Source organism: Eublepharis macularius, chromosome 12 (genome assembly GCF_028583425.1).
Source record: "Eublepharis macularius isolate TG4126 chromosome 12, MPM_Emac_v1.0, whole genome shotgun sequence".
Taxonomy (NCBI): domain Eukaryota; kingdom Metazoa; phylum Chordata; class Lepidosauria; order Squamata; family Eublepharidae; genus Eublepharis; species Eublepharis macularius.
Window position 1 is genome coordinate 60,853,048 of NC_072801.1, and position 72,089 is coordinate 60,925,136.

General features: G+C 44.3%; 2 protein-coding genes across 2 annotated transcripts; both read left to right on the forward strand.

Annotated features, from left to right (window-relative positions):
• The first annotated feature begins 3,055 nt into the window (after positions 1 to 3,055).
• On the forward strand, positions 3,056 to 34,326 carry LOC129339524 (leukocyte immunoglobulin-like receptor subfamily A member 3). Its single transcript, XM_054994106.1, has 9 exons — positions 3,056 to 3,060; positions 3,606 to 3,628; positions 4,579 to 4,896; positions 12,902 to 13,096; positions 17,888 to 18,169; positions 20,752 to 21,042; positions 23,480 to 23,770; positions 32,502 to 32,632; positions 33,781 to 34,326. Exons 1-9 carry the CDS (start codon positions 3,056 to 3,058, stop codon positions 33,820 to 33,822), a joined length of 1,578 nt encoding a protein of 525 aa, XP_054850081.1. The 3' UTR covers positions 33,823 to 34,326.
• A 15,043-nt stretch (positions 34,327 to 49,369) lies between these two features.
• LOC129339525 (immunoglobulin superfamily member 1-like) lies at positions 49,370 to 71,855 on the forward strand. Its single transcript, XM_054994107.1, has 7 exons — positions 49,370 to 49,379; positions 52,752 to 53,045; positions 60,930 to 61,220; positions 61,838 to 62,134; positions 64,368 to 64,658; positions 69,323 to 69,628; positions 71,737 to 71,855. Exons 1-7 carry the CDS (start codon positions 49,370 to 49,372, stop codon positions 71,853 to 71,855), a joined length of 1,608 nt encoding a protein of 535 aa, XP_054850082.1.
• The last annotated feature ends 234 nt before the right edge of the window (positions 71,856 to 72,089 follow it).

Sequence of the window (72,089 nt, forward strand, 5' to 3'; positions counted from 1 at the left end):
ATTTTTTGCCTTTAGTTTCCACTTCCAGGGTCCCCCCCTGTTTTTTTCTTGGTTCTTTTGAAACCACATATACTGCAATATTTTTCTGGAAGCAGATTTTGAGTCTATTTTATCTCATGTACTTTTTTTGGGGGGGGTTGCTCTACCCATTCGCACCCACCTTCAGCCCACTTTTGATGATTGGATATTCATCATCATTGAATCACTCCCCCCACCTTCCTTTCTCCCTTCCTGGTTTTGTTTTGATGTTTTAAAATTATCTATTCCATATTGATTGATCACCTGACATTGTATAAAATATGCAGCAAGTTCTCTGAATTTTTTTTAAAAAAGCAAGTTTTTTTTAAAAAAAGCAAGGAAAAAGGCATATCTCTGCAAGGGAAGAGAATACAGACTTACTTTTTTTAAAAAAATGAAAGCTGGGAATTCAGAGAACCTGCTGTATCTTTTATTACAACTTCTGATAGAGCTATCAGAATGGATTGAGGTTTTAAAAATGGGGAAGGGTTAGCGACTTCTGGCTCCAAAAGAGCAGCACATTTTAAAAAGCACATCGCTACTGTTGCTCTGGAGTTCAGTTTGCTCCGTTGGTTCTGGCCGCCACTTCCTGTCTCTGGGTCAGCCAGGCAAAGCTCTCCAGTTTGGATGGTGGTCTTAGGTATGAGTGGTAGAGCTGCTGCCCTTTTAGGCTTTCCCATGCAAAGGATTCCCCATGTGCTCATTTTCATTCTTTTAAAAAATTCTGCCTTTCTTTTGATCTATCAATCTATTGATATAAACATATGCAAAGAAAAAGCGATGGTGCTGTGATGATACTACTATTGACAACAACACCTTCACTTGAAAATCCTAATTAGTTAAGGCACCTGCATAACAAAATGAACTGACTCCACCTGCGGCGTAGCGTGGTCGCAGGGCTCCCAGGGCAGGAGGTGGCCACTTTCACCCCACACGATGACGTCACTTGTGATGTCATCACGCAGGAGCGTCCCCCCTCACCTGAGGTGAGCAGCAGTGGCGAAGAGGCGGAGAGGCAAGCGGGGAGGCAGCCTGCTTCCCCGCTTGCCTCCCTGCTTACAGCTGTGCCACCAGAGCGCCCGGCTCGCTGGGGGCTGAGGTGGGCGGCAGCAGCAAAGGGGCGTTCTGGGTGTGTGTGGAAGTGGTGCCCCCTCAAAATTTTGCACCTGGGGCGGCTGCCCCCTAGCCCCCCCCCCCATGCTATGCCTCTGGACTAGAGATGGGCATGAACCAAAAAAACCCACAGACCAGCCTGGTTCAGGGTTCGCGAACCAGGGTTCATGGAAGCTCGTTTCCATGAACTTTCATGAACTGGACTACTGGTTCGTTTGGTTCATATTAAAGGGCCAGTTTAAATGGCCATTTCTCCGGGGAAAATGGCCATTTAAACTTTTCCTGCTGCTTGCAAGCGGCAGGTCCCTTTAAACTATCAGCTGGCAGGTGGCAGGGGGGATCCCCCCTCACCGCCTGCCAGCTGATAGTTTAAAGGGACCTGCCGCTTGCAAGCAGCAGGGCCCTTCACTGCCCTGCAAGCCTGCGTGGCAGTAGAGGAGGTAGAAAAGGGCCCTCCCACCGGTTTTGGCCTTCTCCTCTGCTGCATGGGCCTGCAGGGCAGCGAAGGAGGCCTCCACCACCCCAGCATCAGAGGGAAGGTAAGTGGGGGGCTGGTGCTTGGGGGGGTGAGGGGCTGGTGCTGGGGGGCTGGGGGCTTGGGTTTGGGCCATTTAAAGGGCCCTGCCTTGCAAGCAGAATGGCCCTTTAAACTATCAGCGGGCAGGCGGCGGCGGGGGGGATTCCCCCGCCTGCCAGCTGATAGTTTAAAGGATCCTGCCCCTTGCAAAAGGCAGGAAAGGGCCCTTTAACTGATTAAATGCCCTTTTCCCTGCCGGAAAGGGGCTTTTAAACCCCACAAACCACGAACCACGAACTGGTTCATAACTGGGCCCAGTTCGTGGTACATGGTTCATGGAAATCCCATGAACCACAAACCCCATGGTTCGGTTTTTTTCTGGTTTGTGCCCATGTCTACTCTGGACTCCACAACTTTAAAAATGCAAAGGGAGGGCAGATATATGGAAGAACCATACTCAAACTGATTCTAGTTCTTGGGGATTGACTGCTAAGAAAATCAGATACAAACTGAGCATGCAGAAAACAGGAAGAAGAAGACAAAGTAGATTCCAGCCTTTATAGGCATGAAACCCTTTTTCCATCTCACATTGGTAACTAGGACTGCCAGGTCCCCCGGTGGGAGGAGCCATCACTCACCTGGTCAAAGGGGAGGAAATGTGGGGGAACAGGTCTCTCGGGGCAACATGATGTCCAGGAAGTGATGTCATTGTGCTGGCCGTGGCTGTCCCAGGAGCGCTCCTGCGCTCCACAGGGGCCAATTCAGGCCTGATTCTGGCTGAATCGGGCCCAAATTGGCCTGGAATAAGCCGCTGCAGAGTGTGGGAGCGCTTGTGTGCTCAGCAGCAGCTCAATCCAGGCTGAATTTGGCTTGGATTGGGACTGAATCAGCTTGGAATAGGCCGCTGTGGAGTATGGGAGCGCTCCTGCGCTCTGCAGCTGCCCGATCTGTGCTGAATTCAGTTTAGGTTTGGGAAAGGGAGCAATGGAGATTTTAGGACATTTTTGTCATATTTACATTATTATAAAATATACAAGGAGAATATTGCAGAGATGAACACTAATCAAAATGAGATCCAAACATGTCCTGCTCATTTAACTCAAAAGGATAACCAATCAAAGCAAAATTACCTCCTATCTTTAGTAAAGAGCTGACTAGATTCCATTTGGCTCTTCAGTGTCTGGTTTTTATTTTCCTAGACACTGGTATAGCGGGAGGAGCTGCAAGGTAAGACAATGGCAGGGAACTCATACAATCAACATCACAGCTTGTGTTCATATCAGGCGGTCTTGTCCCTTTTGGCATTTCGGTGCACAATAGGGTAGGGAAGTTCCTGGAGATTTGGGGCTGGAGTATGGGGCTGGAGCTCAGTGAAGTATAATTAGGTATAGTGTACCTAATGGGCACATGAGGTAAATTTGGTCCTTTTTATCACTATAAGATGTTCTTTATACTACATTTGTTTGGGGGAATCAAGTCTTCGCCCCTGATGAGATTATTACAACGAAACATTACAACGAGTATCTTGCTGGCCCTGTATGTTGGGTGACACAGGCACATCTGTTGGTGTCCCACAACCATCCGCACCACCTAAAAAGAATGCAATAAGGTAAATTAATATATTGGACATGAAAATGAACACATGATACTTACCTTGTTTTTGAGATTTTGTGGTAACTTACCTGTTGGATGCCTTCCCACCCACAGTTTTGACCTGTACCAGTTGTATAATGTACTTACCTGTTGGACATCTTCCTAGTCAATGCTGATTATTGTAGTCATATAAATTTGAGCTTATGTATGATTGTTGATTATTTGAAAAAGGTTTTGAGTATATCATACTCCTTATAATATACTTCCACTGAGATTTTCACTAATTTTGATGTCACTCCTGTGGGGAGCATGCCTGCTGCACTCTGGCGTAGGAGGCTTCTTGCCTCCTGGGCTTGTTCCCCAGGGACTTTCCCCCTTACCAACCAGGTGAGTGGGGCAGGGGCTGGGAGCAGGAGATTCTCCCACCCCAACTAGGGGACTAGCAGCCTTATTCTCAGAAATTGGGGCTGGCTACTCCAAAAGCTCCCCATTGGAGGCAAAGAGGGATGTCTGTTCACACTCCCAGATTATGATACTGCCTCAGGTTCTCAAAGACAGTTGTGGCACTACAAAGACAATTCACCCAATTTACTCCTATCTCTGCCTCTTTAAAATCTGTACCTTTTTATATTTCCCCTTCCCTTATCTGGAGGGCTGTAGAGAGATTCAATGAATCAGTAGTCCTGTCACTTCCTGCCAGTGGTGAATCTTCTAATAACCCTAGCCTATTACCAAATCTGATCATCACCTAACAAAAATGAGTGTCCAGCTGTAAAAATGCCTGAAAGTTTGTTGACAATTCCAGCAGAAATCTCAGACACACAAGGGGATGCTAAATTAACATTTCTAGTGTTTAGAAGTTACATTCTTCTTAATATAGTAATTATACAAGTAGTATAACCTATTCCGCTTTGCAAGCACAGGATGTTTACTATTCCTAGCAATAAGGCAAGCTATAGAAGGTATGCTAATGCCTTCGGGTCCAACAATCAAACATGCTTAACTCATCCACTCCCATAAAAAGGAGTGACATTGCCTCTAACACCTTTGAGGTGTCACATTGCTTTTGAAGCAATCGCTCCAAAATCGTGCTTCTCTAGCTCCCATTAGCTCAGCCTAAACAATCCTAGAGAGAGAAATAGGGAGCGTGTGTACGTACATGTATGTGAGATGGGCAAATGGAATAGAGAAAAATGAGGCATAAACTCATAGGTAGCATGGTAGGGGGGGAAATGAAGGACATATTTCTCAGTGCCCCTCCCTCAAATCTTGGAACCAGACCTGGCAGCAATGAGGGAAGGGATTATCTTCACCATCTCACCTCTTCCACTGCACAGATCCTGCCTTCTATCAGAAGAAACCCACCATTGATCTGGACCCCAGGAAAGGAGTCACCCTTGGTGGAAAAATCACTATCTATTGTGAAAGGCTACATGAACGGCGTGACCCGAACATGAGTTTCTATCTCCAACGGCCTGGGAACCAGACGCCTGATGTGCTCATGCAGCCTAGAGGGGATAAGGATGAATTCTTCATCAGCAATGCAAGCTGGGAGCACAGAGGGAGATACAGCTGCACCTCTTACTACCTCTCAAGCATCTCAGGCAACCCAGTCATCTCAGAGCCCAGTGATCCTGTGGAGCTGATGATAATAGGTAAAGAGTCTGGCTTTGCACACATCAGCCAACTGCATGTCATGACTTCTTGTGTTTTAATTGTAACGAGTTTGAGTCAACTGGCTGTTTAGTGGCCAGTCTACAGGAGGTTGTTTGGACTAATTTGGGCCCTAAATGAGCTGATTCTTTAAGAATTGACCTGGTGAGAAGCCTGGGAGCACTCCCGGGGCCTGTGTGATGATGTCACTTCTGGGAGTGCTGTTGTCGCACAGCACCAGGAACGTGCCCTGGGAGGCCCATTTCTGTGCCTTTTCCCTGGCCAGCCCCGTGAGTGGAAGTGGGGGATCCTCCACCCCCACTAGGGGACCAGCAAACCTATAAAGCAAACAGTTCAATCTCAAACACTCTGGTCATGACTCATGACAAATAGGTCAATATATCTAAAGTAAAGGGTGGCAGCATAAATAAGGGAAAGTAAACTCAAAGTGAGGGGCAGTAAATATAGGGAATGGCTGCCTGACTGTTGGAGCACCTAGAAGAGGAGAGAGGGAACGCTGTGGGGATTTGAGTCAGGGCTAGACATGGGCATGAACCAAAAAAATTTAACGACTCTGCAGTTCATGGTTCGGTGCCGACGATGATCCCGAGGTCACAAACCGCAACAAACATTTTCAGTTGCCAAACTGGTTTGCGGTTCATGGGGTGCAGAACGGCCCCCGTTGCACTTAGAGAGCCCATATTCCTGGGGAGTGTTTTGCAGGCTCTCCTATAGCCATCATCCAAGTTTGGACAAGATCGCAAAAGGGATCTTGGAGTTATACCCTCTCCAATCCAAGGCCCCCAGGAAACTCCCAGTCGATACAATTAGAGCCACCGGTTGACGGTGGCCCAGTGTACAGAAGGTGGGTGCTGACGGTGGGCACCAGGCCTGGCAGGCATGGGGAGGCAGTGACGAGCCACCTCCCCTCAGGAGGCGGGGGGTCTGGCCACTTGCTGGCACCACCCCCCATGTGCCTGCCCGCCAGGCCAAAGAGGAGTGCACTGGTATTCCCAGCAAGGGTAGGAATGGTGGGTACTGCCAGTGGCTGCCGGGCCTGGCAGGCACAGGGAGGCGGAGACTAGCCACCTCCCCTCAGGAGGTGGGGGGTCTGGCCGCTCTCCCCCCACCAGGCCAAAGAAGAGTGCGTTGGTATTCCCAGTGAGGGCAGGAATGGTGGGTCATGACGGCAGCCACCGGGCCTGGCGGGCATGGGAGGGTGGCGACGAGCCACCTCCCCTCAGGGGGTGGGGGGTTTGGCCACTCACCAGTGGCACCCCCATGTGCCCTCCCGCCAGGCCAAAGAGGAGCATGCTGGAATTCCCAGCAAGGGCAGGAACGGTGGGTACTGCCGGCAGCCGCCGCGCCTGGCAGGCACGGGGAGGCGGCGACGAGCTGCCTCCCCTCAGGGGGCTTGGGTCTGGCTGCTCACCGGTGGCCAGGCCAAAGTGGAGCGCGCTGGTATTCCCAGCGTGGGTGGGAGAGGACATGACATTTGGATGGGGGCCTGATCCCCCAGCAACCGCGGGTCCTTACCTGAGGGTCCCACTAAGGAAAATTGCGACAGCAGCCTACAGTACCCACCTTCCTGCCTTGCCAGAAAGGATGGGAGGGAGAGGACATGTCATCATGAGGAGGGGGAGGGGGAAGATCCCTCAGCAACCGCGGGTCCTCACCCGAGGGTCCCACTGGGGAACAGTGCTGCAGCAGCTGACAGTACCCACCTTCCTTCCTTGCCAGAAAGGATCGGAGGGAGAGGACCTGTTATGTGGGGGGTAAGTAGGAAGATCCCCCTGCAACCGCCAGGTCAAATTGGAGCTATCTGTTTCTACATACAGTTCTCATACCATTCTCTAACTGTTAACATACATTCTCTAATGTTTGTTCATACATTCTAGTGTATTTTTCATTATACATTCTGTAATGTTTGCCTCTTTCTCTGTTTTTGATTTTCAGTCCTTTTCTCCATGGATGTGGCGTGTTCTGTTCGATTCTATATCTCCTTGATGCATTCGCATTCTATTTCTACTTCTAGAACGGGTGATATCTGTGTGCCCCTTTCTACCAGTTTCTCTGTATCTCCCTCTCACTGTCTATTCACTACTTTCTATCTCTCTCTGTTTCTTCCTATGTGATTCCACCTCTATTTATCTGAATCTATCTCTTTCTATGTGTATAATCTGCCCTTTATTATTTTTTTCCATCTCTAGCTGTCTTTCTTTTTTCTCTTTCTATAACCATATTGTTTTCTACATTCCTTTCTCTATCTTCATCTATATGTATGCTCGTGTGTCCATCTTTTTCCAATGGTTTTGTTTTTGTTTTTCAACACATCTTTCTATCTGTCTCTCTGTCTTGTTCTGTCCGACATGATGTGGGGGAACGGCAAGATCCCCCAGCAACCGCGGTTCCTCACCCGAGGGTCCCACTGAGGAGTAATACGGTGGCAGCTGATAGTACCCATCTTCCTGCCTTGCTGGAAAGGATGGGAGTTGCAGGACACATTCCCACCCAGCTGAAAGGGGTCCAGTCAGTCCTGTTGACAGTGGAGCTGCCACACTGTGCAGCCGACTGTATCCCTATATGGTACAATCGGCTGTGCGATCGCAACCGAGCTGTGTAACCAAGGAGGGAGCAGTAACAGGATAGTCCCTCGTGAAGCAGCGGCTGACATGACCCAATGTCCTGCCTTTGCAGAAAGTAGGGGATGGGCAGGACAGGAGACATTGCTTGGATGGGTCAGAGTGGTTCCTGAGAGGGGAAGACGGAAACGTGACAGCAGCAGCTGACATTGGCCACCTTCCTGCCTTTGCGAGAAGGACATGAGTCGAGCGACCCATTCCCCCCTGCTCAGAGGGCTCAGCGTTTGCGATGGATAGGGGCACATTGTGGCTTAACTACATGTGCAACAATTCCTGAGCTGCTGTGCAAGTGCCCAAAGGAGGCTGCCTCCAGCATCACCTACTTTCCTGCCTTTGCAGAAAGGAGCTGTCATGATGATCTGGCTCTGCCAGGAAGGCCTATCAAGGTCTCAGAAGCCTGTTAGTAGTGGGACTGGACCTGGCTAAACCTGACCCAAACATGCCAGCCCTCATTCGAGATACCCACAGGACTCAACGGGCAAGGGTGTGTGGCGACGGCATGGAGAACCAAGGGGCGAAATGTTTTAGTAGCCTGCGGAAGCCCACGCAGTCCATGCTGGATAGGGGCAAGCCATGTAGGGCAATCGTCTCTGCCAAGACGCGAAGGCCTGCCTCCTGAGCCATCAGCCTCAAGGTTCTAAGTGGTGCTGTCCCAGACCCCAAGGTGACAACCTCCGCCAGCGCGGCCTGCCGGTGCGCTCTGCTCCCACCAGTGTCACCCTCAGGGCAAAGTGACCCTCCCACTGACCCCTGCTCAGAAGAGCTGGTCGCCCCTTTGTCCCCCCAACGGATGTTTCACTGAGTGAGGAGGGAGACAGGCTCAGGTGGTGCTTCTTCAGGTGCCAAGTCAGGGCTGTCGAAGACAGGTGCTTTGGGTTTTTGCCCCTGCCCACCAGGACATCACAGGCATGGCACCACACCACACAGGGTCATCAGGAAGGGCCTGAAAGTACCTCCATACGGAGTTGTTGAAACGTCGACCGCTAACTGTCCCCGGGGAAGGAGGACGAACGGTTTCAGGCTGCGCTGCAGAGCTGGCCACAGACAACAGGGTGAGGGGTGGACTGCAGGAGGAGCACCACCGAGAGTTTGGGATGGGGACAGGAGGGATATTTCATAACACACAAACCATTCCTCCAGGGATCCATCACCCACCTATCCCTCCTCAAAATGTTGAGAGAGATTCTCTCCCCTCTGCGGAAAGATCTCTTTGGCCTCCTCCACAGCCCCCACAGGTGAATTGGGGGGAGCGGGAGGACTCTCTGCTGCCCCTGAGCCACACCCAATACTGCTTTCCACAATTGAACCAGGAGGACTGCCATCGCACTTCACCCCACAACCATCCTTGGCGGCCAACACAACAGGAAGACTCATTGTGCCACCAAACTAGAATTAAGGAGGTCAGGAAAGGAGATGACTCTGTGTGCCCTCCACTGTGGTGCCCACTGAGCTTGGCCTCAGGGCCAGGCAGCAGCTCTGGAACCAGAGGCTGAGGCTAGAGCCCTAGTCCAGCACACAAAGTTGCCTGACCACTAGATCAGGCACTGGTAATAATACTGTGAGCCCACAGCCGAAGTGCCCACTGAACTGTTATATCTCACCTCTACCACCACTTGTTATGACCTTCACTTTCTTTAGGGTGGATTTCGCTTTAATCTTTCCCTTCACACCCTCTGGGTAGTTAGCTGCCACCAGGAATATTACATTCCAATATTTTTTATTTAAGTTTTCCCTTTGGTAACGTGTTTATGCGTCAGGCTCCTTTGTGGTTCTATGTGGCCCTGAGGATAGGAATGGGAGATAACAATGACTGCTACTCTGGGATATAACAAAACAAAATAAAAGTTTATTTTTTAAGAAGCATATTGGTTACATAAAAGTAGTTCTTAGTTCTTCTAGTTGCTTCATCCAAACTCATTCACACAGATCTCTTGTAAGGCTTCACACACAGTTAGCCTCTTTCTCTAGGCTCTGTATTTCTCTCACAGAGAACTCCTCAGACAGCACACCGCTAGCCTGTTTTCTTTTCACTCTCAATTCTTTCTCTCTCAGGCGCACACACAGTTTGCCTGCTTCAAATAGAATGAATATATAGTCTCACAGACACACTCAGTTCAGGCTTCCACTCAGGTTGCCTTTCCCTCACAAATACATGAACACACTCAGGCTGCACACAGCTCGCCTCTCTTGCCCTGACTGAATCTTTTTCTCTCCCTCAATAACTGAAAACTGCCTTCACTCCGCCCACTCTCTGTCATCAACCAATCATATCACTCACTCATCTCTATCTTTCACCCCCCACTCTTCACCTATCTCACCAAACATTTAAAGACACATGCACCCATTTCTTGAAATCATTACAGCTTGGGTTGGTTCTTTAGACATTTGTAAATCTGTAAACATTTGTAAGACCACATACAAAACATCTTCTATCTTTCCAGCATCCATCTTTGTTTCCTTCTATATTTTTATCCTGACTTCTTGCAATCTCAGCTCTCTCATATGTTCCTTTCCTTTCTCCCTCTGGTTTATAAGAATAGTCTTTCTTTTCACGGTGATCCCAACCTCCTCTATTAAGTGTTAATCTATCTGCCCATTCTGATGCTCGGTTGACATTCTCTGGAAGCTTACTTTTAACCAGAAGTCTGATCTCTGAGGGAAATTGAAATAAAAACTGATCCAAAATCATTAGATCCCTTATTCCCTCTTTAGAGTTAGCTTTGGCAGATGAAATCCACTTATCAAAATAGTCTGTCAGTTTGGCACTAAAAGACTTAAATGACTTCTCTTTTTGAGGTACTAGTCTTCTAAACTTCTTTCTGAAGTATCAGCACCTAAGTTAAATCTGTCATATACGGCTTCCTTGTATTTGGCATATACAACAGGTTTATCTGAGAGAAATATGTTATAGATCTCAGCCCATTCGCCTCTAATTAAGCTGGGTAGATACTTCATATATTGTGTCTCTAGTATTCGCCAGTTCTGAGAAGACCTTTCAAAACTTGACAGGAAGATTTGGATCTTCTCCTGACACATACACCATAAAATCTCTTGGGGTAACTCGGGGAAAATCAGCTCTGGGTTCAAAGTTTATAATCTTTCTGCTTCCAAACTGGTTTGTCTTTCCATCTCTTGAGTTCTATTTCTCGATTTCTAAGTTCTGTCTCAACTTTCAACTTTTCCCTCAGAAACTCAAAATATTCTGGACTTGAATTATACATTCCCTCAGGGTTTCTCTCAGCTACAGTACTCCTAGCCTCTTCATTGCTTTGTACCAGTATAACTCTCAGTTCTTCTACACTTTTCCCCTCATAAGGTAAATTTAACTCATTGCACTTCTGAATCAAAGCCTCCTTTTTCAAACCCAGAAACTCTGCCATTTTTCTCTCTTTTAATTGCATTTCCTTCTACAATTGTACTAAACTACACCAGATTATGTTCTCTCTAGTTTTTCTGTGTCTCTTTCCTTTATAACAGTTCTATATTCCTCATAGAATTTAACTGAACACTGTCTCTTTGGCTATCTGTCCCTTCAGAATGCCTTTCTCTCAGAATGTTCCTTCCTCTCAGGATATTATATCCCACTTAAAATATTTTCTCCTCAGGATATTTGATATCCCACTGCTAAGCCTCCACTTGTCACGACCCTTACTTTCTCTAGGGTAGATTTTGCCTTTAATCTTTCTCTTACACCCTCTGGGTAGATTGCTGCCACCAGGAATATTTTATTTTAATTTCCCCTTCAGTAACGTGATCAAGTGTCAGGCTCCTTCATGGTACTATGTGGCCCTGAGGATAGGAATGGGATATAGGAATGACAGATTCTCTGGGATATAGAAAAAAAAGTAAACTTATTTTTATAAGAAGTGTATTGGTTTCATATTATTTCTTAAGCTTGATGGTTTCAAAGAGTGTTATTGGTTCTTAAAGTTTCCTTTCTTAAGCACAGTCACACAGATCTTCTCTCAGGCTTTACACACAGTTTGCCTGCTTCAGATAGAACGAATATATAGTCTCACAGACACACACAGTTCAGGCTTCCACACAGGTTGCCTTTCTCTCAAAAATACATGGACACTCTCAGCTGCACACAGCTTGCCTCTCTTGCCCTGACTGAATCTTCTCTCTCTCAGTAACTAAAAATTGCATTCACTCCGCCCACACTCTCAGTCATCAATCAATCATATCACTCACTCATCCCTCTCTTTCACCTCCACACTTCATCTGAACCACACCAAGCATTTAAAGACACACACACTTAAAATCATTACATGTTCCAAAATTGGAATATCTACCCAAGAAGATTTTTAAGCAATAGTGTCCTGAAACACACACAAACAATACAATTTTGTATACATATATATTTTTGTGGGGGTCTATTTTGGATCCTGGACTAAAAAGCTCCTATGAAATATTTTCTCTTTTTAAGTTAGAGCACTTCACTCTTTTCATAAAATGTCTGAGGACGCTCTCAAATTTCTAATGGAAAAAATGGCAAATTTTGGACAGTACTGAAGTCCCTCCCTTACACTGTAAATATATACAACATTTTCATGAATATTGTTTGATTCAATGTAAATACTTTAGCAAGAATTAATATGCTATACTGTGCTTAGTGATAATACATTATTAAAGCATGCAGTGTTTTCATTATTATAAAATTTAGCCTAATATCCAAGCATGCTGGTTGTCCTACCTACTGAGAGCATTTCTGTCCAAATAATGTTTCTTTTGTTTCCTATAGAATTTGTTTTCAACCTTCACCTTTTATATTTTCCTGTGTCTCAGATGGCACACATTAACGATATGTGTACCTGTAGCACAGGGTGCAGCAGTTTGCAGCTCTTTCTCAAGAATTTGATATACTTGCAAACAAAGATTTTTATTCTTTTAAATACCACAAATATGCCAAATAGTACAATTTTATACACTAACTCAGCTATAAATAATGCATTTTATGTTGTAAAATCAGTAAAATAGGTTTGATAGAAAAGTAAGTATTGCATATATTTCAATTTTTCAAAAAACATTTTTCTATTGACACTCCACCCCACCCCACCCCACCCCATTTTTTTCAGCGGCTTCAAAATTTCCAGAAATTTTACATCTCTAACTGAATGGCTATCATAGTAGCCATATCTGAACTACTCATAGGGTTCAGACTGTATGCCCAGGAAGCTTTCATGGGGCAAGAAGAACATACAATAGTCTGCAATGCTAATAATTTGGATGCCAGGTTTGGTTTCTCATTGTTTTGAATACTAGTCTGTAGAATCACCTTCCTGTATGTGACATGATGTGATGCATAAAGAATCACAAACGCCATCCAGTCCCCAGGACTAAGCCACCTGTCTTCTGCTCACAGATGCTGATCTCCCCAGGCCAAATATCGCAGTGAGCCCCAGCAGGATGGCACTCGAAGACAGCAAAATCATCATTCTCTGTTGGACCAACATTCTGAGCAAAATTTTCTATCTTCATCATAGAATTTTGGGAAGAAATCTACGATCGGTGAAGCCAGAAGGGAACTTGGCAAAATTCCCCATAACCATGAGCTGGGGTAAAAGTGGGAGGTATCACTGTAGCTACAGTGCACAATCAGGGAATTTCACCGTCTCAGAGATCAGTGAGGATGTGCAGCTTTTTCTAATAGGTGGAGATCTGAAATTATCATCCTGAATATTTACAGTGCTGGGGATCCAAACTTCAGTGATTAGGGGAAGGGGCAAAGAGTTATACATCTTCCTGTAAATCCTGCTGTGCTCCCTGTCCAGTCATTGGGATTTCAGCTGGCTTTCATTGCCCATATATTAAATTACTAGCAGCAAAGCCCATTATGGGAAAAAATACAACGGGCTCTAGAAAGGGAAGGGGGCAGGCTGGCGTTCCCTCCTCCTCTGTCACTGATCCCGGCTGGATAAAGGCAGGGGGGTGGTGGGTGGGCATGGCCACCTTCTTCACACCTGATCCCAGCAGAGTGAACAGGGGCAGGCATTGCCACCTGCTCTGTACCTGTTCCCGGTTGGGTGAATAGGGGGGGGGGGGCGGGCTCACCTGCTAATCCTGGATGGGTGAAGGCAGGGAGCGGGCATTGCCACCTGCTCCGCTCCTGATCCCAGCCGGGTGAAGGCGGGGGCAAACATTGCCACTGCTCCAAGCCTGATCCCAAGGAAGTATACTTCTACCCCCAGACTGAGCGATAGGATCTGGGAAGTGAATTGGTATATTTATGAGTATTGGATGTGAACTTTGTATTTATTCTTGTTCCTTGTTATTTATTACTGATTGAGCACCTTGCACTTTATATACATGAAATATAACTTTCTAAAATTATAACCTGGTTGCACGGTGCACTTTAAGACCTTAAGGTCTGGGGATTGTTATGGCAGGTCTTTGTCCTTTCCTAGGTTATATACTCTGTGGTGCCCCTCTTTTGCTCTCATCAAGCCTGATCCCGGCAGAGTGAAGGAGGGAGGGCAGGCATTGCTGCCTGCTCCTTGCCTGATCCCGGCTGAGTGAAAGGAGGAGCAGGCATTGCCTCCTGCTCTGCTCCAGATCCCAGCAGGCTGACGGTGGCAGGTGGGCATGGACACTTGCTCCACCCATGATCCCAGCCTGGGCTTCCTGCCATGGCAGCGCCCTCTGGTGGCACACCAGGGTAGGAAGTGACTTGTCTAGAACATGCTTACCCTTTTATATAGCGGGATACGTAACCCCCCCAACTCCATTTTAAAAGATCAAAGCTGGGATTTTCAGATGGCAAAATTCTGCACCCAGCACTACACCCTGCACCCCTTCAGCATTACAGAATGAAAACAGCCCTAGCCAAGGTCTGAATCAAGAGTGTGGCAAATTGGCCATTAAGGCTAATGGAAAGATACCTGATGGGCCACTGCCCTGGATGGCCACTGGTAGCCCAATGGGGCTAATATCCACACAGTGGCCGCTGGGCTATGACCTGGCCATGGAAGATTAGTCAGTCTGATTTGTTGAATACCCACACTGAGGAGAAGACAGTGTTGCCATCCATTTGGAAACAGGATCTCGGTACACCTGACCAGAAATAGGTCTGGGAGTTTGACAAGAGTACAGAAGCAATCACATTAGCTCTTGGCCTAAAGTTGCCAGTCTCCAGGTGGGGCCTGGAGATCTCCTAGAATTATATTCGATCCCTAGACCACAGAGATCAGTTTCCTGGAATAATGGCAGCTTTAGAGAGTAGAGTCTATTGCATTAAATCCCTGCTGAACTCCCCCCTCCCCAAACTCTTTTCCCCAAGCCCCTTCCCCAAATTTCTAGGACTTTCCCAATCTGGAGTTGGCAACCCTATGGCAGCTACTCAAAGTGGGTAGAAGCTGCTGCCCCATTCCTGAGCAAGATGGGCTGGGATGAATCACAGTGGCAGAAGTCAGTGCTGGCCTGGGCTTAGACTGGGACAGCTGGTGGACATGGAGTGGCAGGAGAATCAACCATGGGAAGTTTCTGTTAATGTTGGGAAAGACAAACTAGTGCTGCAGCCCAAGCATTTCAGAACTCCCCTGGTTAGCAGGATGGGCAAGCTGTGGAGCTGGCATGGGAAACTGCATGGAAGAGAGAGAGGTGAGTGTGTGCCAGAGCAGAAAGAATAGAGTTTCTCTGCCCAACCTCCTGGCAGCATACAAACTGACCCATCTGCTTGAGAAGGATCTCCTCTGAGGGCCAAGCTAGAAGTGACAAATCACACTCGAATGACAAGTGAACAGACACACATGTATTCCTCCCTGTTCACTTGTGCTCCACTTGCACTCCACTCTATCACATATCGAGTGGAGTGCAAGTGGAGCACAAATGAACAGGGAGGAATACACGTGAGTCTGTTCACTTGCCATTCAAGTGTAATTTGTCACTTCTAGCTTGGCCAGAAGATGCAGCAGCCTAACAGTGTTAGTGTTGCTTGCAGTGGAGGAAAAGCCCTACTCAAGCAGGTTGCTTTTTGCTCAGGCATTCATCCAGAACTCCATGCGGTTTCCCATGCCAGCGCTGCAGCTTTAGAAAGGAATAGGAAAGAGACTACCTTTATCTAGAAGATGGAGAAAGATACTTGGGAGCACATGCTGTTCCTCTGGAGGTGAGAGAGGAAGAGAGTGAGAAGGAATGGATGAGGATCCAAACTGGATCTCCCATTTCCTGATGGAAGGACTATCGGTGGAGCACCATTCTTTCTCATGAGTGTTGTCCTTTATGCCCTAAAGTGCTCCTCCCAGCAGGAAGTAGGAGACTACCCCAGAGGCAGTTTTCTGCTGGCAGACCTGCCTGGAAGAGAGAGAAGAACTTCATTCCATTAAGGCTTGTCAGTGCTGCCTGGTGAAAAGAAGTGTGAAACTCTCTGGGCTTTGTTCCTTTCAGTGCATCTCCAACAGGAAATGAGAGCTTGCACCAGAAGCCCCTTTGAGGTCCTTGCTGCAGAAACCTCTGTGAGCTGGAAATCTCTCATTTCCTGGTTAGAGAGATTCTGGAGGGAGGAAGTAGAATCTTTTGGCTCCTTTGAAGATAGTTTCAGGTGGGTAGCCATGGTTGATCTGCAGTAGAAGAGCAAAATTTGAGTCCAGTAGCACCTTATAGTCCAAGGGTAGAAGCTTGCAAGAGTCAATGCTCTGATTAAGAATCTGACAAAGGGAACTTTGACTGTTGAAAACTTGTACCGTGGAAATCTTGTTGATCCTTAAGGTGCTATTGGACTTGCTCTTCTGGTTCCCTGTTGCTCTACTGGCACCAAGACCAGAGACATAGGTCAATCTGTGTGTGTGCTTGCATGCATGTATGCACAGAAGATAGGGCAGAGGAGGATGAGGTGGTACATCTAGTTGAGGGTACTGGAGGGCATCCTGGCCAGGACTGTGCAGCACCTTGAAGCCCCTCCTCCAGCAACAAGACCAAGGCAGAAGGTTCTTCCTTCATACATTTAGGGGGAAGAATTCATAGAACCCTAGAGTTGGAAGGGGCCTTACAGACCATCTAGTGCAACCCCCTGCCCAATGCAGGAACAGTCTAAAGCATCCCCAATAAGTATTTGTCCAGCTGCTTCTTGAAGACTGGTAACAAAAAACTTGGCTGCCCTCAGTAAGGACTGAAGTCAAGAATAATAGGTAGCCAGAGGGCAAATGAAGTATTCAACAACACTCTTGTTCAAGAATTCATGAATCTCTTATTAAGACTGGTAGGTCTAATAACACATGCAATTAATACATATGCAGTTCATACATCACTGTATGTGAATTGCTTGTTGATATCACAAGAATAATACATATGCTTATAACAGTTCCCGCCTGAGGACCCAGGAGTGTACAGGCAGATGAAAATCAACCAGGTAAGTTTTAAAGTTGGTATTGGAGAATTTCAAAAGTATATGTTCCTTTTTCTTCCGTTTTCTCTCTCTGTAGGCAAAGAAGAATCCGAGGTGTAGATGGCAAACACCAATACAGAACAAGCCCAGAACCACAGCCTGCAAAAATTCTCTTTACTTTTCAGTTCTTCGTCATAAGAAGAATGACGTAGGATTTTCCATGTCGCAATGGGTGATGTAGCAGGCGAATCTGAGAAGTAACATCATAAGGTAAATGCCCCTGAGGAAGTCTTATGATGAAGAACTGAAAAGTAAAGAGAATTTTTGCCGGCTGTGGTTCCAGGCTTGTTCTGTATTGGTGTTTCCCATCTACACCTCGGATTCTTCTTTGCCTACAGAGAGAGAAAATGGAAGAAAAAGGAACATTTACTTTTGAAATTCTCCAATAACAACTTTAAAACTTACCTGGTTGATTTTCATCTGCCTGTACACTCCCGGGTCCTCAGGCGGGGACTCTGTTATAAGCATATGTATTATTCTTGTGATATCAACAAGCAATTCACATATAGTGATGTATGAACTGCATATGTATTAATTGCATGTGTTATTAGACCTACCAGTCTTAATAAGAGATTCATGAATTCTTGAACAAGAGTGTTGTTGAATACTTCATTTGGCCTCTGGCTACCTATTATTCTTGGTTTCTTGAAGACTGCCAATGAGGGGAACTCTCATCTCTAGGCAGCCAATTCCACTAGCATTCAGCATCTTGGGTGAACATCGGAAGGTTATTGAAACCTGGTCTATCAGTTTTGCGGCTTTTTTGCGGGGGGATTGTGGTGTTATATAAAAGACAAAGAATTTGGTAGGATCAAATGGTGAGGGCTGTAGCACAAGAACAACATTGTGACTCATTGTGTTGCAGAAGTATATTAGCAACACAACAAGTGTGTCCATCAAATCAGGTAGCAGACCTGCATTATGTAATTGTGAACCTTTGTACAAATAAGGCATTTTTCTTTTGCACAGACTTTGCACCAGACAGACCTACTATCTCCCTGAGCCCGAATAAGGGGATCACCATTGGAGAGAATGTCACTATCCATTGCCAACATGATAACCAAGACCGTCAATTCTGTCTCCAAAAGCCAGGAGACCAGCTGATGGATGAGTGCACAGAGACAAAAGCAACTTGGGGAAAGTTCCTAATCAGCAATGTAAACAGGGAACATGCAGGGAGGTACCGCTGCAAGTACAATTATTCACATCGCATCTCAGACCCCAGCGAGCCTGTGGAGCTGCTGATTACTGGTAGGTGGGCTGGCCTTACATGTATTCTCCCACCTACATGTCTGAGTTTAAATGTCTGCTTGGGTGTCTCATAGCAGAACGGACCACTGGATACTCACTGTGAATGGTCCTTCTCCTCTAAGGAAAGGAGGACATATTGAACTTTCAAAACGACAAGTAAGAAGAGAACTCTGAAAAACTGAAGAACAGTTATAGGAAAGGTGAGAACAACAACAGATTAAACCTGGAAGGACAGGAAGCATAGTGAATAAGCAAGAGATAATTAGTTGATAATGATTCTGGGAGGGACAAGATGTCCTCCTTTCCTCAGAGGAAAAGGACCCTTCACGGTGAGTATCAAGTGGTCCATTCTCCTTCTGAGGTGGAGGACATCTTGAAGATGAGACTTTCTATAGCAGTGTCCTATACTTTGGGTGGGACATTGACTTCTGGTTGCAGCATGTGTTGAAGGACTCTTCTGCCAAATGCTGCATCCACAGAGTCATAGGTGTTCCATTTATAATGCTTGATGAAGGTGGATATGGAAGACAATGTAGCTGCCCTGCAAACTTCTTCCACCATTGCATGTTTGGAGAAAACATAGTTTGTATGCTTTAATAACACCCATTCTGAGAGTCCAGCTAATAGCTGCTCTTGACATCTTCTTTCCTCAGCTTGGTGAAAAAATAGATATAAACAAGGAGGGAGACTTTCAAATTTTCTTCGGACCCTTTTTCTTTCCCTTCTTTCTGTTCTCTTAGATCCAAGTAGGTTTGCCAGATCCCCTCCCCCCAGCCTCCAACCCTGCCACTTCTCATCTGGCTTGTGGGGGCGGGGGGGGGAGTGTGGGAACATGGTGGTGGTGGCATAACCCATTGCATCCCCTGTGTGTCAGCAAGGATGTCATCCCTGGAGGAACATGGGGCACTCCAGCCCCTCCCCCCCCGCCAGTGCAACCCCATGCATCTCCCAATTGCACACCCCAAGGAACAGGCAACCCTAGATCCAAGCAAGCCTGGGGAGTTGCTAATAACAGAGTTATTAGCAAAGTTGACATTTTACTTCTTACTGTCTTACTGTGCATACACAGAGATACACCCTTTGAAGATAATGAAATTCAGAAGGCGTAACTCTGTTTAGGATTGCATTATCAGTTTCCTAATGTCACAGTATTCATTTTTGCAAATGTCTGCAAAGTTTTTGTCAGCCAAGCACTTGGAGATCAATAGAATCCTACGTTAAAGGGGATTAGATAGAATTTTTTCCCCCAGAAGATATTCCTCCAGCTGCACTTGAGAATTTTTTTGACTAATTCTTGGCCAAGTTTCAACATATTCAGTTTGCAAACACTTGACTCCAGAGACATTCAGTTTTCTGGGAATGGAGTGCACTCAGAAAATTAGACGGAAAAGGATGCATGACAAGATTTATCTGAAGTAGGCCAACAGCTGCAGAAAGGGGCAAGGCAGCTGACTTTTGACTGATACGTGCACCCCAGTCACCAGAGTTGTTCTGCTTGACAATTTTGCCTGTGTTCCGCCTATACAGGGACACCGCAAGGATGGGCTCTGGAGTTCCTTGGTAGTGAAGAACAGTTGCAGCCACTTGTTAGAAGAGGAAGATTGAATGTTCTCCATTTCCTTAAGTTTTAGAGAGGGACAAACCAGAGAGTTAGAAAGATAGAGAGGTCAGGGCATTTGTTTACTCTTTACTGCCCTGAACTGTCCTTTGATGTGTAGATTGCTAATCTCAGGACTTCTCCCTCATGACATCCTTCTCTTTTAACACAACTATCTCTCCTCTGTATCTTGCACCATGGATGCAGGACTTGTCCTGCCATCCATGCTCATCCTTAGACTAGATAGATAGGAACCTATCTCTCCTCTTTTCTATCAGAGTATGGAGTTCCTATAACAAAGAACTCTTATATCTTTTCTAAACATGATAAGTGTAAATTTGTTATTTCGTCTCTCACACACACACCAGCCAGCAAGCTCCAAACACCCATTGTCTGGACGTTGTTACAATTCTGCCCGGACCATCTCTCTCTCTCTCTCTCTCTCTCTCTCTCTCTCTCTCTAATACCACAGATTGGAGAGTGTAGTCATTACATCAGCAGTTTCCAAAACTTATGGCGTGAGAAAATTTTCATTTCTGGAAATGATTTCTCAAAGAAGAGAGGTCTTTAAATTTGCCCATAAGGCAATTCTTAGACCAAAGAAGTTTGCAAAGGGACTAAAGGGCCTGTGCCTGGGTGTGGAGTCAAATCGACTGAAATGGCTATGGATCTGGGTGCCAGGTTTTGCACTCATTTTTTCTGAAGATCAACCAGTATTATCATAGTTCTGTCTGTGATATTGCCTAGTTTGAGTGGCATGGCTACAGCTTGTACCCAATAGGTTTGCCAATACTGAAAACTGGGAAGGCTGGTGTTTGGGAAGGATGTGATAGCACTTCAAAGTGACAGTTTTAAGAATTTCCCCTAATATCTATGTCAAGAGGCTGCAACAGGAGGGAGAAATGGGGAATCCCCACTCTGTAAAGTTCAGGGATGGTTGTATACATCTCTTTACAACATTAAACTCTCTGCCTTCTGTTTCCAGATCCTGATCTCCCCAGGCCCAATATTTCTGTGATCCCTAACAGAATGGCATTTGTGGGAAGCAACATCACTATTCAATGCAGTACCAAAGGTTCAAGCAAGACGTTCTATCTCCATAAGGATGGAGGACAGATAGAACCACAACTCATGGAGTCAGATGGGGAAACTGCAACATTTTCTATCGTGAACATAAACCAGTCTCATGGAGGGATGTACAAGTGTAGCTACAGACGTCCGTCAGGGAGCTCCATCTCCTCAGAGACTAGTGAAGCCATGGACCTTCAGGTAGTAGGTGAGGGGGCTAATTCAGCATCCTTAGATATATACATTTGGAGACCCTGGGGCGGCCTTTGCTGTCTATTCTTTAAGGGGTATTTTTGTAAACCGAATCTTGAAAGTGCGGACCATTCTGGAGCTGATAAATGACAGGAGAGGAAATAAGGGGAAAAACTGATCCAGTGAAAGGAATAAACTCCTGTCTTATTTCACTGACTCTTTTCTGGTGTCACACAAAATGGAGGCTTGTGGTGCCTTTTCTTCAGGACTGTGTTATGATTTTGGGACCACAACTATGTTAAAATGAATTTTCTAAGAACCCCGGGAAGTGTTTAAATAAGAACTAACCTACGCATTATTATTTCAACATATGGTTTAAAAAAATTAGACTAATGTTGGCAAAAAACTCAGAATTCTGATAGATGCTATTAAACCGATACACAGAAAATTTTTGTTACGTGGGCACGATTTCTGTTGACACACTTACCTCACTGTATATTAGACTGGAGACCTATGAAATTGCTAATGGGGTAATAATCCACATAATACAGGGAATTTCTTCACTGATCAAATTTCTGCCCCATCCCTCCAGAAAACTGCTCAAGAGTACTTGCAAAATAAAACATAAAATTCCATAAAGTTTATTAAGATCTAAAAATTCAGCAATAAAAGCCTAGTATTTAAAACCCAGCCAGAGCACAAAAATAGTACAAAACACTGAGCAATTTAAAATGAATCTTATAAAATAGTTGTCATGTTAAAAGTAGACTAAAGAAAGTTATTACAAGATCAACCATTCAATTAAAAGTCTAGGTAGAGAAATATTTTGGTCTCGTACTTTTAAAAGAATATGATATGTTCCAGCTGGCCCTGATAGCCCAGGTGAGCCTGACCTCACCTGATCTCAGAAGCTAAGCAGGGCCAGCCTTGGTTAATTATTGGATGGGAGACCTCCAACAAAGACCGGAGCTGCAGAGGCCAGGAAATGGCAAACCACTGCTTGCCATAAAAATCCCACCAGGGGTCACCATAAGTCAGCTATATCTTGAGGGCACTCTCCACCACCATGTACCAGATGAGCCTCAAAGGGAACTGAGGTGCCACCACTGAAAAGCCCCTATATGTGGTGCCACCAAACTTGCTTCTGAAGACAGGAGGGGCACAGAGAGCAGGGCTTGTGAAGAAGATGTTGGCAGGCTAGTCGGTGCAGGAAGAGGTGGTCCTTCAGTGACTTTGGCCACAAAATATTTAAAGTCTTAACAGTGTGAACCAGGTCTTTGAATTGTGCACAGAAACAGATTGACAGCTAATGCAGATCTTTCCAGAAAAAGAGCCAGTAGCCTGGCTGCCACATATTGGGCCAGCTAAAGTTTCTGGATAGTTTTCAAAGACAGCCCCACATAGTGTAATCTATGTAATCATAACATGTAATTATATAACATCGATCATCATGACCAGATCTTGCTTTTGGAGAAAAAGCTGTAGCTGGCATATCAGCTGACAGCCAAAACTGATAAAAGGCAGTAAGGTACTACATGCCACAATGGAAACCTACACCTCCAATTGTAGGCCAAGATGCAGCAACACACTCAAACTATGAACCTTCTTCACCAGGGGTGTGTGCATCCCCTGCCATAGCATTGCCAAGTGCCTGCCAAGGGCAGGCAAATTCACAGTGATTCATGCCTTTGCCCGCCGATCGCCAGCTGATCAAAGGGAGGAACTATGGGTGCATGCAGGAGGATGTGGATCAAGGAAATTGATTTGCATGCATGGCCACATCCCCAGCTGATGACATCACTTCCGGTGCAACCCAGAAGTGATACCATCATGCCAGGGTTGATTCTTTAAAGATGATCTTGCTATGTTTTGGGTTGATTGCAAAAGAAGAGGCCTTGGCATGATGGCATCACTTCCATGTCATGCTGGAAGTGACATCATCAGTTGGGGAAGTGGGAGGGCATGTGGACTCAGAAAACAGATCAGTACCTGCTGTCCTCCTGCCACCTCACACCAGTTGCCTCGCACCAGTTACCTGGCAACCTACCCTTCCAGGACAAGACTGACTCCTCAAGCGTCAAATAGATTTGTCATTCACCAACAATACCTCAGTCTTGTCTGGACTGAGCTTCAGTTTATTGGCCTTCTTCTATTCAATTACCTTCTCCAGGCACCTGTTCAGGACTTCTACTGACCAATCCAACTCATTTGTTAAGGAGAAACAGAGCTAAATGTCATTCACATAGTGATGGCACCTCACTCCAAATTCCATGAAGATTTTAAAGCTGTTTATCGTTATTCCAGCCAACAACATGAGGAAAATAGATTCCAGCAGAAACACCAGTTTAATGGTTTTGCGAGAGAGATCATGTGACTTGACCATAAAAAGGACAACAAATACTCAGCCAGTGGTGGTCTTTGGCATCTCACTTTCTCTTTCCTTTCATGCACAGATCCCAACTTACCCAGACCTGCCATCTCCATCAACCCCAATGGGTCAGTTCCTCTTGGAGGACAAGTCACAATCTTGTGTGTTGCTCAAGATGGGCCTGCAAAGTTCTATCTACATGAGGCTGGCGACCCAATGCTAAACTGCTCCATGGAGCCTAAGTGGGATAAGGGTGAATTTTCCATTAGCAACATCAGCTGGGAGCACCAAGGGAACTATAGCTGCAGCTATGCATTTTATGGAAGGCCTTTTGTGTTCTCAGAACACAGTGACCCCAAGGGTCTTCTGGTATCAGGTATGGTATCTAGACTTGATCTAGTCCTCCATCACTGAGCATTACTGTCCTGTTTGATTTATATAGTAAAATAACTTTGCCAGGATAGAGATGTGACTATGCTCAGAAGACTGACTCAAGCTAAAGGAAAGTGGTAGCGGAGCTTCCTTCTTCCTAGGCCTTTAAGAGCAGTCTGACGTGAGGAACTGAAGGAGATGAAGATTTTCTTACCAAGGAGATAAAGTGATGATTGGGAAAGCTGTGCCCACTTAACTATTCAGTCTGCTGTTAAGAATGCATGAATTGCAACAGTAAAAAAATGTTTGCAACTCTACTCATGAGGAAGGAGATCGTCCCCTGTGTATGTTTGTGGGATATTTTGCTTAGTAGAGTGAGACAAGAACAGGAGTGTTAAATGCAAAGAGACCTATAAGTGCGAATGTCCCAAAGACTTTCATTCCTAAGGAGAGGCATTTCTGAGACATTTATCAAAGAAAGAGCTCTTCGTTTGTAATACATCTGAGGTAGTTAAAAAAAATGGTGGTATCACTACCGTGATCATCCTCCACCCTGGGGAATGCCTAAATGTAGATTTGTGATGGATAACATATTCTCTAAGATGTGTTATGAATTAATGCTCATGTTGATGCCCAATATTCTCATATTCACTCTCAGGGCTTTTTTTCAGGGGGAACTCAGTGGAATGGAGTTCCGGAACCTCTTGAAAATGGTCACATGGCTGGTGGCCCTGCCCCCTGATCTCCAGACAGAGGAGAGTTCAGATTGCCCTCCGCGCCGCCGAGCAGCGCGGAGGGCAATCTCAACTCCCCTCTGTATGGAGATCAGGGGGCGGGGCCACCAGCCATGTGACCATTTTCTCTGAGGGCAACCCACTGAGTTCCACCACCTCTTTTCTCAGAAAAAATCCTGTCCAGTTTCAATATTCTCACTTGTTTCCAGGGCAGAATTAGGGGTTGACCCCAGATGTCTCAGATCATAGCCCAATACTGTGAAATCACACTGGGGGGTTTGTGAAAAAATGCAGACACACAGATGTGCCTGTAGGGCCATTTTGCACATCTTGGCCTGTCCTCACATGGAGAAATGTAATGTGGGAAATCAGCAATTACAGTTGTAGTCCAAAGCAATTTCTATGATCACGGCAGCATTATTTTTCAGAAACAAACTAAATTGTATGTTTTGTCCAATCCAGCTGAATCACACATTGACTTGCAAATCACATTCACTCTGGGAAGGTACTTTTGTGCAAGGAAAGTAGCCTTTCAGCACAAGACCCATGTGAATGGAGGAATGAGAATGTGTTCGTTATGTGCTGTCAAGTTGCCTCCGACCTATGGCGACCCTATGAATGAAAGACCTTCCAAATGTCCTATCATTAACAGACTTGATCAGATCCTGCAAACTGGAGGATGTTGCTTCTTTTATTGAGTCTTGCCATCTCATTTTAGGTCTTCCTCTTTTCCTAATGCCTTCCACTATTCTTAGCATTATTAACTTTTCCAAAGAAATTTGTCTTCTCATGATGTGACCAAAGTACGATAGCGTCAGTTTTGTCATTTTAGCTTCTAGGGAGAATTCAGGCTTGATTTGATCTAGTACCCACTTATCTATCTTTTTGGCTGTCCATGGAATCTGCAAAACTCTCCTCCAGCACCACATTTCAAATGAATCTTCTTCCTGCCAACTTTCTTCATTGCCTGGGGGACTTCCGGTTTGGGATTCATGGAGGTCTGACGCAGCTCCATTTGCGGAGCTGACCGGACTGCCGTTTTAAGTGGCCGGCGGGGGAAAAATAGCCCGCGGCCGACTGCTCTCAGGCGGAGAGCAGGCAAAGAATGCTCAAGACCCTAGGGTGTGCTAGATCTCGGACGAGGGGGGGCTCTACACAACGGGTCCCCTCCCGATCCTTGAGGTCCCACCCTGCGACAGGTCGGCTACAATCTCTGCGGCAGTTCTGGGGCCAATTCGGCTGGCATAAGACCTACATACCCAAGCTTCGATTGGGGGAGAAACGGAGAGGAGAAGTTAAAATCGAAACAGCGATTACAACCCGAGAAAAGTGAATGAGAAGGTAAAGATCACTATCTTCTGTTACGGGACAGATTGATTAAAGCAGAGAGGAATAAAAGTAGATTTTCAAACTGCAACAGGCTAACGATAAAGAGGGGAAGACTCGGCAAGAGTTGTATTTGAAAAGAGACTCAGTTTAAAGAAGTTATTAAGGGAATTGGACTATTGTTTTGAATACTTGCGGTTATGGAGCTGTGAGAAAAAGACACCATCGCGAGACCTACTGTGGGAAGTTGGGAGACAGGAAGTGCGTAACAACAATAGAGTTGCTGGAGAGAAGCGGCCCTTGCTGGAGGGCAGGAAGAAGGGAATCGCCATCTTTGAAAGGGGAAGGGTCGCGGCTTCAGCGGAAAAGGAAGTAGGCCATCTTGGATTGTAAAATCACAGAGAAACCATAGAGAAAAGACGCCCGACATTTTGGACTCTTTAAAATTTAATTTTTTGTAAGAAGACCGGGACATTTGAAATAAAAGGACATTAAATTTTACGCCACGGAGTTAAGGAAGAGAGCGGACTCGTGGGAGCGAGCCAAAGCAAGCCCCACGATGTCAAAAAAAGAGTGGCAATCGGCAATAGAAAACCTGGATAAAAAACTTTTAGATGTGATTAAAGAACTTAAGGACACGAAATTGGAGCTGATTAAAGAGGTTAAAGAGGTTACACAGACAGTAAAATCGGAGCTGTCAGAAGTGAAAAAAGGTATGGAAACAATACAAAGTGAACTACAAGGAACGCAGCAGAGAGTTAAAACAGTAGAAGACGCGATGGAGAACTTAGCAGATACGCAACAAACAGAGATGAGACTGATGAGGGGGAGAATGTCAGTTGCAGAAACTAAACACATGGAGAAGCAGTTACGTTTTCGTGGCTTGCCAGAAGTGGAAGGAAAGTCAGCGCAAGAACAGATGACTGAGGTGTTAGCTGAATACCTGGGGAAGGAGGAGGAGGAAGTTGTGGCTATCCTAGATGTGGCATATCGTGTGAACTCGAGAATTGCAACCCAGAGGAAATTACCAAGAGACGTGATTGTGCAGTTTACGACACGAAATATGAAAGAGAAGATTGTGACAAAACAGTTTCAAGATCCATTGGAGATTGATGGCAAGACGATTATCATAATGAAGGAATTACCCAGGTCAGTGTTATCAGATCGGAAAAAATACAAAGTGCTAATTCAGATCTTGAAGGACATGAAAATCAGGTACAGATGGGAGTTACCAGAAGGTGTGTCCTTTGAGTTTGGAGGGGCCAAAAAGCGCATCAGATCTGAGCGAGAGATGGAGCGATTTATAAGGGACAATGAAAAAGACTTACCAACAAGACTATGAGTATGGAGTGTAAAGTTTTATCTTGGAATGTAAATGGACTAAACTCACCGAATAAGAGAAAAAATATTTTCCACTGGCTATTAAAACAAAAATGTGACATTGTTTGTTTGCAAGAGACCCATATCAGAAAGCAGGATGTAAAATATTTAAAATCAGGAAAATTGGGCAAAGAATTTGTAGCGGCCTCCAATAAGAAAAAAAGAGGAGTGGTGTTGTACATAAAAGAGGAGCTACAGCCAAAATTTGTAATGAAAGATGTGGAAGCCAGATTTATTGCAGTGGAATGTACTTGGGACTTAAAGAGAGTGTTGGTAGTCGGAGTTTATGCACCTAACGGTGCAAAGGAAAGCTTCTTTGAGGATTTGAGGAAGCAACTAGATGATCTTTCATACGACCAGATAATTCTTGCCGGAGACTTCAATGGAGTGACGAACTTGGAATTAGATAAAAAGACAACAACTGCACAAAAGAAAAGAGGACTATTACCAAAGCTCTTTTTTGACTTGATACAACAGGAGACTTTAGAAGATGTATGGAGAAGAGAATATCCTAAAAGTAGACAATTTACTTTTTATTCTGCAAGGCACTGTACACTATCAAGAATTGATATGATCTGGGCCTCAAAAGACTTAGCGTTATGGACTAAGGAGGTAGAAATAATGCCGATGGTAGGCTCAGATCATAATCCAATCATGTGGAAATTAGGGAAAAGGAGAAAAAGGAAAGCATGGAGAATAAATGAGGACTTGCTACAGGAAGGAGAGAATATGGAGATGTTGAGAAGAGAGACAAAGTTCTTCATACAATACAACGTAAATAAAGAAGTACCAACTGACAAAGTTTGGGACGCTTATAAGGCGGTTATAAGGGGCATACTAATGGACTTAAATGGTAGAGCAAGAAAAAAGAAAGAGGAGAAAAGACAAGAGATTGAGGAGAAAATAAAAGCCAAAGAAACACAGTTAAAAAAGAGACCAGGGAAAAAGAAATTATATCAGGAAATTAAAATACTTCAAGAACAGTTAACAGCAATGAATAATAAGGAATTGGAGTGGAATCTTAAAAGATTGAATCAGAAAGCGTTTGAAGGTGCAAATAAACCTGGGAAGTATTTGGCATGGCAACTGAAGAAGAGAAGGGAAAAGAAAATAATAAATAGAATTTGCGAAGATAATAAAACGTATTTGGAACAGACTACCATTAGTAGAGCCTTTTACAAATTCTACGCTAAGTTGTATAATAAGAAAGAGGTAAATAAAGAGTCAATAGCGTTATATTTGGAGAAAATGAAACTTCCAGTAATTTCGGAAGCTTGGAGAAAGAAACTGAACAGTGAAGTAACAGATGAGGAACTAAACAAGGCAATACAATCTGCAAATCTAGGAAAGGCGCCAGGGCCAGATGGACTTACAGCGAAATTTTATAAGGTAATGGCCAATGAACTGGCACCATTCCTAAAAGAGGTGATCAATGGAGTTTTAAAGGACCAGCGGATTCCAGATACCTGGAATGAAGCGAATATATCATTGATCCCCAAAGAGGGCCAAGACTTGACTAATGTGAAAAACTACAGACCTATATCGCTACTTAACAATGATTATAAAATCTTTGCGAAGATACTGGCGGAGAGACTGAAGGGGTGGCTTTCGGAAGTCATTGAGGAGGAACAAGCAGGCTTTTTGCCAGACAGACAAATCAGAGACAATTTAAGGACAGTGATTAATGCTATTGAATATTATGACAAGCGTTGTGACAAAGAGGTTGGTTTCTTCTTTGTTGATGCTGAAAAGGCGTTTGATAATTTAAACTGGGACTTTATGTTTGCCACTATGGAAAAGCTACAATTGGGAGAAAGATTCATTAGAGCAATTAAGGAAATTTACAGAGACCAGACTGCAGCAATTGTGGTGAATGATGAAGCGACTAAGAAATTGATTATAAGTAAAGGAACAAGACAAGGTTGCCCGTTGTCTCCACTGCTGTTCATTTTGGTATTGGAGATCCTGATGATACAAATACGACAAGATGAAAAAATTCGAGGAATTAAAATAAAGGACTATTCATATAAGGTCAGAGCATTTGCGGATGACATAATGTTAATTGTAGAAGACCCATTGGAGAACATGCCAAAAGTGATAGATAAGATTAAGGAGTTCGGAGACTTGGCAGGTTTTTATATTAATAAAAAGAAGTCAAAGATACTATGCAAAAATATGACTAAGCAGAAACAACAATTGTTAACGGAAATAACGGATTGTGAAGTAACAAGTGAGGTGAAATATTTGGGAATCGAACTGACTGCTAAGAATATAGACTTATTTAAAAACAACTATGAAAAACTATGGACTCAGATAGAGAGAGATTTGATTAAATGGAACAGACTAAATTTGTCATGGTTGGGAAGGATTGCAGCAGTTAAGATGAATGTGTTACCAAGAGTAATGTTTTTGCTACAGACAATACCAATCATCAGTGACTCTAAGCAATTTGAAAAATGGCAGAGGAAAATATCAGACTTTGTATGGGCAGGCAAGAAGCCTCGAGTGAAAATGAAAGTTTTACAAGATGCAAAGGAAAGAGGCGGAATGCAACTGCCCAATCTAAGACTTTACCATGACGCAATTTGCTTGGTGTGGTTGAAGGAGTGGATGACGCTAAAGAATAAGAAATTACTAGCCCTAGAGGGATACAAAAAAATATTTGGATGGCACGCATACTTATGGCATGATAAAGTAAAGGCAAACTCGATGTTCCTGCATCACTATATACGGAGAAGTTTATATATAATCTGGAAGAAGTATAGAATCTATCTGGAAGAAGGAACCCCTTTGTGGGTAGTTCCATATGAGGTGATAGATCCGAGAGCTGTTGATAATGAGCAACAATGTCTAACTTATAAAGAAATAACTAGAACTGAAGAATCTAAACTCAGAATAAAGACTCAGGAGGAACTATCACCTTATTATGATTGGTTCCAGTATAGACAGATTAGAGATTTATATAACTCGGACTCTGCAAAGGGAGGTATACGAACAGAAAACTCGGAACTAGAGCAGACCCTTCTTAAAGAGGACAAGAAAAGAATATCTAAGGTATACCAAGCACTGCTGAAATGGTATACTGAGGATGAAATAGTTAAAGGACAAATGGTGAAATGGGCCATAAATTTCAACAAAGAAATAACAATGGAGGCATGGGAATACTTGTGGAAGACTACAATGAAGACAACGACATGCACTAGTATTAAAGAGAACATTTACAAAATGATTTACCGTTGGTACATGACACCAAAGAAGATTGCGCTAGGGAATTTGAACACTTCTAATAAATGCTGGAAATGCAGGAAGCATGAGGGCTCCCTCTACCATATGTGGTGGACGTGTGAGGTAGCTAGGCAGTACTGGGGGGAAATAATAAGAGAAATGAGTGAGATTTTACAATTTCAAATTAATAAGAACCCAGAACTCCTGCTACTAAACTTGGGAATGGAGGGAATTCCAGCCCATCACAGGACGTTGATATTTTACATGACGGCAGCAGCTAGACTTTTGTATGCGCAAAAATGGAAAATACAAGAAGTGCCAACCATTGAAGATTGGATCCACAAATTGCTGTATATGGCAGAAATGGACAAAATGACAAGAAAATTGAGAAACCTGGACTCAGGACAGTTTAACACAGACTGGGAGAAGCTGAAACAATATTTGGAGAAAAAATGGGAGGTGGGAGGAGAACTGTGGCAGTTTGAGAACTACTGAAGTACAATAAAATGTAGAGGGGGGTGACTTTACCGGGGAGGAGAAGAGGTAAAAGAGAATTTCTAAGCAGTTATGATATTAGATTGATATATATAGAATAATAAATAGAATATTGATAGAAAATAATTAATCATAAGGGTTAACTATAAGGATTGATTAACTAGTAATATTTTCTTTTTGATTCCGTACAGTGTACCAAACTGAATATGTTTATTTGAAGTTGTATATGAGTCAAATTGATTGATATCATATATAGACTTATGATTGAAGGGGAATAGAAATACTAATGTAAACAAATATAACTAAAATAGAAAGAAGAAGATAGAATGAATAACATATAGAGTATAAGTTAAACTGGCTGATTTATATGAATGTATGGTTTACATAGTTTATGATATATAGAAATATTTGAAAGTGAAATAATGAAAAATGGGATAAATTGTTTATCCATTATGGAAAAAGGGACTCATAGTCAGGGTACAGAGTATTAAAAATAGTTAAAGAAGTATTGCTTAGAATAAAGGGAGAATATATATTTGTTAGATAGAGGAATATATAAAGAGTAAGGGAAAAGGGATAAAGGGTTGGAAAACTGTTGGAAGTCAACAAAATGGGGGGGGAAAGGGAGGGGGTTAGAAATTGGGAAATGGGAATATTGACAGTAATGTGTAAACATTTGATCCTAACCCAATAAAAAAATTTTCAAAAAAAAAAAACTTTCTTCATTGCCTGACTTTCACATCCATACATAGTAATGGGGAATATGGTTGGATTATCTTGTTCTTGGTCCCCAGAGAGACATCTTTATCTTTAAGGATCTTTTCTAGTTCCCTCACAGCTGTTCTTTCAAATCTCTGTCTTCTGATTTCTTCATTGCAGTCTCCCTTTTGGTTGATGATGAGCCAAGGAATAGAAAATCTTGGACAATTTCAATTTCCTCATTGTCAACTTTAAAATTGTGTAATTCGTCAGTAATCATTACTTTTGTCTTCTTGATGTTCAGCTGTAGTCCTGCTTCAGTGCTTTCTCCTTTAACCTTCATCAGTAGTAAATAGATGTTGTGGCACCCCCATTTCTCTTAACACACTTCATACCTTTTCATGATCCACAGAGTCAAAAGCTCTGTTGTAATTTATAAACACAGTCTGATTTTCTTCTGAAATTCCCTGGCGCATGTTTGTCAAGTGCTGGGAGATGCAATGTTAGATAGGAAATGTAGTTTTAAATGACAGAGCCAGCGGAGATCGCACTGGAGGGGATGGATTCTCTCACAGTCCTCCACTGCCTCTGGCATGCTGGACTGTCTTCCCTTCCAGAGTCTTTCTCTGCCTCGCTGCTTAAAATTTCAAATTAACTGAGACTTTCACTCTCTGCCTTACAAACTTTTGGGAGATATTGTTATCAGAATAAAATGAAGGAGGGGAGAAAAATGTGGTATTTTGTTTTGGGTTCCCATTGTAGAGAAAGGGAAAAAGCAGGGTATAAATATCGAAATACAAAAATATTTAAGTAGTCTGATTGTTTCGGGCAGATCACAAGAGGATTAGCATCTTCCTTTCCTTCTCCTGTGCACAGATCCCCCAGAAACCATGGATTATGCCCAAGTCAACAACATCCGTTTTGCTATAGGAGTTGTGATTCTTCTCCTCCTCACATATATTGTGACTTCTGATTATCTCTTCTGGAAGGAACAAGGACGTAAGGTGGTATGTTTTTCAAACCTTTCTGTCTGGTGTACCTTTCCAAAGAAAACAGAACCTGAGTTATAGGAGACTTGGCTGGATTCCTAAAGGACTTCAAAGGACCACCTCTTAGTGCTTTGTATCCCAGGTTTAGGGCCAAGCTAGATGGCATGATTTTTATCAAACCTGTCTCAATTTCCACACATCCACCCAGCAATTGTATGGAATGTCATTTTAAAAATTAGCCGGAGCCTGATTCTGTGTATTACTACAGGGTGGGGAGAGGAGGGGCTCCCGCACCATTTTCATAAGCCAAAATGACCCCTGGGGAAGACTTATGTTCTCCCCTTTTGCAGGTGCTGTGTGACTGCTGGCCAAATGAAGGGAGTTCATCTGGACCCGACTCCTTAAAAATCACATCTAGTTCAGCCCTTATTCTCACTCTTCAGAATCCCTGCTATAATATCTTTAGTGGTGGGGCTAGGAGTCCCTTTGCCCAGGTGATCAGAGAGCCGATCAGAGCAGACAGTCCTAAGCTCTAGGGAGTAAAGAAGCTGACTCAACAGAATTCCAAATCACAATGAAATGGCGCATAGGGATGCCAGTCCCCCGCCAGGTGCAGGGGATCCCCCACTCCCACCCTCCACCCCCTGCCTACCTGGCCAGTGGGGGGGAACACGCCTCCCGGGGCACACTCCTAGGCTGCGTGGCATGCTCATGCATGCCATAGCAGCCCAATTCAAGCTGGATTAGGATCCAAATGGGCTCAATTCGGCCCCAAATGGAAAGAAATCAGCCCATTGTGGAGTGCAGGAGCATTCCAGGACCCATCACGGTACCCTGGCAGCACTCCCGTGCTCTGCAGAAGGCCAATTTGGCCCCAAACAGACCAAAATCAGGCCACTGCGGAGCACAGGGGCACTTCCATGGGTGGCACAAAGCCTGCGCAATGACGTCACTTCCCAGAAGTGACATCATTGCGTAGCCTGAGAGTGCGAAGACAACTCCAAAGATGATTACCAGGTCTCTCGCCTCCCACCCAGAGGGTAAGGAACCTGCAACCCTCGTCTCCATGTGTACCCAGCTGTATCTGTTATGCAAATTTCAAATCTAACAGTCTTGTTATGTTTCTGGTTCTTATATTTTCAGTAACATATATTTACATTGAACAGGTTTTGTGTGACATTTCTAGAGATGCTGGAACCACTGGCTAAGATGGAAATCAAGTGCAGCTTTCTGAATCAGCACTCCATGACAACCGTAAAGTTTCCTGAAGATGTGTATGAAATCATATCAGAAGCACCTCTTTTTAAGACATTCCAATAAGCATCACCTTCCTTTGACTATGTCCACCAATGACTAGTTTAAAGATTTTAAATTTCTTCCTTTTTCATGCAAAGGATGTCAGAGAACTTTACAAATGCAACTGCCCATGCACATTACAGAAAGAGGGTATTTATGGTTACAAATTAGAACCCTAAATCTCTGCATTCTTTATCTTTGGGCACTAATTGAAACCACACTGCCTCTTTTTTTCCTCTACGAATGCTAAAAGCAGCACTCTCTATTTCAATCATTTCTGTTAATGGCCTAGTGAAATTTTTAGGCAGATTTCTTTTCCTCTCCCTTTGAACTGCATTGTTTACTAGATATATTGCAGTGTCTGAATTTCAGCATTCTAATTGTGAAATCAGTTTATATGATACGTTATACTGTTGTTGTTGCATTATCCTACATGGAATTCATAATTATTTATGGATTAAGAAATCATTAAAAACTATTCAAAGACAAGATGGCACTCATATTTTGAGGGATGGACTGTTAAGAATATGGTCTCGAGGGGGCGGGGCGTCAGCGTGTATGCTAGACGCGTGAGTTTCAGGCTCCTGGATCTTCCCTTCCCCCGACTGAATTATTAGCTCCTTAAAGTGATCCTAACAAGCTACAACTATGGGCAAGACAGGAGGAAATAAAAATAAATCTTCAGAGCCGATTTCACAATCAGTAAAAACCTTTTTTTCGGCGGGAGAGCACAGAAACAGCGCTGCAGCTGAACCCCACTCTACAGCCAAAATGGCCTCCGTCATTGCTGAGGAAATAACTGACACAGAAACCCAGGTACAAGAAACAAACCTAAGTATTAAAATAGATCAACTGGAAGATAAAATTGCCAATAGAATGGAGAGACTTCTGAAACCTATGAAGGATCAATTGACTGCAATATCTGAGTCTCTCCAGCAAGTAACTCGCACTGCAGACTCTGCTTTAGAGCTTAGCTTGTCCTTGCAAAAAGAAACACGCACTCTGCAGGCTAGCGAGAGCTGGATGAGAAATAAAATCATGGACCTGGAAAATAAATGGAAATCAAATAATTTAAAATTTCGCGGATTCTCAGAATCAGAAGAAGGCTCAACTGAGTTAATAGTCTTCCTTTCAGGATGGCTGGCTCAGGAACTACAATTGGAAGACGGTGTGGCACCAAATATTGTAGCTGCGTATAGGATGGGCTCCCTCCGCAACTTAAGAAAAAACACTAACAGAGATATTATTGTTACGTTTATGGACTCACGTACTAAAGAGAAAATCCTTCAAGAGGCTAGAAAAAGAGGCTTTTTACTTTTTCAAGGGCAGAGAATTCAAGTTTTCCAGGACTTGTCAAGCGAAACCCTTTTGCAGAGAAGAGAGCTTAAACCCATAACCACTCAACTAAACAGCGCAAACATCAGATACAAATGGGTGGCCTCCTCTAAACTCCAAGTAGTACATCAGGGAAGAACTCTTCAAGCAACGGATCTGTTATCTGGCACATCTCTTCTTAAGGAACTGAACTTATCCTCACCGGATCTGAACAAAAGCTCTACTGTCGCACAGAAATCCTCCACTATGACGGGATGGGCCACGATACCGATGAAAACAACTGCCTGAGGGAGAAAATGCATGCAAGCAACCATCATTTCTTAGAGTTTTTCTCTAGCGTTTCTGTCTGTCAATATTGTTCTTGCCCCTAACATTTCTTCTTCTTCTCTATCTGTAGCTTCAGACCTTTCTGTAACTGTAGTCCTCATCTCTTTTCTACTTCTTCAGTCGGGGGGGGGAGGGGGGCTAAACCTGGTACTCATTTTAGTTCCCAGTTGTATAGGATCCTCCAGAAAAGGGGAGAACCTAACCATTCTCCTTATTTGTGTTAACACAGGCAGTTTAGACCTGTGCCTCTGGAGAGATTGCTCCTTCACACGAAGGAGCAGTATTATGTTAACTGGTGTTTTGTTTTTGTTCAAGGGGGTGGGATGGGGTTATTGTATTAATGTTACAGTTCTGTTTGACAACATATATTATGCAATATTGGAGGAACCATACAGAGTAGCTGAAAATAGGTTATCAAAGACTCAGAGGATGCCTTATTTCCTCATGCTCACAGAGTTTTATCTGTCCATTATATCATTCTATTTAACACATAACTAATGACAGATAGAATCAAAATTATTACTCTAAATTGCAGAGGATTAAACAATCCTATAAAACTTAAACGTGTTACTACAGCTTTAGTGAAGCAAGGGGTAGACATACTGTTTTTGCAAGAAACCCATTATAGGAAAGAAATGCCTCAGGTATTAAAGTCTAATCGTTTCAATGTGCACTTTCAAGCCCCAGGCTCATCCAGTGCCAGGGGTGTTGCAATCTTAATCTCAAAGAATGTTAGATTCCAATGTGAAGACTCAAAAATAGATCCTAGGGGACGCTTTATTTTTGTCAAAGGGGTTCTGGAAGAAACAAAAATAACCTTGGCATCTATTTACGCTCCAAATGACAAGCAAATTGAATTTCTTCATGAAACTCTATCTAATTTAAGGTTGTATGCGGATGGTGAAATTTTGGCAGGGGGGGATTTTAACTGCATAGCAGATTCAAACCTGGATCGATCCCAAAACAACAGGGTACATCAGAGAAACAAAGTAAATCGATCAAACCTCAATTTACTATTTGACAAATTTGAGTTTAAGGATGTGTGGCGCTCACAGCACGGCCTAGAGAAAGACTTTACCTATTTTTCTGCCCGTCATCAAATCCATACTAGAATAGATTACATATTGGCTTCCCCCAAAATTTATCATAATATAATCTCTTCCACCATAGGCAGTAAAATCTGGACGGACCATGCCTGGGTAGACTGTTTTTTGACCTTTCCGGAAAAAATAAAACAAGACACTCACTGGATACTGAACAAATCTCTTTTATTACACCCAACAATTAAAAAAGAAATTGAATTAGAACTGGAAAATTATTTCAAAGAGAATACAGAAGGTGAAGTCTCTCAAGCAATAATTTGGGAAGCCATGAAGGCTGTAGTCAGAGGTAAAATCATATCATTAGCCTCATTCTATAAAAAAGAGAGAGAGAAGACTAGATCAGAAATTATATCCAAAATCCATGCTCTTGAAAATAAACACAAAAAATACTGCAATAAGAAAGACTATAATCAATTGACTTTAGAAAGGAAAAAGCTGGAGGCACTTGAGACATCTTCCATACAAAAGAATCTACTGTTTTTAAAACAGAGGTACTGGCACAAAACCCCTAAAACGTTACGCCTCCTAGCTTGGAAAGTTAAAAAGAAATCCTCTTCCAACCAAATTTCTTTAATTAAAAGAAATGGTAAATCTCACACTTCCAATAATAAGGAAATCCTAGATATATTTCGTGACTTTTATTCTACTTTATATAAATCAAAGAATCCAACACCATCTGGTATTGAGGACTTCCTAAGCTCTCTTACAACCTTGAAACAAATTACTCCAGAGCATAAAGCTTCCCTAGATCTACCGATCTCCTCTCAGGAAATCACTGAAGTCATCAAAAATCTCAAACTAAATAAAACTCCCGGCAGAGATGGCTTCCCTGCCGAATTTTATAAAAAGTTTATACACATTCTGACAGAACCCCTTCGCCAAACTTGCAATGCAATCCTTTTAAAAGGCAACTTCCCAAAAACATGGTATGAAGCTACAATTATTGTAATCCCTAAGCCAGGGAAGGATGCCACCCTCCCATCTTCTTACCGTCCCATATCATTACTAAATCAGGACGCAAAGATATTTACAGCAGTACTGGCTAATCGTCTGAATAAAATCATAAGTCATTACATACAATCTGATCAAACTGGCTTCATACCAAACAGGAGTATTACAGATAATGTAAGAAAAACTCTAAACATTATCAATCACTGTAAAACCAATCAAATAGAGTTGATCCTGCTCTCATTAGATGCTGAAAAAGCCTTTGACAGCTTAGAAACAAATTATTTAATAAGATTGCTCTCTAGGATGGGATTTGGCCATTCTTTTATTCAGATTATCAAACTATTATATGCTTCTCCTAAGGCCCAAATAAAACTCAATGGATTGAAATCAAAAGACTTTGAGCTCACAAGAGGAACCAGACAGGGATGCCCGCTTTCCCCATTATTATTTGCCTTATCCATAGAACCTCTGGCTGAGGCTATACGGCAAAACAACGCCATTAGTGGCATCACTATTGGAAAACGCGTTTATAAAATTTCCCTGTTTGCGGACGACATGGTCCTTTACCTTGCACATCCATGCACCTCATTACCAGCCCTGGAAAAAACCCTGCATGATTTTGGTTACATTTCAGGTCTTAAAATTAATAAAACCAAATCAGAAATTTACCCTATTCACCTAACTCCAATCATTAGGTCAGAGATGGCTTCTAATTTTACATATCAATGGACCCATAAGCAATGGACTTATTTAGGCATTAAGATACCAGTTGATTTACTGGATATAAAAGAAGCTAACTTTAAACCGTTACAAAAAAAGATAAAAGACAAAATTAAAGAGTGGGCGGAAATGAAGTTGTCGTGGGCAGAAAAGATTAATCTGGTAAAATCTATGATTCTCCCACAATTTTTATTTAATTTCCGCATGCTACCAATTAAACTTACAGATCAAGATTTCCAACATTGGCAAAAAATTATAAACAGTTTTGTATGGGATGGCAAACGCCCTAGGATAAACTATTTAACCATGAAACGGTCTGCTAAGAAAGGTGGATTATCAGTCCCAGACTTAAAACAATACTACATAGCTGCCCAACTAGCAAACATCGTAATACTATTAAATACTGTAGAAGGTTCAGGTTGGCCACAAATTGAATCATCACACATCTACCCACACGACTTACAGGATGTGATATGGGCTGAACCTAAGAATAGACCACCTCAAATTCATACTAACCCCTTTCTAAGAACCACCTTAGACATATGGGACAAGTTAAGGCAACATCTTGCTCCAACCATCTCGCCATTATCATCTTTTATAGATCAGAATTGGTTCCCACCTGGCATGGACTTAAATTCTTTTAAATTATGGAAAGTAATTAAACAAAACAGGATTATTGATATAACCAAACATGGGATTATCCTGAACAAGGCTCAAATAGAAAAGGATACAAATGCTACGATCCCATGGTTTCAATACCTCCAAATCAGACACCTACTAGAAAGTCAGCCACTTGTAACCTCATTAAAGCGTGAACTAACTGACTTTGAATATTTACTTAAATTAACACAATCTCATAGGAAAGGTTTAATAGCTAAAATATATGCTATTTTAAACTCAAGGAATGATCAGCTCACATTGAAATACCAAGCAAACTGGAGCAGAGACTGTAATACAATCTTATCTGATGCTCAGTGGTCTTCCATCTGGTCAGGAAACTGCTTGCTATCTAAAGCAGTGAGCATCAGAATGACATCCTTTAAAATAATGGCGAGGTGGTACCTGTCTCCCACTCTTCTCCACCACATTAATCATGAAACGAATCCACTATGCTGGAAACAGTGTGGACAAAATGGAGACTATATTCATCTATGGTGGTCTTGTCCTAAAATTCAGTTGTTCTGGGATCGAATCATACAAAAAATTAAAACAATAACAAACTATGCAATTCCCAAGTGCCCTGAAGTAATCCTGCTAGGACTCTGGGAGGATCAGACGGTCCCATCTACTAGGAAAAATCTGATATTTTTATTGATTGCTGCGGCAAAATTGCTTTTAGCCTCAACCTGGAGACAGGAAAAAACTCCAAGTGTATCACAATGGCTCAGAAAACTATGGGACATTTTCATAATGGAAAAAATAGCGGATCACCTTAAAGGCTTAGATAATCCACAATATCAATCGTGCTTTCTTGTACAATGGCTACCATTTTTAACCTATTGTCATAATACCAATCAGTTACCTAACGTAGATTTACATACACTTAGCTTCTTTGCTATAATGTGACTTCTTATACTCAGTGTATTGTTTCCAATGTTAATATTGGCTGTTTGTTAAAACATCAAGGTTTTCATCTCTTCCATGTATTGCCCATTATGCTGTTGTTTAATTTGGTTATTTGTAGTTTTGGAAAAAGTTATATAAAAATGCAAAATAAAAAGTAAAAAAAAAAAAAGAATATGGTCTCAGGGCAGAAACAGAATTAAGTCTGCCAGTTTTACCACTGATATCTTCAATTGAAGCCTATTGTGACACTAGTACAAGAAATAAAACTGATTATATAAATTATGAATATATGATAGATAAACAAGGGAAATTAAAAACATGGCAAGAAATTCAAGATGAAGAAAAAACATTCCGTGGTTGTATTATCAAATGGTATCTTAACTCACAGAACAAATAGTTAAAGAAGGGGGCTGTCCTTTACTTGTGTAATCCCGTTTTATCACATTGTTAACTGCTTGCATTACACTGCATTGTCTTTTATACCTCTGTAATCCACTTGGAGTCTCAGCAAAAAAAGTGGATGAGAAATGATGTAAGAAAATAAATGGATAATAGTTTTTTCTGGAAAAGCATACAAAGGGGAGAATTGACCTCCTCCCTCAACTTTCCCCGTTGCTGCAGCCCTGATCCCAAGATGAAGTAGATGGTTGGATCCTTTCCAATATGTTTGCAGTCCTGCTTATGGGACTGAAAATGCCTTAGTCACCCTGGGCCAGAAGATAGAAGGAGGACAGCTCTGCCGAGTCTCCTGGACCACTCAGATGCTTTTGATACCATCAATCATGTTATCCTTCTGGACTGCCTTTCAGGGACTGGGACATACTATTTTGCACTGGTTCCAATCATACCTGGAAAGTAGGTCTCAAATGCTGGTTCTGGGGGACTAGGGATCCCAGGCCCTCTGGTGAGAGGAGGGGATCCCCCGTTCCCACACTCCGCCACCACTCATCTGGCTGGCAGGGGGAAGGCAGGGAAACAGGTGCGCTCCCAAGCCTGCACAATGACATCACTTCCCAGAAGTGATGTCATCATGCAGGTGCTGGACAGCGCAGAGGTGAGTGCCGAGTCCTCCCTCCCGCCAGGAGTGTAAGGGGATGTGGCAACCCTATAGGGGACTGCTGGTTGGATCCTTGGGCTTTGACCTGTGGGATCCAGCAAGGTTGCATCTTGTTTTCAACATCTGTATGAAACTGCTGAGTGAGGTCATCCAGAGATTTGGGCTCACCTATTGCCAATATGTGGGTGACACCCAACTCTATCTTATGTTTTTGGTGGATCCCAGTGAGACTATAGAAAACCTAAGCTGGTGCCTATGGACAGTTCTAGGGTGGATTAATACTAATAAACTGAACTTAATTCCTACAAGATGGAAATGCTACTGCTGAGCAGAAGATCTGACCCAAAATTTAAGGAATCACCTGTTCTGGATGGTATTGCCCTTCCAGGGGAGGAATGGGTCTATAACTAGGAGGTACTCCTGGATACAGGCATACTGCTTAGGGTTGTTAGGCATGGTCTGGCAATTAGTGGGAGATGAGGAGGAGGTAAAAACTTACTGGGGGGGGGCATGCAGAGTTTTTGGCTGAGCTCTAACAAATAGGCCCCAGTATGACACCATTGCTTCCAGGTTGTACTGGAAATAAAATCACTGTGTGGGGATCATTGCAACCCCCCCCCCTTTGGGCCTGCCTGCTTCCACCCACCAATCAGCTGAGGACTGGCAGGCACCAGCTAGAAGCTGTGGGAGATTGCCTGCTATAAACAGGAACCTGGGAGCCATAGTACTGCTCTTCAAGCAGATGGCAGCTGCAGTTAGAACTTTTTACTAGCTACTTGTATGCTAGCTGTAGCCTTTCTTGGGCAGAAAAGGCCTGGCCACTGTGGTGCGTGCCCTGGTAACATTTAAATTAGAATATTACAAAAAGCTGTATGTGGGGCTGCCTTGAAAAGTGTTCAGAAACTATATTTGCCTGCCCGCTGCTGGCAACACCTGCGAGATTTCTAGGAGCGGAGTCCTGGAAATCAGTGTCACCAATGCCATGATATCATTTCCAAGCAAAACCATCTGGATCCTTGCTACGCTAGCATGAAATCTGTTAGTATGAGGACCAGGGGAGCTCTCTGTAGGCTGCCACCACTCTAGTACTGGTTTGTCCACTCTTTCCCAATAAGTTTTATTTTATACCTGACAGAATAAGGTGTGAGGACCCAGGCAGAATAATAAATAATTTTATTTAATTAGTCTAGTAACTGGCTTTCAAGACAATTCTTTTAGAATAATGAGAACAGTAAAGGTAGGTGAACAAACAAAATAAAACACCCTAACACATCCATCTAGACTGTTCCTAGCTGTCTCTTGATGATTGGCATCAAGCTTCTGGATGAGGAATCTCTTCATCTGCAGCAGCCTCTCCTCAGCTCTGCTCACTAGGGGCCAAACTACAAGTGACGCCTAACACTAGTTGGACACTTGTCAGCTTCCCTCATATTTTGATGGGAAATGTAGGCAGCTTCGCTCTCTGACTGCTGTCCAATGGACTTTTCAACTGTCACTTGTCCAACATTCTGCCAAGCTGCCTACATTACCCATAACAACTTGAGGGAAGCTGACAAGTGTCCAACTAGTCTCAGGCATCACTTGTAGTTTGGCCCTAGGAATGAACACCCTCCCACTGTGGGCAAGGCCTTTTATCCCTTCTTCTCAGGCACCCACCCCTATTTCTCTATTGGTGCAATATTTCCCTCCAAATCCCCTGTTAACCAATCACAGGGTCCAAAGGGGAACCGAGAAATGTAGGCCCTATAGTCACTCTAGCACAGTCTTCCCTGGAGCCACTAGGCCTCACTATATACGCCTGGGCTCCTAACAAAAGTACCCAATGCTTCCTGGAGGGAAAGAGTGGTCCTCACTGGAAAGAAGCCATGATGCTGTTGGCAATGCTATCAGTGTGACTAAAAGCAGTCTGAGAGACAAGCTACAAGTGACGCCTGACAGGAGTGGAACATGTGTCAGAATTCCAAAAGTTTAGATGGGAAACGTAGGCGTCCTTTCTTACTACTGCTGACAGCTCAGGAAGCTTCCCGCTCCTGCTTTACACCGGCTGCAACTTGCCCGGCCTTTGTGGACTCTTCCTGCCCCTGCTTTGTCGTCCAGAGGAAGCCTCCGCAACTCCCCTCCTGTGGGATCAGGTCCGCCTGCCTCTCTCCGCCGGTGCCTGGCTCTCCAGAAGCCCCCCCCCCCGGCAGGTGAAGCAGGTGCAGGGCATGCGAGGCACGGGAAGCTTCCTAAGCAGCCCTGCCTCCTGCAGGATCTCACGCTGCTCTCCGATTGGAGACAGAGCAGGAAGGAAGCTGCAGAGGCCGGAAGGGGTGCCCCTCCTGCTTAGGAAGCTCCCCACACCTCGCATGCCCCACACCTGCTTTACCTGCCGGGGGGCTTCTAGAGAGCCAGGCACCGGCGGAGAGAGGCAGGGGGACCTGATCCCACAGGAGGGGAGCTGCGGAGGCTTCCTCTGGACGATGAAGCAGGGGCAGGAAGAGCCCATAAAGGCGGGGCGGGCTGCAGCCGGTGCAAAGCAGGAACGGGAAGCTTCCTGAGCTGTCAGCAGTAGTAAGAAAGGATGCCTACATTTCCCATCTAAACTTTTGGAAACATGACACGTGTCCAACTCCTGTCAGGTGTCACTTGTAGCTTGGCTCTTAGAGCCAAACTACAAGTGACACCTGACACAGGTTGGACACTTGTCAGCTTCCCTCAAGTTGTTATGGGAAATGTAGGCAGCTTGGCAGAACGTTGGACAAGTGACAGTTGAAAAGTCCATTGGACAGCAGTCGGAGAGCCAAGCTACAAGACCAGGACGCCTACATTTCCCATCAAAATTTGAGGGAAGCTGACAAGTGTCCAACCTATGTCAGGCGTCACTTGTAGTTTGGCTCTGAGTTTCAAAACCAAGCCGGGAGCCTGACTAAAAGGATCACAGGCAGGTATCTTCCAAGAAACCTTGGGGTTGATCTGTACACATTCTATCATTAGCATTCTGAGGTGCCCGCCAGTGGCGAGCAAACTCCCGGGGATTTGCCCCCTCGTCCACTGATCACCCCAAACTGTGTCCTCACACAGGATCTTTCCCAAATAACAGTCTGGAGATGCAAACCCTATTTAACTCAATTAAATCATTTACTATGGTCAAAGAAACCCTATCTAGCTGAAACTGAAGAAGACTCTCCCCCATCTGGCTCCTCCAGCCCTTCTGGGAATCATGATTGGCTATTAGCTTCTCTGCTCACACACCAAACAGGGCTAAAGGTGATTGGTGGTTTTTAGAAAGGGGCAGGACCTTTGCCCATCCATCACACCTACCTCACAGTGTTGTTGGAAGGATAAAATGGACGAGAGAATGATGTAAACCACTTTGGGAGAAAGGTACAGTATATATGAAGTGAATAAATAAAATAAAATAAATAAATAGGAAAGAAATGTTAAGGCTAACAAATTTTGAAATTAATTTCTTGGTTATGTCTTCCTTTGTATGTGAACTGACAATGACCATGGCATAATTATCTTGTACTTTGAAAGATTCAAGAGATAGAGTCAGATGGTCCCATTATCAGTTTCCTGTAGCTTCAGTTGTAAAGTGGGGACTTGCAAAAAGATTACACTGAAAACATCTGGGGACAATCAGTAGCTCTAGACTGGAACCAGCCATAGGGACCTCGACATTGCTCCATCATGGCACCTATTTTCTTCATTCTCTGGTTTTGGTAAGGATCACAAAAGCCAAGAAGCCCCCAGAAATGAACAAGAGACAAGAGGACATTTAGTCATGACAAAGTATGAAAGAGATGTGTGGTGATTCATTTCTTAACCGAGAGATGCTGGGCTGAAGTTAATGCTGTCTCTACATTAATGCAAGTCACATGGAAGAATGGTAGATTATCCAGTTGTGAGAAGAAAGGCACTCTGTACATGTGTAGTGGTACTGTATTTAAGTTTAACATGCACTTAAAGCTTGGGGGATGGGAAAAGTGACATTCAAATATTTCAGAGTTGATGTGGTGATCTGTCAAAGAACCTGTTCAAAAATGGCTCTTTTCTCTTTCCAGGCTGCTACCCACCTCAGGCAAGGAAGATCTTCAAAGGTAAGCATATGCAAAACCTGTACGTGGCAGAAATGCATCAAATTTCAGTGACCTGAAAAGATTTCAGTTTCACCTCTTCATCAGAGAGGCAGCTTCATACCTCAAATATGTATGATTGGGAGAAGCAAAGCCAGAGATGGATGTTTCCCCAGTAAGATTCTGTATCTTGATTTCTCCATAACAGTAGTACTGTCCCTCACCAAATCCAGTTAGGAAATACAGCTTGGGTTGGGGGTATGCAAATCATAAGTGATGTTGAAAGTGGAAGAGATTGTGTGGAGCAAAGTAAGGCTAAACCAGGAGATGGTGGGAGCAGGGCTGAAGGAAAGGTGGCTTGACCATGATAAGAAATCAAGTCAGTCATGTTTATATGTTGCCTTTCCTACCTTCAGATACATATATTATGTATACATGCTAAAATACTATAATCATATAAAATTCAAATCATTTTCCTGTTGTCATTTAGAAATTTTAGGTACATCCATTAAGATTTAAGAGATTGTCAAATATTCATTACAAGGATTTTTATATGAATTGCTTTCAACCCTGTTTAAGACTTCCCAGAATATAAAACACTCTGGATTCTTAGATGTTGTTTTACCTTTCAGTGTTTTGCATGCAATAGCTTGGTGTCAATAAAAACCATACAGAAGGCATTAGCAACTTTTTATAATTAAAGAGCTAAACCACATTAATATTAAAAGATCAACTAAGAACAAGTATAAGGAAGTCCATCTGCATACCTGAAATTATACATTACTGATAACGGGATGCATTTGTTAATAATCCATAACATTTCCATAGCCCAAGGACTGATTATTGTGAGTCCTTCATTAGAAGTGGCCCCCAAACAATCTCACAATTAATAAAAAATATAAACAGGAACACTCTGTGAGATTATTTTAGTGCACTGGCATAAATCTGTGCATGATTTACTGACAAGTGCTGGATTACTGTCTGTTCACCTTTGTCATTTCCCTTTCTGTAAAGCATCACTAAAAATGCTTTAGTGCCATAAAAAGTCTTTGCCTGTCATCCTCTTCACATATTTACTTACTCAGGGTTTTTTTTCTGGGGAAAGAGGTGGTGGAACTCAGTGGGTTGCCCTAGGAGAAAATGGTCACATGGCCAGTGGCCCCGCCCCCTGATCTCCAGACAGAGGGGAGTTTAGATTGCCCTCTGTGCCGCTGCGGCGTGGAGGGCAATCTAAACTCCCCTCTGTCTGGAGATCAGGGGGCAGGGCCACCGGCCATGTGACCATTTTCAAGAGGTGCTGGAACTCTGTTCCACTGCGTTCCCGCTGAAAAAAAGCCCTGTACTTACTTACTTATTTAATTTCCATCCCACCTTTCTTCCCCAAGGGGAATCAAGGTGGCTAACATAATTCTTCTCTCCTCCATTTGATCCTCAAAACAACACTGTGAAGTGGGTTAGGCTGAAAGTGCGTGACTGGCCCAAGGTCACCGACTGAACTCAGTGGAAGAGTGGGGATTTGAACCTGATTCACTTTTTAACCACTATATCACACTGGCATGCTTAGAATACTGGGTATATGAGCATCCCACCTACTTTCCCTTGTCTGATTTTGTTTTCTTCTGTACCAAGTCACCTTTGGCTCTTGAAACCATAGGTTGAAAACTTCTGCCTTAGAGGGTCATGAATATTTAAAGGAGTATTTTAACTGCCATTAGAGATTACAGAATTTGGGTCACTGATGATCACACAAATCCTGGTTTGCCTCAATATTGCCTTTATTACTCAGGCCAGGTGTCTCGCCGGCAAAATGGGCGGCACTAGGGAATTAGTTCAGGATGTCTATGATTGTATATCATGTACAATCACAGCTGACTTACTGCCCAGCAGTAAGACCCCGTTGCTGGAGCACTGCTGATTCACTAATTTGCTCAGCAGGGTAGAAATATGCACCAAGAAAAGACTCAACATCAAGGTGTTGGGAACTTGGGAACATAGCAATGTCACTTGACAGTATCCCCACTGCAAACCGCCACTCACAGAGAAGCATGTTAATGACAACCCCAAGACAGCCAGAAATGGAGTCAGCCAACCTGTGAATGCTGATGTTGGCACACCCCCTCATATCATCCTGCCACCACTCACATGCAGTACACAACAAAGGAGGGAACAAAGGGAACAGCAGGGACAACCAGCGAATTCTATGGAAATGAGTTGCAGTTCCTACCTGCAATCACATTTCATTTTGCCAGGAACAAACACAGGGAAAGAACTATGGCCATTCCAACCATGTCACCCATAACCTCCGCAGCACATGTAGCAATGGAAATCTGGATAGAATGACTGAGACCTCACCCACACAAGGTTTCCCGTCTGGGAGTGGAGGAGGCCTTGGGAGTATTAGACTTTTGCCAGGTAAGAGGGCAGCAACAAGAGAACACAGAAAATATTCCTATGATCTCCTGAATGCCTCACTGAATAGCAGCACCTAGAAGGCGTACAGGAGCTATCGGCTTTTATTTATTTATTTATTTACTTATTTACTTATTTATGTATCCATGTAATTTATAGTCCACCTTTCTCACTGAGACTCAAGGCGGATTACATAATGTAAGATTAGTATAGTCAATATCTAGGACATTACAATAAACAATGCCATAGATAGAGTAAATATATGCAAGTTTACAAAAATGTAACATTAGCAGAAATCCAATACAGAACTGAAGAAATGCTGGAACAGAGCATAAGTAATTCCTGGACTGACATTAGACTATGCAGAACTACACAGTAGGGTCATACTTAAAGCAACAGGTAGTACATACTAGCACATACATAAAGCAACAGATAGGACATAAGGCAACATAGTGGTGAAGTTTGAATCCAGGCATTAGTAATCCCTCAACAGCTGCGGCATCAAAATCAGGCATCTATAACAGGGCACAGAGGACTGCAGTGAATGCCACAGCAGTCAAGGGCCCCAGCTCAAGCCCACATGAGGGGTTGTGGACACACTGGAAGTAGTCTCTCAGGCACAGCTGAAGTCACTTGGAATGAGCCACTGATGCTGATTGGTTGCCCCTTATGCCAATCGGTTGGTTCACCAATTGCCCATCCCTTTCCTGCTTTCCAGGGGGTTCATTAATACCATGTTCCATTCTAGTTATCCTTGTGCTCTGTCCCTCCCTGTACTCCTTTGTCTTTACATCAGCTGTGATAAGGGCTGCCACCCTTGATAGAGCAGATTTGTGCAGAAAGTGGAGGACACTCTTGTATTAAAACAGGCCCCAACAAAACTAGTTTGTATAACAGGGAATATGTAATTTTCTCAGCTGATTCTGCTACATCATACATAGTAAATTCACCTCTACAGTGTTATTCCAGAGTGTTATCTCTGCTGCCACCAGTAGGTCATTACCTAAAGGTACATTTCTCTCCAAATCAAAAATCAATTGTCCTACTCAATATCTAACCTCAAAGTAAACCTTAGAAATCTCTTTCTTGAGAGAATGTTAGAGCTAAGAGAGCTATTCCCAGCTTTTCTTCTGTATTTTGTAGTTTAGACCATATATGGGTAGAGAAACCAAAAACACAAATTTTCAGAAAAAGGAAAAAAAACCCTGTTAATTATGTAAGTGATTGCTTATAAAAAACAGAAACATATAGTTCAGCAACAACATACGAACTGGGCAAAGGAAAAGTATTGGATAGTTAAATGAATCTTTCCCTTCCAGCTTGAAATTTACTCTGCTATAGGGTTGCCAGGTCCCTATACCCTCACAGCGGAATGGGCGGGGGGGGGGGGGACTGGCACATACCTCATGCCTTATGCCTGGTTGTTTTCTTGCTTATGCAAAGTGAGTGAGTACTCCTGGCACTTGCACAATGATGTCACTTCTGGGAAGTGACATCATCATGCTGGTCATGGGCATGGTTCCGTGCTTTGCTTGGGGCAAATTCAGCCCAGGAGCATGCCCGTGGCTGGTGCGATGATGTCACTTCAGGAAGTGATATCATTGTGCCCCACTGGGAACGTGCCTAGTGTGCACTTTCCCAGTTTGCCTGCCAATGGCAGAAGGTTGTTTGTGTCTCACGTTGTCCCTGTTGGCTTGCCTGGTCGACGGTGAGAGGGTGGGGTCAAGTGGTGCACTGACTCGAGAGGTGTCCGGGTGCTCTTCTGCCTCCATGAGAGGTTTGGCGGCTGCAGCTTGGCATTTATCACTCAACTATATGCCCCATTCATATGGAGCCATGTGAGACCCTAGCAGGTTTGCCTCTCAGTTGGATGGCTTGGAGCCGGTGTTGGCTGCAGCTAGTTGCAGCACATCTCTTCTGAGGTGGAACGGAGATGGCAGCAGGTGAGCTCAGGCCTATTTGCTGCCAGTTCCTGGAGGTGGGTGCATACTGCCCCTGGACACCTTGGTAAATAGAAGTGCAATAAAATAGCTTGTATCTGTCTGATTAATGCATCTTTTCTTCACTCAAGGTTTGAAGGCAATATTTTTGTGGATCTGATAGGAAGGAACTACAGTTCCTATGGGACAGTATGAAAATGTACGTATAGAAATGTATTCAGATCCTGGAAATTCAGCAGCCATTAAAAAAATTTCCTGATGCTGACACTAGGGAAACAGATACACTTCACTAGTGAGTCAACAATGTGAAATCTTTCCTTTTTTTTACTTCTAATAATGTGACAAATAGCCCTCTTGAAGCCAGTGGCAACTGCGTCAACAGTCAACGCAGCACCTGGGGGAAGGCAGCTGTGACGAAGCGGTATGTGGTCATGCATGTGTGTGTTATGTGCTGTTAAACTGCATCGCTCTTATGGTGACTGACATCCAAAATGTCCTATCATTGACAGCCTTGCTCAGGTGTTGCTAACTGAAGGTTGTGGTTTCCTTTATTGAGACAATCCATCACATATTGGGTCTTCCCAGGTCTTTTTCTCAAGCTGAATGCCCCGGACCACCATACCGGCACCTCTTGTGTCTGATGGACCCCCCCCCCCCCAATCTCCATACAGAGATCAGTTCCCCTGGAGGAATTAATCTTGTAACTTTCAAGCAAGAGTCGGAAAAAGACCCAGTGTGGGGGGAAAAGCCTTTTTAGCAAGAAATCCAAGAGCAAGAGCTCTTTATTAACCCTTTCTGCCCCTGAAGGGATCAGTGTAACTAGCACTGCTCATTTGTAAACATGTGCAGGGGTCGTAATAATGCTCGCACGGCGCGCATTGCACCTAACGGGAGGAGAGCTGCGACTGAGCGCCAAGCTACAAGTGACGAATGACACTTGAACGGCAAGTGTATTCCTCCCTGTTCACTTGCCCTCCACTTGCACTCCACTCGATCCACTTGCCATTCAAGTGTCATTCGTCACTTGTAGCTTGGGCCTGACCTCCCTTCTTTTTTTTGCAAAGCTCAACCCGTAATCGGCCGGAGGTGGGGGTGGGGGGAAGTTGCTGCAAAGACCCACCTGAAAGTAACCGCCATACGATTGGCTGCGCACATGCGCGCACACCACACAAGTTCCTCCATATTTAATATACACGTTAATTATTCCCTCAGCCCTTCCCCCATGGAAATGAAATGCGTCTCTGACAGCACTTTATTTGGAGGTTTTTCCTCTGCTTCTCCTCCAGGGGCCTCCAATCCAAACTGATGGATCTCCGCATCCCATTGGCTCGCCCTGTCTTTCACAGGATCAGATTTCTGCCTGTCAATCAGGCTACCTCTCACCCATTCAGGGAAAAAGAGAAAATTTGGATCCTCCCAGTTTTCAAAATGCTAATATCGAAATGAAGACATTATAAAGCTGTTTGTATTTTGTCTTCATTTCTTTATAGAATAATCCATCCAATTCCTATTGCTGAAATAGTCTCAGAGATGGGAATGTCTTGCTCTGGCCAACTCATAATTTTGTTTTTTTCCTTTTTAATCTGGCTACAGCCTCCCTGCCCCCAGCATCTCCACGCTTCCTAGCTCAGAGGGCATCTTGTCTGGAGGAAATGCCACCATTCACTGTACGTCCCCTTTTGAAGATCTGCTGGATTTCTATCTAGAGAAAGATGGACCTAATTTCACAATTGCTACAAAAAGAGACAGAGGAAATACGACTTTTGCCATCATGAATATGACAAATGGAGGGTCATACTCCTGTTACTATGTGAACTGGTCCCACTCATCAAAATATAGCAAATCTGTGGAACTGCTGATATTAGGTAAGAGTCCCAATTCAAAGTGTTTCTAACATCAAAAGCTGGTCACATCTGATCAAAGTGGTTACACAATATTGTGAGATCACAATAATTTTTAAGAAAACGAAAAAGAGGGGAAGAGGAGGAGAGGGCAAGAGAGGAGAGGACGTGCAGGCCATAAAGGCCAATGCTGTACATGAGTTAGAGGCATGCCCAAATTCAGGTGTAAAATTTTCTGGATTTCTTGACAGCGTTGCTGTTTATAACAGATGCAGATCAAACATTTAGCTGGAGCAAACTAAATGTTAAGGAACTGTGGAACAGGGGAGTAAACCAGCCATAAAATGAAATAATGAGAAATATATTCAGACTGGTCTTTGAGAGTACCTTGACATAGTACTGTGCTGTTCTATGCATTGTTTATGTGACTGCCAGATTATAAATCTGAGAGTATCGTTGGATCTTTTAAAAAAGACAGAAAGAGGATTGTTCTCTGTTTAGGGCTTGAGATTCACCGGACTCTGGTTCTCTCAGGAGGCTCTCATAGTGGAGGAGATACCTGAGGCAAGGACGTCTCAATGGCTGAGCAGAGGATGTGAGGAAGGGTAGGCTAACGCTACACCAGGACACAAGAAGGCACTATCTGACAAAGAGAGCTTTGACTCTAAAAAGCTTATACTCTGAAAATCTTGTTGGTTTGACGGTGTCACTGGAGTCAAATCTTGCTGTTCTATCACAGATCGACACAGCTACCCAACTGAAGCTATAAAATCATCATATATTTTTTTTAAATAAACAGTGCCACCTTTGGCATTCTGACACAGCGTGGTGGGTGCAAGCATAAAATGGCTCCCACAGGAGGCTCAGCCAACCAGAAAATGGCCACTGTGGAAAACAGAGCCACAGATACATGGAAGAAGCCCAAGAGCAGGGGACAAGAGGAGTAATTACAAAAAAATACATTGGGAAAGAGGGGTGAAAAGAGGAGCTATGGTGGCACCTGCAATGTTATTTTAATCTTCACAGTCAATCAGATCTCCAATGATCAGTCAGAAGTCCTGCAGGACAGGAGTCCCGTTTAGCCCCACCCACTTTTTAAAAACCCTTGGTGGGTGCCAGGAAAGGTGCTGACAGATGCCATGGTGCCCATGGGCGCCAGTTGGGAGCCCCTGCCACAGAAACCTTCCATCATTCTGTCTCTCCTATCTGGACATGCTAGCAATCTTGCTGATTTTAATGAGAGTATCACAAGAAGGTGACTGGATGCTTCACTTGGCATCCACCTGAGCAATGATGCTATTAGCTGTATTCAAATGGCATACGCACACTGATTTCAGCATTAATAGAGGGGTAGCAGGATCTGGTGCTACCCTGGTCCAAGCTGTTTAAATGTATATAAAGGACACATGCTAGGGGCGGGGTCACAATGCTCAGTTTTCTGAAATGTCTTAGTCACTGAAGTTAGGAACAAGAAGTGGCTATTTGCACCCACTGCCACTGCTCTCTTCACGCTCTCCTCTCATCTTTTGCACAGATGCCATCCTTCCCAGACCAACCATTTTCCTGAATCCAAGCGAGCCAGTAGACCTTGGGGGAAATGTCACTATCTATTGCCAAACTCATTTTACCATCTTCAGTTGTTATCTCCTAAAGGATGGCAACCAGACAAGTCAACAACTCATGGGGGCTTACAACCCCCATAGGTCTATTGCCAAGTTCTTTATCAGCAATGCAAGTTGGGAACAAACTGGGCGTTATACTTGCTGTTGCCACAACCAGCTGTTTGTTGCTTCTGAATGCAGTGATCCTGTGGAGCTGCTGATCACAGGTAAAGAGCTTTGCCTGCGCTTCCCCAGTCTCTTGTTTCAGTCATAATTTGTGTGTTAAATGGAATTTCAGTAGGAAAATCTGCTGACTATCAGTAAGCTTTTGGAGAAGATGTCAGTAGGAGAGCTCATGAAAGAAGAGGCAGTAACATCCATAGTGAGACCTGAGCCATTTTAAAAGGAAGAGATTGTTACCTAAAACCAGAGGATGATTCCAGTTCAGAGACAGCATGATGACTACTTTGAGATATGTAGACAATTCAGTTCAAAGATGCAGCCGTCCCCCTCCTCTGTAGATGGAGCTATGGACGGTTTTGGATTATTCTTAATTGTCATCTGGAGCAGTAAGAAAATTATTTCTTGTTAATATTACAGAGTAAACTAGATGTGGGCAGCTTCATATGTATACATGTGTTGTCAAGTCTCAGCCAACTAACATCAACCCCAACAAGTGGCTTTCAAGGCAAATGAGAAGCAGAGGAGGTTGCCATTGACTTCTTCTGCAGAGTCTTCCTTGGTCCCTCAGCCAAATACCTGTCAGGGTCTTAGCAGTTGGTTCCATTGTCAGACTGTTCTCTCCCAACCTCAACAGGGCTGTTCCTGGATAATGTATCTGTAACTCTCATCAGCAGGGGAGAGATGAAGAAAGCTGCCATGAGGAGGAAAACAGAGCCTGGCTGTTGTTTGGAAATTTGCATATAGAGCTGTCTTAAAATAATGAGCATTCTGCTCTGTCCCCTGCCATCTGGTCCCCTCTCCCCTCTTCATCTCAGCCATTCTGTCACACCGTTGTGACGTCCCTTGGCTGCAACTGTGAGGTTGCAAAGGACTGAGTTGGTGTTTCCATCCTTGTGGCCCCATGGCAGGAGCTTCTGGCCATTTAACAGCACTTTGGGGATCCCCTTTAGTGGTGTTTGTGGAGAAACACCATCTTGTGTGTGTGTGAACTTTCTGTGGGCTGGATGGAAAGAGACTATCAAACTTTAGGTAGGCTGTGGCCTAATCTCCTCCTCAACCCCCCCCCCCTCCTGTTCCTAAACAGTATTCTGAGGGCAACTCCCTAGAGAGGACAGGAAATCCATCAAGGTGATGATGAGATCAGCCCCAGAAGGATGCATGAGGGGCCTGTTTCGGAGTGGAAACTGAGATATGAGAGAGTTGGTTGATGGAAATCAGCGGGAGGAGAGTCGGTTGGAGCTGGAGAGAGAGGGGAAGACCATTTGGAAGGGATATGTTTGACCAGCTTAACCCTGAGTAACAAAGTAACGTGCCTGTCCTACATATCACATATATAGGGCATGAGTTTAGAGGCGGGAGAGAGATTAAATGTTTTTGTCAATGTTATTTTTATTTCTTCTGTTCACTTCTGAGGTGCCAGTATATAGTTGGGAGTTTTAAATAAATCCTTTTTATTGTTGGAGTGAAGTCCCTCTGTACCACATAGTTCCCTAACTGCTTGGAAATACTAGGAGAGGGGTCAGGGAATCCCTAGGGAGGGGGAAAGTGGTGAACCAGACAGCTGCCAACTCTCCAGGGGAGCCCCAAAAATTCTAGGAAGCCCAGAGTCAGGATCCTAGTGATGCCAGAGGAAGGTTAGGAGGCAGTCCTGCCTAACCAGAGCCTAAGACAGGAACAGTGGTGGCAGCAATACCCTGAGGCAGTTGGGTGAGGTGGCCACTTCAGGTGCCAGGATAGGCAATGGAGGGGTAGGCAGAACAGGGTCTGCCAGTTGACGAAGACCTGATTTGCCACAGTGCTGTTGTTACACTGGTTGCCCTCTGCCATTGTTGCTATAGCAGCTCTCCGGATTTGGCTGTCCATGTGAGAACTATGGTGCTCTCACTTGGCTGGGTTGTCTTCCTCTGCTCTTCCTTCATAGTGCCCCATCCATGGAATTATCATGGTTAGGGTTTAAATGGGATAATCAAGGGCTAGTAGGATGGTGTGGATAGAGAGAGGGAATGATTTAGAGCCTGAGAGGTGGGAAATAGAAAATCTCTGGGGTGGGGGTGACTGAGAAGAAAAGGGGAGAGAAATGGGTGGCAAAGAGGATTTGATTAAGACAGAGTCCAGAGCTTACCAGAAGCAAGGGATAGCATTAGGATGGACAGGGAGTCCTTGTTGCAAGGTAGCATGGGGATTGGATTTAGATGGCTGGAAGACAAATGAGGGAGAAAGAGTTACAGAGAGTGATAATACCTGAGATTGGTGCAGAAGTGGACTTGGCAGCAGCCCTCTGGAGGAGTTCCCCATTAACCCTATTTTTCAGAAGCCTTTTGGCCATGTGGTTCTCAGAGGAGGAGCAGGGCCATTCATGGATTAGAATTTCCTGTGCTACAGGAAATGTTAATTGGACCACCTGATAGAACTGTGTTTTCCTTGAGTTCTGAGAATGGGTTTTGATGGTCCACAAGCAACAGCCATTCTAGGTTTTTGAATCTTCAGATAAGCTTAGCTTGCATCACAAGAGAATCCTTTCGCAAAGGCTTTTGTCTAGGTCATATAAATGCACTAATTCACTTTCCTGCCTTGGTATGAAACCATAAGGATTCCTAGACAGAATCTGTGCTGTGGTGTTACTCTGATGTCTACTCTGATAACATGGATGGCAGCAATTTGTCTTAATCCAAAGGGTATAGATGGTATTTATGACCACCTTATTTCTGTTCCAGATCCTGCTCTGCCCCAGCCCAGGATCTCCCTCAATGGCAGCAGGTTCACAGTCCTGAGAAGCAACATCACCATACATTGCTGGGCCAAAGGTCCATTCCATAGGTTCTATCTTCTTAAGGCTAGAGATCCAATCAATCGGTTTTATCATCATCAGGCTGGAGATGATGAGATCCCAGATGATCAGATGAAACCACGATCAGTCGAGCCAGTTGGAGAGATGGCTATTTTTCACATAATCAATGTGTCCAATGAGGATGCGGGGAGGTATCATTGCAGCTACAGACCTGTCACACTTTTCAGGTCTTCAAAGCCCAGTGATGATGTGGAATTCTGGATAATAGTACAGTATCCCTTTCCGACTAACTTCCATGGTAATACAAGTGGATATATATCTATTTTCTCATCTTATGGTGAAAGGAGATGTGTGGAGCATGCCCCTAAGCACAACATTTACAATCTGGACCACATAAATGTTTGAAGAGTCAGAAAGAGGAACAAAAAATAATTCCCAGCCTGTAAAGGGAACAAAGGGAACAAAGATCAGATTCTGGGGACACAGATCGGTGACATCCGTAGTTCTTCCCTTCAGTAGATTCTGTGTTTTGAATCTACTGGAACACACCACAGCTACAGTCTTCAGTTGTAGTACTAGCTGTAGAAATATGCATCTTGAAAATCACAGGGTTCGTTTAAAAGAGAAAATCACATTTGCAGTCCTTTATTTATTTTGAAACCTTAATCTACTTTTCTCCCTCTTTTGGATCCAAGAGGGTTGAAAAGATGTATTTTTTATCTCCAACCTGAACAAGGAAGAAATTTCAGCTGCAGGAAAACAGATTTCCTTTTGCACAAGATAGCACTGGAAACATGCAGTTCGCTTTATGTACAGCCGAGTCCCAGCTCTCATTGACTCTAAGAATTCATAACTGGAACCTGTAATGCAGGGGCAGCTTGAGGAGGGGACTATGGCCCTGGAAAAGGCCCTGCCCCAGCCTACCATGACCATGCCTTCTCGAAGGAGAGGGACCATGCCTGCCCAACCTCAAGAAGGCTGTGCCTGCCCAAGCCACTAGACTGAGTATATGGCTGTCACCATATGAGGCCAGGGATGGGCCAGGCACATCCCTTACTTTGGTGATGCCAGGGCTATCTGGGTCTCTCCCTCACTCAGAGCCAAGCTACAAGTGACGAATGACACTTGAACGGCAAGTGAACAGACTCACCTGTATTCCTCCCTGTTCACTTGTGCTCCACTTGATCACGTAGCTAACTATGTAGATATAGTAGAGATCCTGCTCAGTTTACTTAGAGTTTAGAGTCAAAGGTGGCATCCATGAGCCTCGTTCAAACAATAATTGGATTCTGATTTCAGTATGCAAAGAGGGGGAGCAAGAACATGTGTCCTGGTCCTGCCCCCTGCCCACACATGCTGATGACAAAGGTGGAAAACCACACGTGGAGGAAAAAGAAATTATTGATAACTGGAAAATTTACTTAGGTAACTATTCACCAAGCACAATAAATTATGTGAGCATAAATCAGTAACAGATTAGCAATCACATGTATCTATAGCAGATAATTCCAAGCTGCTATGAAGTTAAATACAGCACTTCAGAAAGTTCTAAAGTATGTAGAGCCCAACAGGTGCAGAAGAATCACGAACCAGGAAGACATCCAACAGGTAAGTCTCCATGGTAAAAAGTAAATAAAGGTAAATTCTTTGTGTTCAATAATCCTCTACCTCCTTGTTCCTTTTGTTCCCTTTTTCTGTTATAGGTGGTGCCAATCAGGAGATCCAGAAGACACTATCTGCCTGCCCGACATTCAGGGCCAGCAAGAAACCTGATGTTTCGTCAAAACCTCCTTGGGGGCAGTTAAAGGATCCACCATAAATATACTAGCATACAGTATAATCTCTTACAGCACCGTGAGTCATAGCATCAGTAATGGCGGCCTATGTTTCCTGGTTCATGATTCTTCTGCACCTGTTGAACTCTATATACTTTAGAACTTTCTGAAGTGCTGTATTTAACTTCATAGCGGCTTGGAATTATTTGCTATAGATACATGTGATTGCTAATTTGTTGTTGATTTATGCTCACATGGTTTATTGTGCTTGGTGAATAGTTATCTGAGTAAATTTTCCAGTTATCAATCATTTTTCCTCCACTTTTTCCACCTACATCATCAGTTCAGGTAGCTTAGAGGAGCCTCCCTTTGTTCACCCTGCCTACACATGACTGCCACAACGTGAGCTGGTTGTCTAAATATACACAAATTGTACATGTAAACCCCATTCCTGTGATTGGGAATGTTTCTTTTTAAAAATGTTTTCCACAAGTGAGAGAGAAACAACAAGTGATATTACTCTCCTGTAAACAGGTTGTTGCAATCAATACAATCTTCATTCCCTCATCTCTTCCTTTGCACAGATTATGAGCTACCCAGGACGACCATTTACCTGAACCCAAGTGATCCAGTAGACCTCAGGGGAAATGTCACTATCTACTGCCAAAATAATTGGGCAGAAAGGTGTTATCTCCAAAAGCCTGGAGACCGGGAACCTCTGCATCTCATGGAGGCTTACTACTTCAATTATCCTGTTTCCAAGTTCCTCATCAGCAATGCAAGTCAGGAGCAAAGAGGGAACTATAGTTGTTGTTGCAACTCTCAAGGGTCATATGTTACCTTTGAGTTCAGCAATCCTGTGTCGTTGGTGATGACAGGTAGATTGCTTCGCATGCCCTCATTAGGGATGCTTCTGAAATGTTCTTCCTAGTTAGCTTGAAGAGAAAGAATGTGGCCTCTTGCTGATACTTCAGGAGAGATAATACTATAGCACTGTAGGAGGATTGGGTAGTGCAGATGGCCACAGGCCACAGGGAGGCAACCATAGAAGTGAGGCCTGGTGAGGCTGGGTGGGAGGCTGGATCTGAGAAGAGAGAAGCTTCCTCTGACAGCATTAGCCTCCTCCTGGTCCCCAGTGAGAGTTGTGAAGTCCACCCAGGCAACCTGTTGGAGGGTGGGTTCTGGGTGGTGGTGAGTACTTTCCCCCATTTTTCTCTTTGCGTGTGCACACACTCCCATACTCCCACTAATGACATCACTTCTGTTGTGACCTGAAACTCTATGGCATAGCCTGGAAGTGACATTATAGCACACACAAAGCCATATGTTTTTGCTGTGCTTTGGCAAGATGCCATTGCTTCTGGTCACAACAGAAGTGATGTCATCAGCAGGAGTTCAGGAGAGCATGAATGCATGCATGGCAAATTCCCTGAGCTGCCTGCCAATGGCAGGCACTCTGGGCAGCCTGCCTCTTCCCACTGATTGCCAACAATAAGGGGATAGAGGCTGGAATCCCTCGGAGATTGCCACCATTGGCAGACAACAGGGAACCCTATACCCAGTTGGAGGTGTGACCTGGGCCTCCAGGTCCCTTAGGCCTCAGATGGGGTTGTCAGGACTCCTGCTATGGTCTCACTGTCTACCATGTGCTCTGACAGGCAGCAAGTGATTTTTTTTTAAAGTTAGCATTGTGTGCCCTACAATGTAACTTCCAGGTAAAGCCATAGAGTTTCCAACGATTCCTAGAGCTACCCACTATCACTTCCAGGGGTTCCCAGAAGCAAGGTATGAGATGCCACATGCACTCATGTTACTGTCCCCCCAAAAACTTTTGCCAGTGGCCAGACATGGTCTGTCAACCCTAGCATCAGATGTGGAGGGGAGGGAGTTAGGCTCACATGGATCCTCCTCCTTCCCTCTTGTCAGGGACTGCAGTGGTTTAAATTACCCTTGTAGCCCTTGTATGCTCCATCTCCTGCTGCCTAAACCAATTGGCCCTTGAAGGTATCCCGCCCTCCAGCTGGGCTCCACCCCTGCAACCTCTCCCAGCCAACCTCCAGGGCCATTAAGTGGTTCAAATCCCACTACTGCCGTGAGCTCAGTAGGTGGCCTTAGGTAAGCCATTCCTCTCATCCCCAGCTGTATTGTGGGGATAATAATAACACTAACTTGTTCACCGCTCTGGGTGAGGCACTAATCTGTCTAGAAGAGTATATAAGCACTATTGTCATTGTTGTTGTTATATTGGACCCTTGTTGTGCCTACCAGGTATATCTCTGCTGGCTAGCTGAACTGTGGTGCTGGGGCTAGCATGACTGCACAGCCTGGACACTTCCCTGCTAGTCAGCATGTTTGGCATTGCTGCACCTTTTGGCGGTGCCCCCAGGCCCTGATAGCGAGCAGAGCTGCAAGCAGAGCTCCAAACCCCTGGTACCAGTTCGGCGTGTTTGCTGGTGTGAGTCAGCGTATCAGATCACTCAGGCTCTCCATGGGCGTCAAGAAGTGGTTGGTGGGGACGTTTGCTGGAACAGGCTGGGCTGCTCTGCCCTCTTCTGGACAGGCAGCTTCCTAGAGCTCAGTTAGTGTCTGTTTCACTCTCCTCTAGCTAGGATAAGAAAATATGCAGTGAGTAGAAAAATGATTGTTGCCATGTCTCTTCTTAGATAATCTTGCTTGGCTGTGGTTCAATTTATATAGAGAGCTACCTTTTAAAATAATGAGCTTTCAGTTCTTATGAAACAGTTGATTCATTCCATCAGTTTAAAATTTTGGGTGAAAGCTGTGTTGGTCAAGAAGTAGAAGCAATCAAACATTCCAAAAAACAGAACCAAGAAATTGCTGCATGTTAATAATGGAGGCAGATGGTGCTTATCAGGGCTTTTTTTCTGGGGAAAGAGTTGGTGGAACTCAGTGGGTTGCCCTTGGAGAAAATGGTCACATGGCTGGTGGCCCCGCCCCCTGATCTCCAGACAGAGGGGAGTTTAGTTTGTCCTCCACGCTGCTGAGCGGCGCAGAGGGCAATCTAAACTCCCCTCTGTCTGGAGATCAGGGGGTGGGGCCACCAGCCATGTGACCATTTTCAAGAGGTTCCGGAACTCCGTTCCACAGCATTCCTGCTGAAAAAAAGCCCTGGTGCTTATTATCTGTCACTTATGGCTATGGGAGCATCACCTTGCAATCCTATCAAGCTCCCAATAGCTCCCCATCTCCTCTTTTGCCCCTTGCTGCTGCCTCCTCCCACTGTTAAGGAGCAACAAGAAGGGACAATCTCCATCCTCTCCATTCTGCCTCTCCAAATTTCATGTGATGTTCCCAGATCTGGAAGAAAGTTTTTCCTCTGCTTAACTTTTCTTTTCTTGTCTCAGATCATGCTCTGCCCAGGCCCAGTATCTCCCTGAGCCCTGGCAGGATTGCTTTCCTGGAAAGCAACATCACCATTCACTGCCGAGGCAAAGGTCCAATTGATAAGTTCTATCTTCATAAGACTGACTATCCAAGCATAGCACAATCAAAGGAGCCAGATGGGGAGATGGCCATCTTTCCCATTATGAAGGTGTCCCAAAGGGATGGAGGGAGTTATCACTGTAGCTACAGACCCCCATCGGCACCGTTTAACTCCTCAAAGATCAGCGATGATATGGAGTTGTTCATATTAGGTAAGGCTCCCTTCCAGAGTAACAATATTGGTAACCCAAATGAGTATATCTTTATTCTCTAACCTTATACTGAAATTAGAGGTGTGGAGCATTCCTGTAACACAGGGTGTTTTCAAAGTGAGAGCAGAATGTGAAAGCATGGATGGGAAGGTAGACCACTTTCTTTGCTGGCCTATAAAGACATGACTCCCTACGTTATGGTCTTTAGGATCGCAGCTACTTTCCTTGTGTACAATGTGTTGACTTACACCTGTCTTCAGTGAATGCCTGGAAGCACTGAGGAACAAGCGACTGTCATTCCCTTGGCCTTTTCCGCACAGGCAATTTTTGGAGCTTTGGCCCCATACTTCTTCAGGTTTTCTTCCGAAGTTCACCTTTTGCATGCAGGCAGAAAATTTGGAAGAGAACCCTTGAAATGCCGCATTGAAATCTGAAGGGGGAGTTAAGCGTAAGGACTTTAGAAGGAAACCTGAAGAGGTATGGGGCAAAAAGTAGCAAAAACTTCTGGTGCAGAAAAGGTCCCTGTCAATCTGTATCTTTGAGGTCATGTAAAATGTAGGATGTTTCAACGATGCACAGCAATGTGATATCACTATTCCATCTCTTCCTTCGTATAGGCCCTTGGCTGTCCAGACCCACCATCTCCCTCAGCCCCATGCGGGCATTAGCCCCAGGAGGCCATGTCACCGTCTATTGCCGAAACCAATACTGGCGACCAGCCATTAAATTCTACCTTCAAAAGCCTGGAGACCAGGAGCCTCAGCATCTCATGGAGACTGATGGGGCCACGGGCAAAATCAGCATCAGCAATTTGAGCCTGGAGGATGCAGGGAAATACAGCTGCAGCTTCTGTCCTGAATTAAAACCTTTTCTCATCTCAATTGCCAGTGACCCCGTGGAATTGCTGATAACAGGCAAAGTAGTCGAATTTGCTTGCTTTATTTGATACCATTCTAGTGTCTTATTTAAAGTGTGTGTGTGTAAAGTATCATCAAGTCACAACTGACTTATGGCGACCCCTGCTGGGGCTTCCCAGGTAAGTGAGAAGCAGAGGTGGTTTGCCAGTGCCTTCCTCTGAAGAGTCTTCCTTGGTGGTCTCCCATCCAGGTACTGACTTTGCTTAGGTCCTGAGATCTGACAAAATCGGGCTATACTATGCTGCCTTCCTTCGACGCCTTATTTAAGATATTAGATGAATATTTGCAGCTTTGTCTGTGCGTTTCTGGGAGCAAAGAAATACAAGGTGGTTTTTCCAGAGCTCTTCGAGAGGGATCAGTTTGAAGTCACTTCTTGAAGTTCCATTTCCAGCTGCAAAGGAGGGAAGGAAGAATATAAAGACTATGACCAGCAGCCTGTCCACCTGTGACACCACCGCTTCTGCCTGCCTGACTCTTCCTCCATCTGCCAGGTTAGCTCTCCATCTGCTGCCTCCACTGTGAGGAGGTGGATGAGGCTGAGCCAACCAAAGCATGCTGTCTGTGCAAGCAGGATGAACTGGTTGTTGGAAGGGAGGACCAGGGCACCACGATTCTTGGCCCCCTGGTCATCCTGGAAATCCATAGAGTCAGGCAAGTTGGTTTCATAATCTCCCTTGAAAGATGACATTGCATGCATTGAAATGCAAGTAGAAGGCGAAGCTGTTATGAGTATGCAGGCCCTACCCCCACCCACTACATGCAATTTCTTGGTCAAGAACACTGTTTGTTATGCAAACATTGGGTTTACACTCCATAAATGCTCAAGGGTTCAGCACAAACTGGTTAGAAGAAGAACCAGTTTTGTCCCTTTCTCAGTTCCTTCTGAATCCCAAACTGCAGAGGTTAGCTTAATATCCATTCTTAAACTGCTTATCCATTCGTATGCTGTAGAGGTTAGCTGAATATTCATACTTTTGGTAATGGATACTGACCAGGAGAACAGAGATGATCCCTGATAGGTATAGCCAGAGAGCAAGCCTGTTTCAGAAGGAGGAAGACGTTTTGAGACGTTTAAGAGAGGAGACATCTTGGCATTCTGAAGGAGACACGCACACAGGTGCATGGTCTGAAGACAGAAGGCCAGCAAATGGTGGAGGAAGGTAAACATGATATAAACAGGAACCATGAAAATAGTTCCCTCCCTCAACATCATAGGAAACAATGTTTGATCTAGAGAAAGAGGACTGTGCCTTACGCAGTTTTGATCTTCCTACACTTAGAGACTGTGATATTTTGCTGTTGTTTTCGCTATTTATCGCTGATGACCACGTATACAGCTAAAGACAGTTGTTTTCTTTTTCTGAAACTGGGGTATTTGGACTTTGAACCCTGATAGAAAGCCTAAGTAAGGCACGTTTTACAAAGAAAAGGCAAGAAAACTGCTTCAGGTTTCGAAGGTTTCCCTGTTCCCAGGACATGGAGTTAGGCAAAGAGATGTTTGATTTTGGACACAAAGGCCGTTTCCACACACATTAAATAATGCACTTTCGATGCACTTTAGTTATCCTTTAGAAGTGGATTTTTTGTTCCACACATGGAAAATCAGTTACAAATGTGCACTAAAGCGTATTGAAAGTGGATTATTTAACGTGTGTGGAAACGGCCTGAGTCTAACTGCAGGTCATCAGTCTGCATTCCTGCAATCCTGGAGGCAGCAGAGAATGAACCCTATTTGTGCAAGGGAGCCTTTGGAATAAGCTGAAGAAATGCAATTCTCGGTTAGGGCTTCTAGCCTGAAGTCTGGGCCAGCTGAGTAAATTCCCCATTCTCCATGGTAAAAATGAGTGCCCATGGGATCTATTTTATTGCAGATTTGACGGGCCTTAGTACCTCAGTAAGTTTCTCAACAGTCCTCTTAATGAGAAGCTAAATAAACATTCAAAATAGTAGCATTTGCAGATTAAATAGTTGTTAAATTGCTAATGAAAATTCAGCTTTGCAGCATGGCGCATAAAGCTAGCAATGAGTGTAAGAATCTATGCCAAGGACCTTTTGTTGCAGGATGGGCACCCAGCATGGTATGAGGGGAGTGCTATGATGTGCCTGTTTGAATGCCAGAGTCTCTCTTCTGTTGCTCAAAAGTAACATCATATGTCTAACTGAAATGTGGCTTAGTCTAAGAATGGCTCTTGTGACATCTTCTTGTGACCTGTCTTCCTTCAATTCACAGATCCTGATTGGCCCAGGCCCAATATCTCCCTGAGCCCTGGCAGGATGGCATTCCCTGGTGACAACATCACAATTAAGTGCTGGGTCAAAGATCCAATAGAGACATTCTATCTTTGGAAGTATGGAAATACGACAAAAACACAATCCATGATGGCACATGGGAATGTGGCCAACTTTTCTATCAATAATGTGCAACTGGACAACAGAGGAAACTACAGCTGCAGCTACAGACCCCAGTCAGCGTATTTCAGGTCCTCGAAGCCAAGCATCTCAGTGCAAGTGTTCATATTCGGTGAGGTTCTAATGCAGCATGCTTTAGATGAACCCTGCTTTAGATCCTTTATGATTTAGATCCTTATGAACCCTGGGCCGTTTCCAGATGGCTTACCTGAAGCCGCTCCATGCCGCAATGTTGTGGATCGTGCCGGGGAAAATGCAAAATACCATGTTTTCTCGCGCGAGTTTTGCGTGATGTCGCGCAAAACTCGCGCGAGAAAACGCGGTATTTTGCATTTTCCCCAGCACGATCCACAACATTGCGGCATGGAGCGGCTTCAGGTAAGCCATCTGGAAACGGCCCCGCTTGGTGTCATTTAACCCTCAGAAACTCTAACCAGATTTAGATGAAGTATTTAACTTAGCAGAAAATTCATGGTACGGACCATCCTGGAACATAGGAAATGGAACAGAAAGCAGATTCCAGCCTGCAAAGTGAACATATCTTACCTCACGAAACACACATTTCATAACCCAATAACATACTTTGTAAACCACTCTGAGTGGGTGTTAAGTTGTCCTGAAAGGCAGTATATAAATCAAATGTTGTTGTTATTCATTTTTGATGGATTTAACTTCAGCCAACTGTCCCTCGACCAACTGCAGCATCCAGGCACTGGGCAAGGACCGAGATTTCAGCTTCTGGTTGCTTATCCAATAGGATACAGATTTGCATATAAATATTGAATAGCATTGGGGAAAGAATTGATCCCTGAGGGATTCCTCAGGAGAGTTCCTGCCATGCTGACTTCTCATCCCCAATGGCAACCCAAAAAAGTTTCCTTGGAGGAATAAGGAGAACAAAGCCAAAGGAGTTCCCCTTACAACCAAGCAGTTGACTATAACTGAGGGCCAAGCTACAAGTGATGAATGACACTTGAACGGCAAGTGGATTGAGTGGAGGGCAAGTGAACAGGGAGAAAAACACTTGCTGTTCAAGTGTCATTTGTCACTTGTAGCTTGGCCCTGAGTGATCAAGAGTGTCAAATGTTACCAACAGGTCTAACAAAATCAGCAGCTCATGCCCACCTTTATCCAGGTAAAGTTGGAGATTGTCAACCACCACCACCACCAGAGCTGTCTCAATGCCAAATCCAGGCCTTAAACTAGACAGGAGTGGGTCCTGGAGCCATTCTGATATCATCAGCTTCAGGGGTTTTTTTCTGGGAAAAGAGGTGGCGGAACTCTCAAGAGGGAAATGAGGAAGAAACTTACAGGATTCTTTGAAATCATATTATTTTCAAGCATTATTGCCAAGTATTTTCAAGAGATGCCGGAACTCCGTTCCCCCATGTTCCCCCTGAAAAAGAGCCCTAATCAGCTCAATTACATTGCCCAGAAATGGTAGATTCAGCTAGGCATTAATTTGCTAGTTCATTCATATCAAAGGAGGTTTTCTTCAAAAACAGTCTTACTATCACCTCCTTAAGTGAACTAAAGAATTGACCCTGTGGGAGAGAGAGATTAATAATCTCCTGCAAGGAACTTGCCATCGCATCCCAGCAAGACTTTAACAACCAGGAGGGGCAGGGGTCTAATGAGCAGGTGGTAGGCCTCACACCACCCAGGATTCTGTCAAAATCTTGAAGTCTGCTCTTAATTTCTCTTAACTCCACTTTAAACCAAGGAGCTAAATAGAGTCAAAGGCAAAAAGGGCATCAGGGAGCAATCCGATCGATGGCCCCTTCAAGACCCTTGTAACAGAACTCAGTGAACTCATTGAGGGAATTGCTGCTAAGCCCAGGGGAATTCCACAGAGAATTCCAGAACCCATTTGGATCCATAAGTCTCTGTGGGTGAGCCAAAATACGCTGGCACCCTTGCAGGGAAGCATAAAGATCTTCAAACCAGCCCTCAGAAGGAAATTATCTGACCTTGGCACCAGTTTATGGTGTTATTCAGATCCACCCCTTTGCAAAAGATCAAATCCAGCATGTGGCCTGCTTCATGAGAGGGAGTCAATACAACCTGGTAGAATCCCAGTGCTGCTGTGGTCCTGACTCTGTCAGGAGATTGAGAGTGTGGTTGGATCCCACACTATCCATGAACAAGCTAGTGTCCATGGTGCGGACACTGGCATCCTACCATCTCCACCGAGCCTGCCAGTTATTTCTGTTTGTCTCAGAGCCTCACTACAAGTGACATTTTTCACGTGAAGGACACTTGATCATTTTCGCAAGTTTTTCTGGGAATTGAAGTCCCTCTCCCCCACCCCTTTTCCTTCTGTTCCTTCCCCTCTCTGTTAGTATCGCTACCTGAAGAGACAGAGAAAGCCAGCGGCGGCAGCAGCTTTTGCAAATCATCTTGCTGGGGGTGGGGTGGGGGGTGGGGGGGTAACGCTCTGGAGAAAGCTGACATGTCGGTGAAGTCCTAGTGTCTTTCCCCTCTGTTAGAATCGCTGCCTGAAAAGCCAGAGAAAGCCTGCGGTAATAGCAGCTTTTGCAAATCGTTCCTCCAGTCACAAGCCTGCTCTCAACGATCTTTGGGGGCGGGCAGCTGCAACTTTCTCCCTTCCCTGGACATCCTGCTCAGCTTCACCAACATGTCAGCTTTCTCCAGAGCATCCCACCCACCCCGCCCCGGAGCAAGACGATTTCCAAAAGCTGCTGCTGCTGCTGCTGCTGGCTTTCTCTGTCTCTTCAGGCAGCGATTCTTACAGAGAGGGGAAGGAACAGAAGGAAAAGGGGTGGGGGAGAGGGACTTCAGTTCCCAGAAAAACTTGCGAAAATGATCAAGTGTCCTTCACGTGAAAAATGTCACTTGTAGAGGCTCTCAGTCTGGCCTTGCCACAGTGATTCATGCTATGGTCACCTCTCACCTTGACTCTGCATCTCACTCTGTGTAGGGCGACCCTTAATGTTGCTTCAGAGAGTTCAGTTGGCACAGAATGCAGTTGCTAGACTGCTGACCAGCACACCATGGTCAGTGCAGATCACTTTGATTTTGAAGCAGCTGCACTGGCTTCCAGTTGGCTTCTGAATCAAATTCAAGATGTTGGTCTTAACATTTAAAGCCCTTAATGGTCTGAGAGCCTAATACCTATAGGACCGCCCGTACTGGCCAAGTGCTGTAATAAATTATTATTATTATTATAGGACCGCCTCTCCTGGTATAATCTCCCACGTGTCCTACAGTCTGCAGCTCAGGGCCTGTTGGTGGTTCCTGGCCCGAGGGCCATTTGACTGTCTTCAACCAGTGGGCTTTCATGGTTGTTGTGACTCCCTCCCTCTGGAAGGCATTAACAGCAGCAACTTGCTTCCTCTGGGATTTGGTGAAATTCCAGGCGGCCTTTAAAACAGATGTTTTGTCTGGCATTTGGAGGCTGATTCAGGTATTCTTAATGGCTTGACTCCATATGATATATTTGTTATGAACAATGGGCATGAGTAGGATTTAGTGATGGCTCTGTTCTTTTAGATGTATGGATTTTAATGTTTGTATTTTATTACATTATTAGTTTTTAATGTTTACATTTCTATATTATCAGTTTTAATATTTGCATTTCTATTATTTTAATAATGTATTTTATATGTATATTGTAAACTGCCTCGAGCACTAAATATGGTGGAGAGGCAGTATACAAATAAAATAAATAAATAAATCCTACCTAAGATCTATTCCTGAGCACAGTTTAGAGAGATTAAAGATTTGAAGAGAGAGAGAGAGAGAGAGATGGAAGTTCTCTTGCATTCTCTTGTGCAGTGCTGTTTTTCCCTTGCGCTTCAGTCACTGGCATGAGTCACTTCCGGGAAGTGACATCATCACAAAGGGGGGGGGGCTAGCACTGTAAACTAAAGTGCAGGGTGAGAGGATGCCCTCGTCCCTCTGGCATGAGACGAAGTGGGTGCCCAAACGGTGGGCCAGCAGGTTTTTTAACCTACTGCCCCGCCACAATTCTTGATGCGAGAGGGGAAATGGGATTCCCTTGTTCCTCCGGCATCAGGCGAAGTGGGTGCCCGAGCAGCGGGGTGGCAGGTTTTTAAACCTACCACCTTGCTGTGCTTCCTTCACCTGGTGAGGGGATTTCCTGTCCCTCTGGCCTTGGGCACAGTGGACACCTGAGCGGCAGGGTGGCAGGTGCTCACAGGGCTACTGGCCACGCGAGCATTTTCAAGAGGTGCCGGAACACCATTCCACCATGTTCCTGCTGAAAAAGCCCTACTCATCTCCATGTTTGGAGATGTTCTCAGGTACTGAATCCAAGATTTTACACTAATGATATAGCCAAAATTCATATTCTAAGGCTCAGAAGAACCCTGAGCAGTTGCAGAACTCAAAATACAAAGGCTGTCATTAAAGCCCTAAGTTCTTCCCCAGAGGAGACTGCATGTTTTAGGCAAAACTATTACCTCTACTAAATTTACTCTCTCCATCTCCTCTTCCTCCTGCCAAGCCCTGCTCACTAGGATCTGGTGGTGGCAGACAGCAGCAGAAGGCAACAAGCAGGCAGCCTGGAAGAACAGATTTCCCTCTCCCTCCTTCTGTTCTGCTGCTGGCTCAAACTCTGTGGGTAGAAGGCAAGGAGCCAGGTGCACCTTGGGAAAGATAGTTCAAAGGGAGCCTGATATTATGGTGGAGGGAGAAGCAACGGCCCTGATTCAATGATCTTCCTGCAGCTGAGGAAAGGAGTGTCACGTGTCAGTGTCTGACACCTCACTTTTGGCTTTACTTCATTCACAGCTTCCCATTTACCCAAACCTACCATCTATATGAGCCCCAGCAGGCGGGTTGCCCTTGGAGGACTAGTCAGTATCAAGTGTGAGATTCCAGACGGACCTGCAGAGTTTCAAGATGTACCTGCAGAGTTCTTTCTGCATAAGGCTGGAGACCCAGCATCACAAGCAATGAGGAATCAGTGGCATGATGGAGAATTTTCCATTCATAACGTCAGCTGGAAGCACCAAGGGAAGTACAGCTGCAGCTATTTTTTTAACGATCGTTTTGTGTTCTCTACACGCAGTGCCCCTCTGGAGCTTCTGGTATCAGGTATGGCATATGAGTATGGACTATTTCCTGGTCCTCAAAGTCTGTACCTTACCAATCTATTTAGCTTGGTTTCCAAATCTATACCCGTACCCCTGTTGCTTCTGTATTCTTGGAAAATGATAACCTCTTCCCTCCATTTAGAAAGCAGTGTGGGGAATTTCTCCAACCACTTATAAAGCCAGATAAATTTTTTGCTTTGAGTGTGTTACCAGAAGAACTGAGATAACAGAATCACTTCAGTCTGTTCTACTACTAATTACTTGTTCAGCACTTGGCCAATCCAATTCTTGGTTCCCACCAAGATAGCCTCCACTGCTCCTGCATCTGCACCACCAGCAGCTTTATATTATCCTGTCTTTCCTAAAACACAGCCCTAAACATGTAAAAGAAATACCAAAGACAGCAAGATTGGTGCCCCTTCCCATAACAAATGCTGAACTTCCAGTGCAATCCAAAGCAGAGTTACTCCACTCAAAGCTCATTGACTTCAGTGGGCTTAGACTGGAGTAACTCTGCTTAGGATTGCACTGTGAATCACCCAGTCACTCACTACATTGCCCTCAAAGGATCCCTCTGGCAGGAGCAAAGTATCAATCATCAAGCAACAACTGTACCAGAGTATTGAAGGTAGCATATAACCCATCCTTCATCTTCAACTTAAACCATCAAGTGTTTGACAAATCCTAAAGCATTGCCCCCCCCCCAATGTCATGATGTCATTTCCAGTTTGCACCAGCAGTGACATTGCACAACAACACAACACCTCACTCCCCCCCAATGGCCCTCCTAATGACCTTGGTGTGCAATGGGAGATTGGAAAGTCTCTTGCTGACACAGGAGATCTGGTCCCCTTATGGGGGGACAAGAAGGAGGGAGATCTGCTGTCGTTCTCACATTACAACCACCTAACAGAAGCAGCCTCCCAAGCAGTTCCATCACAATACATTTCTAATCCCCTGTCTGAAATGCCACCCCGCAGCTACCCTGGTTATGCTTGTGTCTTTCTACAGTGTCCCCCTTTATTCCCCTCTTTTGTTTTCTGCTATAATATTGGGTGGCTTTTGTTGCAGACCATAATTGCTGTACCATGGCTCAACCCAGTTTCCAATTCACTGTACAAGGCTTGCATGTCTTGTTCAGCTTTGTTGTTCTTACGGCTGGAAAGATTAAACCAACTCTGCGGGAATGTTTCTGGTTATAACCAAAGCTGCTTGATTAGCAAATTACTTCTGTCCATGTGAGTGTATGCCCATGATGACCTGTTGGGATGGACCTTACGGAAAGGAAATGTGTTGTGCATACAGACCCTTTCTGAATGTCCTTGAGTAATTGCCTGAATATAGAAAGTGTTGATTCCACAGGGTGCTTTGATGTAGTCAGTGAATTTGCATCCTTGGCCGTCGTCACACGGGCTTTTATTTAGCGCTGAAATGGTGCTATTTCCCGGCAAACACCCACCTTATTCCAACACTGTAGCGATTTTCTCTCTTCTGCTTTGTGCTTGATAGTCGTGCTATTTTGTGCCTCAGTGTGAATGCCTCGCATCGATGTATTTCGCCTCACAACATCCTATGCCCTCCCTTCAATCCCAGAATCCATTTCTTCCTGCGACTTCCCTTTTTTTTATTTTATTATGTCCTTATAACACCATAACGACATAACACAATGCAAATTTTCTGCTGAAGTAAAAATGACTCAGTCGCCATGGCAGAGTCTTCAGCGATGGGGATCACGTCAGACAGGGAGTTTTCTGCGGGCAAAGGGCTATTTATATAATTTCAAAGTTGGAAAAACAAAAGGGTCGTAATGTTTTGCTCTAACGGAATGTTTATATGCTGTTATTCCGTTATAGCGGAATTAAACGCCAGAATAATTTAAAAAGGGGGGGGAGGAGCTGCTTCTGCGCGGTTAGAGAGAACAGAACAGAGTGCTTCGGTGTGGACAGCTGGTGGCGCGAAGAGCCGTTAGGTGACCCAAAGAAACGTTACTGTGCCGATAACAGGTAGGACGCTATATGCTGTAAATTTAACGGAAGAGATGCCCGTGTGACGACGGCCCTTGTCTGTCTGTTTGTGTGTACTGATCCTGACTCCCTCATTTCCTTCCAGACTCCACCCAGCTCAACATCATCCGCTTGGCAACAGGAAGCCTGATCTTCTTGTTCCTTACTTATATCATAATTTTGGATCATCGCTACTGGAGAGAAAATGGACTAAGTGTTAGCTAACTCTCATCTTCTCTGTGTGTTATTTCCTTTCCACGTAAAAACTGACCCAGAATTCTGACAGTCTTGGAGATTTTTAAAGCTCAGTGCAAAAGTCCACAATTACTTTCACATTCATTCTTATTCATTCTCATTCCCTGGAATCTCTGTGTAAAGACAACAGGGGTGCACAACTGAAACAATTGCAAAGTTGAAAATAAACCTTGATTAGAATGAAGTAGGCTGCATTGTGAAAGT

Coding starts and splice junctions, on each gene's coding strand:
- LOC129339525 (XM_054994107.1), top strand. Junction 62,135..64,367: donor CGTGGAATTGCTGATAACAG/GCAAAGTAGTCG, acceptor TTCAATTCACAG/ATCCTGATTGGCCCAGGCCC. Junction 64,659..69,322: donor AGTGCAAGTGTTCATATTCG/GTGAGGTTCTAA, acceptor CTTCATTCACAG/CTTCCCATTTACCCAAACCT.
- LOC129339524 (XM_054994106.1), top strand. Junction 4,897..12,901: donor TGTGGAGCTGATGATAATAG/GTAAAGAGTCTG, acceptor TTCTGCTCACAG/ATGCTGATCTCCCCAGGCCA. Junction 21,043..23,479: donor CATGGACCTTCAGGTAGTAG/GTGAGGGGGCTA, acceptor TTTCATGCACAG/ATCCCAACTTACCCAGACCT.